The 72,089-nt window shown below is 36.1% G+C and overlaps 1 protein-coding gene across 1 annotated transcript; it reads right to left on the reverse strand.

Moving 5' to 3' along the window:
• Positions 1–8,433: 8,433 nt before the first annotated feature.
• On the reverse strand, positions 8,434–31,611 carry VSTM2A (V-set and transmembrane domain containing 2A). The gene is made up of 5 exons (XM_059852877.1): positions 31,533–31,611; positions 29,030–29,196; positions 28,034–28,084; positions 24,359–24,695; positions 8,434–8,565 (listed from the first exon to the last, which is right to left on the reverse strand). The coding sequence occupies exons 1-5, from the start codon at positions 31,609–31,611 to the stop codon at positions 8,477–8,479; spliced, it is 723 nt and encodes a 240-aa protein (XP_059708860.1). The 3' UTR covers positions 8,434–8,476.
• Between the last annotated feature and the right edge of the window lie 40,478 nt (positions 31,612–72,089).

Raw genomic sequence — 72,089 nt, forward strand, 5'->3', positions numbered from 1 at the left:
ACTGCCACATTCTGGTATCAGTGTTGTCAGGAATAATGAGTTTAAACCTACGGGTAGTTTTCTTCAGCAGCCTAAAACACAAACATATGTCATGTCATTTTATTACTTTCAGAGTTTATTACGTAGCTTGTTTCATATATGTCATAATATATTTTCTGCTTGTTTGCCCATTAACCACTACAGTGGTGTTTTCATTGATTCTGACACATTGAGCACATTTGTCTTTCTTTGGAATATATACAGTTAGTACAGAAACAAATTACTCCAATATTAGGAACTTTGTATGCTGGTTCATTAGCAGATCTTGTGTCACCTTCCTGAATGGTGTTCTTTTGAAATTCCCCCCTGACAGCTGTAATTGTTTTAAAACTTTTCTGTCACGCCACTTACTTGTTACCATTTTATAGCTGGGCAGTCAGAGCCTTCAAAGATGACCTGGTGGAACAGATTGTACAAGTGTTTCTCATCCATTTCGGCAAGGCTGTACAACTTAATATCCTAAATTGTTGAAACACAATACAGACTACAATAGAGTTATCCACAAGAAAATGAGGACAAATAAAATATTTTAGAATTTTGAAACATGAATTTTTCAAGTAGGTCCTCCTTTTTTGACATATGTAAGGGCAAATCTTTATGAATAGTGTTTCAAATAATAATTTTATGTAAAAAATTAATCTTACTGTACAAAATTATGTCTTTTCTTAAGGAAAACCTGATTGTATTTCTCTGGTGAATGTATTTGAAGGCCCACATACTTCTATACAACTGACACAGTTTTAATCAGTGTTACATATTTTCAAAAACTACCAAAAGCCTAGTCTGATGAAAAAAATGAGGCTAATATGAAAAAAAATCACTGCATACATATTTCCAGAATAGAATTTCCATTATTGCTGACAACTACAGATCAGTAGGAAAAGTGTGAAGAAAACACAGGTCTTCCATCTGCTTCATCCATCTGCTGAGAAAAGGAACTGTGTTACCATTAGCAGGTCTGTCTCTACAATTCTGTGTCTTCTATGTACATTTTCATTACAAATGTCTTAAACATCTATATTGTTTACCTCTATAGATAACTTTACTAAATACCATTTAATTTTCAAACAGCTCTGTTTGCTATTTTTTGAAACAAAATGCATAATAGAGCATAATTCCCAGATTTCTCCTTAAATTTCCTAACTACAAATCAGTGATTCTTTAAAGTGTATGATAAGAGTCTAGTTCAATGTTACATATACTGGATAAATCACGTTTAATATTTTTTGACTGAGGATTTTGGCACAGTATGTCATTTGGCTAGTTTCTATTTGGCTATATTCTAATTCAATGTTGGCATCCTTTTCAAAACTGAAAGAAATAAAGTTGGAATGTAAACTTCAGGTCAAATGATATTCTCCAAGTCCATCTGTGGAGGTTATTTTTGAGGAGATCAGTTTTGTTGGACTTCTACATTAGAAGTGTCAATCACAAACACAGAGAGTAAGGGAGACTCCTGAGGAATTCTGTTCAATATTCATTATTTTTCAATATTCTATATTTTATTTGTTCAATGCATAGGGAGCTTTAAAAAGGAAACAGATTTTCCAGTTACACAAATCCCGTCCAGAGGTGGCAGTAGCCTGTATCTAGCAGCTCCAGGCATTAATATTTCTAGAATCCAGGCAAGGCCAGGTATTCTGCCCTTGTGCCCAGTGCTCATGTGTAATCTCAGTGGGTCCTGTGGTTCACACAAGAATGACAGCACCATTGCATTCATTATTTCTGCTGCTGCACGGGAATCATAGGTTCTTTCAAAATTTACTCCCTTGCTAAGTCCAGTAAGTTTACTGGAAAGGTTAAAGGGAAAGTTCAGATCACTATCTACGGAATCACTCCAAGAGCTTTTCTGGTGACCTCCTTTCCTCAGCATTTTCATTCTTAATTATAAGGAACTCCAAATGAAGAAGGTTTTCTTTGTGATTTTTGGGGGTTTTTTTCTGGTTTGTTTTTTTTTTTTTTCCTATTAGTGCAATTAATGGAAAAAACATTAACAGCTTTAGAATACTACTGGGAGACTTTTTAAACCTGTTCTGCTATCTTGAATGCTGGAAACTATTTAGCAATAAAACTCCAACAAACTATCTACAATGCTTATGAATTATATAAACATTGCCTTACTTTTTAAAATAAAGTAACTAAGACAAAAAGATTTTTCTGTTAAAAATAATTTAAAAAAATGTGTAAGTATCAAAAGTTATTACTCTGTAACATATATTCTTCTTCTGAGTGCCCTCATAACTAATAATTGTAGGTAGGACAGAGATGGTGAAAGGGAGGCAGCTGAGTTTCTTTGGGGTTGCCATTGTGCAGCTGCAAGAGGCGGACAAATACTTTGCCGGTTCAAAGCCCTAAATGCAAGACCCTCTTTCATATCTGTGGGGAGAGTAATAGTTTTGGAAGAAAAAGCTTTGCATTTTGCTAAAGAAATTGCACTCAATTTCATTGTTTTTCTCCTTGTTGCAAAGTTGAACTACAACTGTTAATTTTTATAGCAGTGATTTGTTTTGTTGGACCCTGTGAAGGTTCTTTGTTGTTGGCTGTTGTAGGGGAACAGAAAGAGTCACACCTCTGTTTTCCCTCTTATACAGCATTTCAATTAGTAGGTGGAACAACTAGGAACCACTTTCTTCTGTGGTTTTTTTTCAGTGGAGCAGATTAAATATATGAACAAAACATATCTTGTGTATGAATCACCAAAGAAAAAGACATTAAGGTGGTTTCGTAAACATGTTGACATTTATTTTTAATAAAGTATGGATTAATTATTTTCTATTAGGATGAAAAAACAACATTTTTAAAACCTAAACCAGTGCTGTTCATTATGCAAAAACTAAAGTATATTGCAGATGATCAGAAAAATTGAAATTTCTTTTTTTCAAAGTATGTAATTTAAAGGGTCTTTTAAATCATTTGGTATTGAAGACAATCAGCAGCAATGAACGTAACCTTCTATCAGAAGTGACAAAAGAAGTTATTTTTCCTTCCTTCCCAATTTTATGTACAAAGATATTGTATATAATATATATAACTTTTCTTAAAAATCCAAGCCCCATATAGTTTAAAAGGTTAAAGTTATACAAGTCATTTTAATACGGAATTTATTTCTTCAAAGATGTGACTGAAATGGTTTATTTTAAGCAGCTAGTTGTCAGATGCAATCTTCTCTCTTGTTTTTCAAGTTCATGGCATATAAAAACAAGAAAGTAATTAATAGTCTATTATGTATGTTTTGGCTTCCTTATGAGCTGTCACTGAGAAAATAGCCTCATATACATGTAAGACCTCTTTCTGTGCTGTAATATCAATGTAAAGGAGCATTGCAATAATTGAAAAATTAATTTGTTCCCATCTGAAGGCCATCTCTATTTATTTGAATGACAGAGTTGGAAATCAAATTATATATATCTATATCTAAATATATATATCTATTTCTCTCTTTCTCTCTCTATATATATATTAATATATCTCAAGATGTTTTGATGTGATAGGACACTTTAAACCATGAGAGCTTAAAATGTTGTTAAATAAAAACATTTGTTTTTTCCCGCTAGATTTTTCATTAAAAAAGTGACATTATTTTGTCCCATCACCTTGTAAGGAATAATAAGATATATAGTATTGTTTTAGAAGTTGATCAAAATGTTGGCAAAAAAAGAATAGCACAAAAAGGAGAATTTAAATAATGAAGTGCAATTAAACTTGACTCTCAAGAAAGCACACATTTGTTTCTCTGCAAGTATCTTCACCAATTGATTGTAATTCGTTGTTACAGAAAAATTTTTATTCTTTAATTTCTTTGGATTAATAAGAGTAGAAAAACTATGTATAATCTTTCAGCTATGTCAATGTATGTGCAAACTTTATGACTGTGAAATGAAATAAATCAATATTTTGGAAGCTCAGAACAAAAGACTAAAGGCATTTATAGTGAGTTGCATTAATCAATTTACTGTGTGCTTAGCATTGTTTAGCTGAGCTAATCATGGAAGATTAACCTTTAAAAATTTATATTACAAAGTATGATGATGCCAATCTTGGTTCCTAATGCTATTAGCTCTATAAACAACGTTTGACATTTACCATTAGTAATGTCATGGAAAAATATTCCCATACCCTGCAAATGACAAAGCTTTGATTTTTTCTTTTAATTTATTTTTTTTTTTAAGGAAGGAATTTAAGATTGCCAGCTCTGCAGGTTTTGGTTTTTTTGGGGGGAGGGGGATTTTGTTGTTTTTTTATGATGACTTAAATGATGTCATCATTTATGATCATTAGAAGTTAAAATCATTAGAAGTTAAAATCATTAGAAGTTAAAAAAATATCAGGCAAGCATTCAGATTTTTTGCACTGGTCAATGTTTTCTCACTTTATATGAACAAAGAGAAAGGACTTTAAAGAACGAATGGGAAAAACTCTGGTTTTAGCATATGTTCTGGTCTTGAATCACAGTAGCATAGAATTAGATGAAAAAGTATGAACTTCCAAAGAGTCCTATTGTTTTTGCCATGATGTCTCATGTTTATACCTACTTCTCGTCTTTGCCTTCAGGCAGGGATGGAATGTAAATATTCAATATTGAGAATGAAAAATACATAACAATTACTTCTGATAGATTAAGTGTTTACCATTCAAATTTTCTAGTACCTTTCTTAACAGGAGCTCTGAGGAACTGTCAATCTTAAATTAGTCTGCTAAGGTTTTTTTAAATCCATGGTCTGAGCCCTCCTCATGACCCAAAAATTTCTTTGTAAAAGTTTTCCAAATATAATTAAGAAAAAGATATTCAAATATTTTATGCAGAAACTTCTATGCACAAGGTTCCAGAGCTTAAAAGAATATTTAATAACCATTGAAAGGGAGAACTTTTTAGACAGGCTCTGTTGCAGTACTAATCCCTGGTAGCAGAACCACAATACCATGGATCTTTTTTCCATGTAATACAAAGGGTGTCATTGACACCTCATGGGGCTGGAACATGTTTCTTTTAGCCTGATGATATACCAGATCTCAAAGTGTGTGAGTGTAGGTGGCATACACCTTGAAATACAAAAGTGTTTCATACTCACCCTTGTTTATTCTTCCATGAAAAGCAAAACCTGTTGGAAAGACCTGAAGAACATCACCATATGCAATGAGGCTTTGGGGACACAAACTGAGAAGCATGAGTCATGTAAAAGATCACCTTAAAACTGGGCTCATTTTTTAAAAGGGATAAGGACATTGAGTTGAGAGATGCTACAACTGCTAGATGCAAATTGCCCTTCTAGATACCCTTCTCAATAGGGAGCTTTTCAGGATTTAATTAAGCCACTTTTTAAAAATCTATTTGTGTTAAATCCAAACAAGAACTGCACCTGGCAGAAAATGGTAGTAGTTTCATTCCTATGCCTAATATTATTCATAACAGAATTCTTAGAAATAAGGGTGTCTACTGTATCTTAACTTCCATTTTGAGAAATTCTAAGAGCTCCAGGTGGATTCTCAATTTGAAGAATAGCTGTTAAGACACAGTTTAAAATTTAGAAATGTAATACCTGCTCCTGTTGCTGCTACATCCACACAGACTGGCAGAAACTAAAGCTGTGCCCTAGATCTGCAACCAGAAGGGCTCAATCAGCCTCATCTTAAGACTTTGGGTATGTTGTTTCGAGAGGAAAATGAGGATAATTTCTGTGTCCTCTTAGCATCTCATGGAAAACAAAGGCTTTTCAAAAGTCCTATAGATTTCTTTTGTCTTTTTTTTTTTTTTTTTGCTGACACACTTGTACAATAGCAGATCACAACATGGGAATGTCTTCGGGCTTGCATCACACTAATCCAAGTGGTCTAGAATTCTGCTTTTAATTTCAGCTCGTTCTTTAATCTGAATTCCTAGTACATGGTAATTTATATGCAAGCAGCTAACAGCATAAAGAAAAACACAGTATCAGTTTAACATTGTAACAACTTAAGCAATGTGAGGCTAAACTGTGCTGTCAAATTCCATATGCCATGATGGGTAGTCTCTATTTGCATACATGGAATATTCAACAAGATATATGGATACAGTAAACAAGTGAAACACATGTGACATTAAACATTTGGTTCCAGTTAAGACCAATGGAAACTGAAGTTTCCAAGCTCCAAGCATGAGATTCTCACATCGTCCATAGATATCTGATTCAGAAAGAGAATGGAGATTTTTCTCCAGAACTCTCAAAGTTTTGTTCCACAAATATGTTCAGAAAGTGAGACTTCAAAAAAGCTCTGACCCTTGACTTTTTCCTTCCTCTTTGTGTTCTCTCTGATCCCCAATATTGACTTTGATTCAGAACATTTTAATGGGGACAATATTTAATTTCTTTGTCAGTAGCCTAAAAAAGTGTTATAACTATGGAAAAAGCTTTCTCAATATACAACATTCTAAGTGGGTCATAAATTTTATGTTGAAATAAAAGAAATTTTATTTTTCCTGATGGTTACAGCAGATTTGTTTGTATTATGCCGAACTTCTGATCTCTTTATTACTGCTAAGACTTGTCTAAACCTGAAGAAACACTGACTATTCACAGTCAAGCTTATACTACAGAATTTATGGAAAATTAGATCTGCACAAATATGTTATCCTGTTCCAAAGCATTAGGTTAACAAAATGTTGATTCTATGCCTTTATTTGTTCTTTATCCTTTGAAAGTAATGGGGGAAGACATCAGACTTATTAGCATTGAAATAAAATGTTAGGCCTGTAGACCACAGACTCATGAGATAATAAACACACTTTTAAAATTTCTTCTGAAGTACTTACAAAATGAGGAGAAATCACACAGCTGACCACACTGCAGCTACTTAATGCTGATATAAATAGATCATAATAAGCATGTGGTGTATGTGATTGTCTGTGCTGATAAATGAAAGGGTGTGAATTTTTCCGCATCAGTGGAAAGACGGGAAAAAGCAAAAAACCTTCCTGATTGCAGCTGCAAATGGTAGCAATTTTTGCTTCCTGCATTAATGAATGTAATTCATGTAACACATATTACATCATTCAACAGCAAAATTCTCACATTCAGTTCACAGACAAAAAGTATTTTAATAAGGAATATCAATGAGTAATGACAATCCACTTTCAGAAAAAGCAAAGAAAGACACTTCTTTGGCCATGTAGAAGGAGCTGTGATGCAAATATATTTTATCAGTGTAAGAAATTCACTTTCCTAAAACCCTTTACCAAAAGAACATCCTTAAAGACATGTTCTAGTTTATTTGTCTGTTTTCTGCTTCTAACCTTCCTTTATGTGCAGTACTAGACTGCAAACCTGCATTTTACAGTCTCTAGTGATTGAATCACTTCATCTTCTATAAACATCACAAGTTCAAAGAGCTTTCAGCACCTGCACTCCAACAAAACATACAAATTAAAATAATTCATTGTCTGGAGACCATAACAAATTTTAATGTGCATTTACAGAGTAAACAGAGGGCTGAAGGGAGTCAAACCAGTCAAAGTGAAGATATGCATTACAGAATCCACACATTACTGAATTAAAAACTAAAAAGTGGTGTTTTGTTCAAAAAGGAAATAAAGATGTTTCTTGGTGGCACGACATATAGATAATATTAAAAACTGGCTTGCATGAGGACCAAAGTATGTCTACTCTGAAGTTATATCACACAGACTGTAAGCAATTTACAGAATTTATGTTGGTTTTGCATATACAGGAGTTGCAAAATTAGAGAAAACACACTGAAATATAGAACGCACACACACAAAAAAAGAGATGTATATATATAAACCTCCACATAGTCATCAGGGGTTGGCCTAAGTTGGTACTTGCCATCATTGAACAAGAAACAAACAGAAAGACAGGAATAAAATACCAAAGGGGAAAAAGAATAATATATTGATAGCAAAAAGAAAAAAAAAATCTCAAAAGAAAAATATCTTCATATGTTTCTCAGAAACATCCCCTAGTTCTCTGAGCTGCTTAGTAGAATATTCCTATTCTCCATGAAAAAAAAAAAAAAGAAGAAAAAGAAAAAAAGACTTTTTGATAAAGTTTGTGTGTGTTCTATTTATCTTAAATTACTATAGTTTTTTTCATTATTTGGCCTCTTTTTGCTTCCAGGCTGGAACTGTTCTTTCAGTGTAGGAAACCAAATGTCATCCATGGTTAATTCTGTAATACTGAGGACTCGCAGGCCAACCCCTGAGAAGTCAAGGATGAGGCTTCTCCTTGCCGAAAGAAAAGGAAACTAGGTCTTGCTGTTACAAAACGTTTGATTACATCACACCAGTTCTCTTCAAATAAAATATCAGTGATACGCCAAAGAAAATAAGATATATCAAGAAAACATGTGGTATCCTCTTCTTTTTTATAATATTTATTTTATTTTATTTTATTTATTTAGTAATTTTGTTTGTACTTCCTGAAGAAGGTGCTCCTTGTGTAGAGATTTAGAGTACATTGGGTGCAGAGTGGTGGTTGGAGGTTAGGGTCAACTTTGCTGTCCGCTCCGTGGATTTTACAGGCGATTTGCTCTTTGCTTTAAGAAGAGAAAGTGATATTGGAAAAAGTCAGCACTTTTAGATTAAAGCAAAGCACCCTTCACAAAGCCACAAACAAGAAGCAGGACAGAAAGTCCATGGCTTGTAGCTATCCTCGCACCTGCGGAAGAAGTTATAAGATATTCGCTCATCTTGCAGATTTCCAATGCTCCTTATAAGGCTGTTTTAAACATATACATTTATTTATTTAATTAGCTCGCCAGGTTGGCTCTGGTGCCCATGAATGTCTTGGCATGCACTGCAAACAACAACACATACAAAGTATTTCAGTCCCAGGGAGGTTTTTTTTGTTTTGTTCTGATTTGCTTCTTTTTTTTTCTTGTCTTTTTAAACAACAATGCCCAATAAAACCATAAACCTAGAGGAACAAAACCAAACATCTTCCATCTCAGAGTGTTCTTTACAAAATCATTTCCAGCATCACATCATTGACTGCTAACAAAAAAGTCATCTAGTGGCTAAATAATCTTTTCTAAACCGGAGGAGATACAGGCAAATGACTGTGCTGCTTACAAGGGGGAAACAGACTGCCAAAAGGTTTAAACTATTTATTTTTTGAGAAATTATATTATCCCAGATTTTGTTTTCTTTTTAAAAAACTATGAAAACAATGGTCTGTATAATTATTTCTAAATCCACGACTTTAGTATGCTAGCAGAATAAAACTGGATTAAACTGAAATGTTCACACACCAAGGGCATGAGCATTTAGTTGTCTTACATGCCATCTCAGTGCTTCATAACTCCCCGTATCATTTGGAATTACATTCAGAATCTGAAACTAATTACTTGAGGTCAAAACTATAAATGTAATTTGGTAGCACTGTAAGTAGAAGTTGAGCTTATAACAGGTTGATGCATGATTAATAGATTTTATATCTGTGTCATGTATTTGAAAAGGATAAATATTATTGATGGTAAGAGGCATCAGTCCTATAACAGGGTAACAATGCTGTTATAGGCAATCCATAATGATCGACTTGTAATACATTGCTGGGTTTTTTTTTTAATCTATTAATCATGTATAAGATATTTTTGTGAAGAACTTTATACTAAACTAAATTATGGATTTCACTGCAGCCCCCAAAAGGACATATATCTTATCATAAAAAATATACACAATGAAAGCAAAAAGAAATCCAGGCAGGTGCTCAGGTTTTTTAAAGCTTTCAGATGTAACATTGTTCTATGTATCTGCTAACTATAAGTGAAGCAAAAAGTATTTCTGTTCCTGTCTTTAGTACTTTTTTCCTTTTTGAAATGGGGATTAAAGTGAATCACAGATTTTAGATAAACACTGCTTGCTTTGCTAAATATATAGTGTGAGATGTTACATATATAGCAGTTTCCATAAAACACCCCTAGTCCTGTGTCACATACACAAGAACACATAAGCAATAGTGATATTTCAATTTTACATGTGTGAACTGAATTGCTAAATAAATATTAACTTTTAAACGAAAATTTGCCTCAAAGACATTAATAAAATTTTTTCCAAGAGAAGTTCAAGGGAATTTGGAACTTAGTTTCTACTGAAAGAAGATGTGGGTGGGAAGCCCTACTGGTCTCTTGCCCATCCGATAACATTACTTGTAGTACACTGCCATAGTTTGCTGTGCTTCTCAGGACACTTGTTCTGTATTACAAACAAGCAGATACACAAGCAAATTTGCTGCAACTTTTTGCTGTGCGTTGTTCTCACAGACAGTATTTATGATCTTGAACCCAAGAGTTCAATTTCTGGTTTTGGTTTTACTGCAACATGACTTTGTTCTCTCTTTCGGCAAAAACTGTCAGTTGACAGATTTTTATGAAGGCTTTTCTTTCCCTAACAAGGTTAGCAAAACTGAGTTAGAATCTTCCTTAGTGTTAGATCATTTCCTGATGCATTGAATTATTCTTACTTGGTTTATTCCATTTAATATTTTTTCTTTTTATTGAACTAAGGAAATATGTCTCAATACAACTCTAATGAGGTCTTTAGAGATACATTTTGTCTGCACAAAATACATATAATGGAACTTGGAAGAATCTCATGAATGTATTTTAAAATAGTTTTTAATTAATGATGTTACAATTTGAGAATTTTAAAGCTGTGCAAAAGACAAAAAGTATAATATAAAGTAAGTTTAACTTAAAATATGTCACAGTGGGAAAGGCAGCACCATATTTGCAGACAAAATATTCTCTGATTTCTGTTTTCATTTTGCTTTTTTCAATAAGACAATGTGTAGATCCCCAAATTAGGAGGTAATATATAATGAATACACATGATCTTTTAATTTAAAATGTTCAGTTTCTGAATAAATCATGACATCACTCCAATTAATTTCACATGTTCTACATCCATTTTCTTCTCTAAGCAGCAAGTTTGTTTATTTTACAGGGGATTTAGACTAGAGTACATGCAGTAGATGCAAGCAAAAACAGTTCTAAACATATTGGAACAAAGTAGGGGAAATAACAACTGAAACAATTTCAGTTTCTATGTGAAAAAGGGGCTATTAGGATTATTGGGAAAAAAACTGTAGTAGACAGCATCTTCTGCAAGGTTTTGGGAACTGGTTATTAGATCTTAATCTGATTTAATAGTTTCTAAGATGCTGTTTAATCCAAACAGAGAAATTTTTGGTCATATATCAGCCCACACAAAATTGACTTGCAATATACAGTGACATATATGGTTATTAGGTGTGCTCTCACCTTTTCAGTGATGCTTTATGAATTAAAATTGAAATTTAAATATACTCAGATTTAATTTTTCTTTTCCAGAGAAGAAGAATTGTATTTTTTCTTTCATGAACCTAAGTATTTGTTTAGATTTTGCCAGAGTCAAAGCTGCAAAGGTAGAACAAGATCATAGGAAAACTGAAAGCAAATTTTTCATATTTTTTTTTCCTTTTCCTGTTCTGTCATTTTTGCTCATAGTTTCTTATTTTGGTTTTCATCTTGAAAGAAAAAGTGACAAAAGTTATTAATAAATTTCCATTTTGACTTAGAAACTAGAAGTCATGGCATGCTTAAATCAGAGGCTCAATTCCACTGTATCCAAATTCAGGCTTCTATGCAGGTGTGTTTCTAGTCTACCATTCTGACTAGGACTTGAATAGTAACACCTGAATTGTGAGCATGTTAATGTAAGTTAAAAGCTGTCTATATGACTGTGGATTTGGATTACTCATCATCCCACAATTTCAAGCATTATTTTCTAATTAATATAATGAGAGCTAAAAGAAATTTTATTGCAGGTCAACAACAGCGGGTAAAGCTGAACTGCAATTATGTAATCCTCAAAGACATTCACTCAGAAGAACTGTCATGTAATGTATGTGTGCATTATTTCTAGATTATTAGTTAAACTCCACTTGATGTGTGGGTCAGACATTCTCACCACTCTCACAGTTTCACCTGTCAGCCATGGGGATCCAGTTAAATTCTTCTTGTGATATGTAAATCCCCATTAGTTCTCTTTTATTTCCTGCTCCTAACATCATATATCCTAAAGGGCAAATGTCCCCAAAATACTTAGCTTTCTCCTGTAAACAAATGTTATATTGCCAAAGGCATGTGATGATGAGTTTTTGTGCAACAGCATGAAAGATTAGTTCATGACATTAAAGTGTTTGAAACTGTGTTTTATTTGAATTTATGATTTACTTAAATGTTAAGAACACAAAGGAAAAAAAATAGTTATAAACAATTGTGACCCTTGTGTTTAAAAATAAAAAAAGTCTTTTTCCCAAATGCTTGAATTTGAGCCTTTCAAGGCTCATGGTGTAAGAACCCCACAGCTAAACATCAATTATGCCGTGTTAATGAAATGAATTTTAGAACATCTAATTGTAAAATAAAGCCACCAGAAGTTATAAATTCTTGGTAAAATGCAACTGATAAAAAAGTTCCATGCCTGAATTCAAACCAGCATGATCTCTTGCCTTCACTAAGACATTGATCAGACAAAATTTGTGTATGATCCATGGGATTTGGGGATGCAAGCAGGGATGGTTGAATAATTTTGCCCATTTATTTTCACAACTGGATGAAACACTGAATGGTGAACAAAGCAGCTCCTCCTGAAACTAAAATTTTAGCATCTTCTATTTGTAAGAATACCTTACATGGCAAACCACCCTGGGTCTCAAACAGTTTGCATCTGCCAGAATTGAAGTTCAGCAAGTTTGGCATTCTTTGTGCTTTGTAAAGTTTAGTATTTCTCTGGGATATAATAGCATCCAGCATTCTGAGCCTCAATAGCTGTCAGAGCCTCTGAAAATTGCCTCATTACAGTTGTGTATACAATGCACAGTGTATTCTCATACAAATAACAGGAGAAATCTGAAAATTCAACAGCATTTCTTTAGTACTTTGCTAAACAGATAGGTTTAGTTAGGGTACCCCTGAGTTTCCTTTAAGTAACAACCCACTGATCACTACATTACTGAGAGTAATGCCTTATTAGAGTCCTGCATTTGTGCTGACCAGTAAAGGAGAAATACAGCCAGCCAACCTAAAGTTCATCCCAGATTCTCTGTACAGATTACATTAGGCCAAATATCAACATATATATTTCAGAGACATCTATTTGGATTGTGCTGAGAATGAGTTAATTATGTTGTTCTACAGATTTCTGAAATCACAGAGCTGTTGAAACCTTGGAACCGACATTTTTCAGGAATTTGTGCTGAGGTTTTCCATCTTTAAATGTCTAGTTTTGCAACATTTAGCTTTGCTTCATACTGTTGAAACTGAACCCCGTTGAACCCAGACAAAATCATAATTTTGCAGTATTTCCAGGAAGAGTAAGTAAAAGTTCATGTGATACCTGCCTTAATTTTACTGGGGACATAAATGAACCATAAGATTACTTGGAGGATATGTGCAGTTTTATTTCCATAAAGACAGGTAAAACCAAGTATGACTGATTTTATTTGAAGTTTTATTTGAATATGTCTCACATGGGTTTTCAACAAATAGATTCTTCCCCTCTGGCCTACCAATTGCTATCATTCTTATTTCTCTGAATTGCATAAATCGCAATTGTGTATATCTCTTCTATAGTGATGGCATAAATATACCTACACTCAGGAAAAAATTTTCTTATCCACAAATGTGAAATCCCCTTTCCCTCTTTGGGGAATGACTTCTCAACTGTATTTTAGGGCTCAGTCATCTGTGTTTAATTTTTGGGAACTGAATGACTGAATGAAGATGAGCAGTAAGTATCATTCATATTCAATGGAGATCCCTTTTTTAAGGCTTTTATTCCATCTTTCTACATTGGCTGTACAGTAATCAACTTAAAATAATGTGATTTGTTCATCACATTCTGCAGAGGGCAAATGAATTTGTCTCACACACCAGAAGAAATTTAGAACAGGTTGCATATTGAATTTCCCTGAAGTCTACTTAGACTTTGCATTCAGCATGTAGCTCTGTTTATTTGATGTCTGTTCCTTTTCTGTGAGTAATGCCCAGAAGAGGAGAAAGAGAAATGGGATTCTAGATGGATGCTTAATCCTTAGCTTTTACTAGATAAGGCACCCAGAGGTGTTCAGTCTTGTAAGGGGGCAAAAAAAAAATTTACAACTTTCCAACCCTAAACAAAGGAGAGAGTTCTTAAAGAAATCTGAGCCACAAAAACTTCTGGAGCCCTTTGTGGGCTAAGGCAGGTCACAGCCTTTACCTTGCTGCCAGATACACCTCAGGTCATGTTCTAATGCAAACTTGAGATGAAGATACTTGGAAGAGAAAAAATGAGAGGAGACTTCAAATATTGGTTGTATTTAGGAAAAACTATACTTGACTTCAGGCAGTGGTCCAGAACAAGCCATAGCAAAACTATGAAAGGACAACAGATAGCAGTATGAAAGGAGAAGGAAAGAGGAGTGGGACTTTGAATGACTTCTTCATTTTCACAAAGCCAAGATGGACAGAAGTAGAATTAAGGGTATACTGGTGTGAAATAAACTGGAATTTTACATTCAGATTACTTTCTACATAATTCCTGACAACTCCTATCTACAGGAATGTTTAATTCTTGTCATTTTTGTCTTTCTACTAGAACATACCTGAGAGTCATCATTACCTGTTTAATTCTTAAAAAAGAGCTCTTGTTCACATCTCATTTTTAAGCCTCATGAGTAGACCCAGGCTTCCTAATTGGGCCATCATGCACTATGAAGAAGCTAAGAGAATCTCTAATGTCTTTCTCAAGGTTGATAATGAGATCACCAAGATGATTCAACCCTGTCATCCTTTTGCCTTGAACAGACAGGAGAGAGGTGCAAGATCCTTAAACATATAATTAAAATGGGCAGTTCTTCAACATTTATAGATATTTTTACTTTTCTGATGAAAATAGCCAAAAGTGACTGTCGAGTTTGAACACAGCTTTTCAGAAAGATTAAATGGATAGTGTACTTAGCCAATTTAGCCAATTTCTCCACCTTCCCTGACTTTCTCAGGAAAATTACATTCTGCCTACAGTCCAAGCATCAGCCATTTGTAGCAGATATCTTATTTCTTTTCCTTCCTTCCTTCCTTTAGCTGGTGTTTGGGCTTGCAAAGTTTTAAAATCTTTTCACATGTGTAAGTAAAGCATTGACTTCAGCTGTTTCTATTTCAGTGAGAGAGTACTTTTGGGGAAAATGGTTGTGAAAGAAGTGTTCGCATACAGTCTGTGAAGTATCAGTGTTAGCTATTTAAATAAAACTTGTGTGAGAAGCAGTCCAGGAAACAATGCCTATTGCACTAGTTCAAAGCTGAGGGGGAGAGTTGCAAGCTTAACCAACTGCAATTGATAATTGTTATTGTTTCAGAACAACTGGCAGTAGTTTTTTTGACTGCTCTTATCAGCACTTTTCCCTCTCATCCTTCTCTTTCATCCTATCTCTCAAAGCCATGGATAAAAAAATATCTTAGACCTTTTTTTAAATGTGACAGAAAAAATATAAACTGCTGCATTTGTATTTATTGGTATGAAATGGCTGATTTTAAAGCAAATGCAGTTTTTTCTGACTGTTCTGTAGTAACTCATCCTCATACTTTTATATTGTTACTGTACTTTCATATCTATGCCCTCTACTGAATTAAGGTGGAATTTAGGCTGTTAACAAAAATGCTTGAATTGACTCATTGCAACTGAACATGCCTCCAACACAAACTGCTCAGCATTTTTGTAATGTGTATATAAATTTGTGTATATTTGATATACAGCACATTTAATTAAACAGTAAATGGAGCCATTCTTGAAAGATATCATTAAGTTACAACAGGACTTTTATTTGAAGAAAAAGAAAATTGTACTTGTCCTTTTGCCCCTTTGTTTTTTTGTATCTCGTGAATTTTTTCATCTCTTAGAAAGAAAATTTAAGTGGGTGACACTTAATATTACACTATCATCTTCAACAGCACTGTCATGAAAAACGTATGCAAAGAAGGAATTATAGCAGAGACAGAATAAAAATTCTGAATTTTGTCAATATTTCAATATGTGACATGCAGTTCCCCTTTTCTCATTTTTCACACCTAACACTTAGGCTTATGTTTGACATACAGTCAACCCGGTCTCCTTCTGTTTCTATCATTTACATAAGAACTATTTTCATGAAATTCAGCTATATTTCCACTGGATGAGAGTGTTTTCCTCTGTCTGATTCCTAGATAGCAAGTGTTTTGAGGCAGGGCCCATACCTCTGATCCTTTGTTTGCCTGGTGAATAATGCAGCTCTTACAGAGATTAGAACAATGTCTCTGACTAACAGAAGGTGCCTCTGTCTAAGAGGATGACTCACAAGTTTTTAATGAGTTTAGCTGGAGCAGTTTAAGATGATAGTGCCTCCATCTCTCTGCCTCCCCCTCTTATGGAAATTAAATCCTCAACAGTAAAAGTGATACAAGCAAACCCCATGCCATATCTTCACCTATCTCAATTTAAGAGCCCTGTTTTAGTTTATCAGCTGTCATTGATACCTTTATGACAGTATATGACACTGTGAACAAGGAAAGCTGAGCAGTGGACACCTATTTCCTCCTACCCCCCAGATTCGGGGCAAAAACTTCTGATTGGAGCAAGAAAAATACTTTGTCTGGCAACATTTTAAACTGCTAGAGCTAAATCAGTGTTCACAATCCAAAGTCTTCACCCTTCATATTTCTGTTTTGCAAAAAAAAAAAAAAAAAAAAATTATGCAAATAAAAATAATTTAAAAAATTTAATTACAACCACAGTACACTAGTTTGAAAATTGTGGACTGTGAGAATGAAGGTCAAAGTGTTTGGCCAAATACATCTGAGACATGGGATCAATATCATAACCATGAAATATCATAAATCAATATTCAAAGACCCTTCAGGTAAAAGATGGTCACTGAATAGTAAATATTGAATGTGTGGTAGTAATTCAGAAAAGTACAAAATAAGTAATTGATCCGTTATTTTGTCAGCATTTCAGACAGGCACAAACCTATGTAGTCATATTATCTAACATTATAATTCTACTAAAGGGCCATGCACCCTCTGAATGTATAGCACCCTGTGAGAACTACTAGTAGTTCTTGGCTTCAAGGTTGATTTATTATTGCTCCTTGACTAAATATCTTGTCAAGTTTTCCTTTCAGTGGCACAGAATGAACTGGAGATGGATACGGTGTCTTCTGTAGCCTTGTTGAAGTCATTTTTATAATCCTTATTGCCCCATGGCTGTGATTTGGTGGCCAAAATCCTCAGTCAGTGTCACAGGAAACAACAGCAGCTGAGGTAATAGCAGCAGTAAAAATAGGAATGTCAGCAGAAGTAGCATCCAGATTTTTTCTTTGTATTTTTGTTGGTTGATGAACACACAGATTGAATATTTGAAGCACTGTAAATGGGGCTGTGCAAATAATTTTCACATTTTTATTCACAGAAAATTAGGCAGCTTTTTTCCAAGATAGTAGCATTTGTGAGTAGGTGGGGGATCAAACTTCAGTGAGATGGATCTGACTAGAACACCCACACACAGACAAGATAACAATTTGCACTGCCAAAAAGTACAGTGGCAATTTCCTTGTGATAGAGTAAAATTGAGTTTGGAGTAGTCCTCTCAAGGAAGGCAGCAAGATCATTAGCTTCTCTTCAAATACCATCCAGCTTTATCATCAAGAAAGAAGAATTGGTTCTTACTCTAGCATAAATAGAGCAACAATCTCTGGGCTATCTTTGAAGCTTTAAAATGATTTAATAAAATATAAAATCCCTCTCTAGGGAATAAGAAGATACTGATATTCTTGAGCTTTCTAGCTAGTCTAGGCTAAGGTTTCAAAGAGAAACACTAGAAAAAAGTTGATCAAAGGTGAAGAAAAAGCACACAGAAAAAATTGAAGCAACAAACCCCACCACAAAGAATGCCCTCCCCCCCTGAATCTGCAAGCTGGAAAGAGCAGTTTCCAGGTGTTTTCCTTCCCTTCATTCAGTTCCCAGAAACCTTCACTGTCCAAAACTTTATCAGGTGGTACAAGCAGAGCAAAGCTTCAATTCTTCTTGTAATTCAGTCCCACATTATGAGTAGAGGAGAATTCATCTTCATCCTCATCCTTTAGCCAATTTTTTTGCTATTTTAGATGAATGACATCCTTTAGAATTCAGCAGAGTTGCTTCCGTTCCAGCCAGCAGATAATTGCACCCATTCTTTTCCATTTTATGTGATGCAAAGGAATTTCATAATGAAGTAGGACACCATAGAAGGGAAACTTCCTGCTTCTCCTCTGAAAAAAGCAAAAATATCCTCTGCTTTGCTGTATATCTGTCATGTAAGAAATGGGCTGTGTTCTGAAGCAAGGAAATCCCATCAGTTATTTTAAGAGCAGGCCCTGTCACATATGCTGCAATCTCTGATGACCCAGTGCAATCTGTCTGATTGTGAAGCAATGAAAAGCAATTTGAGTGAGCTGACAAACAAATCATACACAGCTTCCCCCGCCACCCTTTTTTTTCCTCCTCTTTTTTTATTTTCTTCTCTTTGCTTACTGAATGTGTGCCCACCTGCAATCTTTCCAGTAGTATTTATCAAAGAAAGTTTTATCAGCTGTGTAGAACAGAACTACTGTGATTCTGCTACTCTGGGAGCTCTTGGGTGTTCTCTTACCAAATCTTTGTATGAGAATTTCGTTTTAAACATGAGGTTAGTCTGAAAGATTTATTTTTAAGCAGCTAAAAGAAAGGAAGAGATATGATTAAGTGCATATGTAGCAATGGCAGACAGTGAAACACACTGGTAATGTTACTAAAAGTACAGGAAAGATTTCAGTACATGTGTATTATATAAACTACAATGTAGATGGGTAAAGGGAAAAATTATTTTCTTAGACTTTGAACATTTAGCTTCAACTGTGTCTGTTCTCACTTAATGAACAGCTTCATAAGAAAAAAATAGCTAATTCAGCATCCAAATACCATCATTTTTACAGAAATATGAGTTACAGTGATGCTGTCATATATTTAACAACAAATCCCAAATATTGTCTCAAGAAATTTCAGAAATGATGATTTTCTCTTGTAAGTCATTACTAGTGTTTAAACATGGGCATAACTAAGGTTGAAAATAATATCTCTGATTTCAAAAAGAATATGTTTGTAATGAAGTATATCCAAGTATTCAGTCTGGTATGGGCATGTAGGATTGCACAACTGCTCAAACTTGTAGGAAAAGGAACTTTCCTTGTTCCAAGTAGTGGCTGGTGATTGCTCTCTCTTCTTCATTCCCAAATCTGTGTTTTTATAAGAGGGATATAAATGAATAGAAATTGACAGTGATATAGTATCAGTGATTGGCAAAGACAATGGTTACAAAAAGCTGATAACCTAAGGCTTGTGACAGGAGGTAGAACTGCAGATACACCAAGAAGAGTTTGCTTCTGGGTCTAGATGAGCTAAGCACTAGGAACAGGATTTTAGGTACTTGTATGCGTTTTGTTCTATCAATAAGTACACATATTAGAAATTAAGATGTGGGTTTTTTAAAAGAAACATAAGGCATTGAGTTGATTTTGCATTGGAAATTCGAGCCTTAAAAAAAACAAAAGGTGGAGGGTTAGCTGCTGTAAAGATATTGCTTTGTCGGTTAATTTATTCAGAGATCATTAGCACTTCTCAAAAGATGTTTACAGTTTCAAGGTCAAGAGCTAACTACATATTAGGGCTACATCAACTAACATGGTTTGAACTGATTCCATTATTTTGAGAAGCTAAAAGAAGTAGAGCAGCCTCTTTTCATGAAGAGGGAATCAAAGCGTATATTTCAAGTAAAAACAGAGGTTGCAGTGTATACAGGTGTAAATTGGAATAATGTTTTTCAAGCATTTCTGAGAACAGCTGAATAAGGTTCAGAACAAGAAGAACAAAACCGTTTTGGGTTTTTGCTTTCATGAAGTCCCAAGGAAAGAGAGACATGAATTTTTGCTATGTCACAATCACAGTAATGGTTGGTGCCTCCCAAACTTATGGGTACTTAGTTTCTAAAACAGTAACTATAAAAGCCAAAGATTCTCTTAAGGAAGAAAGAAGTAATGGTGGCTGTCACATTGGTAAAGGCTAGAGCAGACATTTGTTCCTTTGCTTTGAGAGGAGATGGAACATAAATCAAAAAGAACAGAAAAACCCCAACATAGAAACTGGTTTATATCCTAAAACTGTACATAAAGTTAGTGCTTAAAACAGGTTGATGACAAATGTTTCCTAGATTCTCTAGATAAAAATGGAGACAGGAAGTAATGTCCTCAGTTTATCAGTATAAACAGACTGAAGAAAAAAAAATTATTTCCTTTTTTTACATTAATGCCTGATGATAAGCTTCTCAGTGTTATTTAAGACGTCAAGAATCCAGGTCATTCTGCCTAGATAAGTACCACCTTCTCCTTTGAGTTACTTTTCAAGTCATTCGTTGGAACTCTGCCATCATCACAGGAAGTTCTGGCATGTAGATAGCTTAATAGATGAATTTGTTACTTCATGAAAGAACAAGAAGTTGCTAGAAATGTGCAGAGTCTGCATATAAGCAAGCAGAAAATTGACTAATTGTCACTTCTTCATTTGTAATGCTCTGAGACTGATCTTCTTGAGTCTGAAAAGCAACTAATGGCTTTGAGTGCTTTAACAGAGCATTGGCAGAACAGGAAGAGCTGGGGGGATACACTCATTCTCAGCACAAAAAATTCTTCAGCTGGGTTTGTTACTATTAATGTTGAGTGATTTGAATGCAGACAGCAGAGTTAGTTTAGATTTGCACCCATGAAACAATGACATTTGCTGCAGCTTGGAGATTATTTAGCTTCCTTTCACCTGAATTCATTTTAGCCCTTGGACTCCATTTAATTCCTTAGAATTGCAAAGCTTTGTCATAGCTCTGTACTTTTACCTTTGGACTAAGATAGATTGTTATGAATAATTCAGGTAAAAATATGTTTGTCACTCCACCTGCATAGGAAATTTTTTGGATGTATGCAGATAAATCTGTCAAATTACTCAGATTCCTATTAAGCTGTGATGGGTTCCTTCATTTGCTGCAGCCCATAATTATGAAATGAAAGGGTCAAGATGTGTTGGCTTTGACTTCTGCTTTCATGACTTTTTTGACTTTGAGATAGTTATTTGGTGCTTCTTAGTATATTATATGAAGACTCTGTGGGAGAGATACTCATTATTATTTCTTCCAGTATTGAATCTCCATTATGCTTACCGTAAGAAATATATATTTTTTTTACACTCACATAATATTTTTCAGAGCAGTGCAAAATACTGAATGGGACTCGTAGCACTTTAATTTGTCAGCTGTGGCTATATAGCTCGCTGACAGTTATCACAGATATTCTTACTTTTGAAAAGAGTAAGGGAATAGCAGAAATAACTGCTCAGTTGGGCAGTGCTGATGTTTTAAAATGATAGTGACTGTAAAACGTTTTTACAGAGCTACATAATAAATATCTATTGTTAAGAAATAAACAAAATTCTGCAGTGGACTTCAGGATAGAAGAAACCGAGTAGAATGTTATCTACCTTTTAAAAATATTGTTTAGGGACAAAATAGTCATATAATCAGTCAATTTTTCGTATATTAGTAGCTGAGTTCTTCAGCAGTAGCTGAATACAGAATTATCAATAATTCCATAGTGTCATGTTTCCCGTTGTTGTAAATGTATTTCACAATAATGTGTGAGCATGGCAGTAAAATTTATTGCTTGACAATAGCTACATAGCTCTTTATACTGGAGAATATTTGATACAGTTACCTAGGGTTAGTAGTGCTTCAAGCAGTAGTGCTGAAGTCAATGTTTTACTCAACATGAACAAACATCACAACCTGTACATCTTTCAAGTACAAATGTGTACTTAATTATGATACATTTGTATTCAAGCATGTTTCAAAGTTCTAGGCTGGATGAATACATTGCTTGCATATAATGTAATCACACAGCAGTCCTGTGCATGCATAAAGATGGTTCGCATGATGGTAAAGAGAAGAAGACTGATAAAGTGAGGAGGTTGTGTTGATTCTGTATCATAAAGACTATTAACATCTATGAAACCTCATTTCTGCTTTATTTGAGGTCTCACAACCGATGTATCCCCTCCCTCAGCTGAAGCTGCTCCTCTAAGTTAGATAAAGCTAAAACTCCCCTCTTCCTTGTGCTCCTGTGGGTATTTCTATTACTGTAGGACAACTGTAAAATGGAATGAAAATCCAAATCTCACCACAGCTGGAAGAGGCAGGCCAAGATATTCTCAAGTAAAGGAAAGCAAGTCTTGGTTCTCAACAGTTTAACTGATGTTTAAAATCTGATGTCAAAAATATCACAAATCATTTGTGTAGCAAGTGACCATTAAATTGAAATTAGGCATATGAGTGATTCCTGATAAATTCCTTTTATTTCTTCAGTAGATAAACTACACCTCTGATGAATGTAGCGTTTGTCTGTGCTTTGTCATAAAAAACAAACTAATAAACTAAATTATATTTTATCTGTTCAATTTTTAATTATTTTTTATTAGGATTGTCTGTACTTGATCTGCATTAATCTTTGCTCAAGTAAAAAATTAAAGGTTTTTTTTTCCTCTAACAGGGACCTTTCCATGTAATAACCTAAAAGATCTCAAATAAGAAATGTCCAGTAATCAGTCAAGACATTGCTTGGACTACGGGCATAACACTATTGAGTAAATTATATATTCAAAATGATTAAGTAGATTAATTGTTTTGTGCACACTTCGGCCGCAATGCAGTATAGTCTGTTGCTACATATTTCATAAACCTCTGACTATTTTAATTAATTTCACATAGGATGGAATAGAAAGCAGTTTTCCCTTTATGGAAAAGTCTGCTGCTTTAAAGTGTATGAGTCCAAAAGAAAATAAGTTTATCTTAAAGGAAAGCCATGTTAGAATGGTGATTTTAAATCAAGTGAAATATTTATTTTCTTCTAAGAGCTTAGATATTTCTGGAAGAGCTTGAAAATGAAAGTGGCTCCATTTCAGGGAAAGAAAACTGAATGTAACTTACATAAATTTAAAAAAGTATATACAGAGGTAAAATATTAATAGTATATGCATCAACTTTTTTAATAGCAATAGGAATTTTTAATATGAATAATCATATTGTTCCAATCTGTAAGGAAATGCATTTTCCTCATAAAAAAGTCTTTCTAACTTTTCTTGCCTGTAACTTTGAAATGATTTCACAATAGGTGTGCTGTGAAATTTGTTGTATTCACAATTTTTGATTTAACAACATACTAGCAGAAAAATAATGCATCAGAGTTAATTAGATTCCATTACATATTTTAAGGTATGCTGTGATTTTGTGCCTTACATTGGCCCTCAGTTTAAATAGAAGTAACTCAGAAACCTTTAAACTTGCACAGTTTGTTTTCCAGAGAATATTAAATCATTTACAACATCTCAGTTTTTTATTTTGTCCATCTCTCTATTGCCATCATATAGAACTGCACCTCCTGTATATTCATGTACTTTTGCATCACTCTGAATTTTATGGTATTAATGTAGAAAATAAAGACTGATATTGATTATAGGTTATGTATGCAGTGGTGAACAAAATTTCCCCAACAAAATGTATAAAATGTTAATTTCTACGGGACAGACAATGGAGGCACTGCCTTTTTAATCCTTGATTCAAAGCCAATGACCAAGCACTTGAAGATGACAAACACACACTCTCTGATACACCCATGGTCTTTCTAAAGCCTACACAACAGAGAAACTATCTGGCATCTCTAAGGTCTGCTTAGATTTAGAAGACAAGTTCCTTAGGAAAATAGGATTGTCAGTGAAAGTAGATTAAGTTTAACAAATGTTGAAGATATAAGTTAGGTGACTGGTGTAAAATAACTTAAGAATAAACACATCTGGATGAGTGTTTTATTTAATTTATCATGCACAGACATCTTAAAATGAGATGAGTCATTCACTGACATGCCCCTCTCTCTCCACACACACACTACAGGGAAAACTAAGCTTTGATTTGAGAGCTAGCCTTAGGTGGGTAAAACTGGTAGAGATAAAAATCCACACAGAGAAGTTTTAGGTTTTTTGCTTCTTCTGCTCAGAAACTTATTCTTCAGATTTTAAGAAATAAAGAGATAGCAGGAAGACTAGAACCAGAGAGAAGGAGGAACAAATGAGCAGCACACTTTTCCTAGTCACAATTCCTGGTTACCTTGTTGATTTAGCCTCCTTTCACATGCTGGTAAGCAATCAAATGAAAGCTCAAAATGCTTTACCATACCTGATTGTGGACTTTGTTTGGGGATTTTGGCTGCTGCTTCGGGGCTGGAGGTGGCACGTACATGCTGATTGGCAGAATTGTGGATGCTACTTGGGACAGCTGCTGAGATGTTTTTACGAGGTTTCATGTCTTGCAACCACATTGGGGATGCCTCAAAGGCTTGCATTCGCCGAGAGTGGCTGTTAGCATTGACTTTGAGAAATGCCTGGGCCTTGTATTCCTGAAGGTCTCCATAGTTGGCATCGGTCACCCTGCACTCATACAAGCCTTCATCCTTTTTCCTCACTTTTGAAATCTGCAGCTTGTGGGAGATGTCATTCCCTTGGACTTTCACTGTCTGCAAATTTTCCAGGGGAAAAAGAAACCAGAGAAAATACAATGTCATGAATTCTTTCTTAGGAAAAACTTCACAGGCATAGCACCAATTTATTCAATGGTGTGATTGTGCTTACTGCAGGGAAGTTACATCAAGGATGAGTATGGCTAATTGTATCTGTGAGGTTGCCTGACATCTTCTTTCCAAATCTGCTTAGATAGTTTGCTCTGAAATTTAATTAGCCTCAGAAAAAAACCCTAAACTACCATGTTCATTCCAATTAATTGCTTAAGATCATGAACATTCTTAATGAGCTTTCTTATGTAAACCTAGTATCCATGTACTTTATTGGTTGAACCTTTCCAAGTTAGTTGGCTTTTTTGAATAATTCAGTTTCTAAACTAGTGCATTAACAATGTTGTTGGAGATGAAGATTTAAACTATGTAAATAACTACTTTTAAATTAGCTTGTACTCTTCACTACATTGAAACTATATTTTACATCCAGTTTGTCTCTTTCAAGTGTGTCTAAATTTTTGAATTTTTTTCTGTTAATGATAACAAGACATATTGTGTCAGGTTGTGGTTTTCTTTGTCTTGTTTATCTGTGTACTTATTAGAAGCACACGTTCAGAATTATTTTAAAAGTTGTCAGCTAAGAAAAGACCCCTGATTTATTTTTAATTAGTTCTAATATCTGAGGGCAACTTAAAGCATTTTTATTTCTGATAATTAAAACACCCATGAGTAAATTATGCATCCAGAAATATGTGATAGGTATTAAGATGCATTGGAAAAAGTTAACACAGATTCCTTTCTGTATGTTCATCACTTCAGAGAATTTATATTTAATTAATTTTCTATTACTCTCTATCTGAATTAATATCTGTTGCCCCATGGGAAGCCAGTTAAAAGGCATTCCATGGGACATAAATCTTCAGCTTTAAAGAACTTCTGAACCTGGTTTACTTCCACCGTTACATAAACATGGATGCAAAGGTTGCTTTGTGTCCTACCAGTGACAGCCAATAAGGAGACATCAAGATGATGAATACATGGTAGATCACAAAAATAGAGAACCACTAGATTGAAGCTAGACACATTCTTGGGGGTTGTACAATACATTGCTTCTGACAGCTTGGCCTACTGTAGTAACCAGGGTTGGCAAGGAACCTATTATGTCTTCTTGATAAATTGAAGAGCAATACTCGTGAATATGTCATTCCTTTGAAGTACTGGAAGGACTTTATAGCCTGTTGTGTTGCACCCAGCTCTGAATTTATACTTGGCAAACTGAGTTGAAAGTATAGATTACGTGCTTACAGGCATAATGTATGTAATATTAATTGGACAGAAAGTGCTGGATAGTTATTTAAATCATATTCAATAACAATATATATCTCTACTGAACAATTCATGTTCAGCAAAAGGATCAAAGCACACTTATATGAATGGAAAGAGGATTGGTAGGTCACAACGTGACTTCATTTGCTCCTATGCAAGACCACAAAATTAAAAGTGCTGCATGGCCCTGGTGAAAAACAGAATTGTTTTGCATTTAAGATTTGGAAATTCTTGCAGGCAACACATATGCGTGTTTTCAGCTTGTGCTGCTTTCTCATTTAGAACAGGTAGAAATGGTGTATTTCAGCCCACATCTAAAATTTAAAAAAAATTTATTAAATGTACTGTAGTTTTCTCTTCGTTATGATAATTTATATTAGTACTAATGGAGCTGTGTATGCCTTTAAAAAAAAAGGCTACATTTGTAAAAAGTAGATAAAAAGTAGATTTAGGCATCTACATAATGTTGACTGGTTTTATTACAAATATAAAATAAATGCTTTATGCAAGCTTATAGGAGCACTGTAAATATCTTCTCATGAATTATTATTATTATACATAATGAAAGAGATTTGTAACTTCAAAGATGAGACAAGCTTTATCGTCTATATTGTGTCTCAGCTCTTATGGATTACTTCAGGGATTTCAAATGAGCCAGTATTGATAAGGAATGAATTATCTGCTAGCCCTGTGTCTAGTAGAATAGTATCCAAGGACCACGTATGAACCTCATTTGTAAGACAGTCTACAAATGCAACTGAAGATACGGTCCATGACACAAATAGTTTCTAGTTGATGGTGAAAAGTATCACAGAAAATGTAAGTATGGCTGGAATATGTATTGTATTGAACACAGGAAACCTGAGTCCTCATTTATAAATGCCCTTCAGCTATACTTAGGTGTACTTTGACCTGATGTAATTATCTGGTTTGTTATTTGTAGGCGTCAAAAAACAGCTGAGTAAAGGATTTGTCAGAAACTATTCCCCTTTATTAGTTGCTGTTTTAAGCTTTGCTGGTACTAAATCCTTGTTGGCAGCTAAAATCACTTCTGAAGCTATTATGCCAGAGAAAGGGAAAACCCCTCTGGGCTCAATGGGAATATTCATGCTGCAGTATCTGCTTAGTATCTGTGTCTTTCCACTGCAGTGAGCACTACACCATCATCTCACCACCATACATTTCTTGGGATGCTGAGGGAGGATCTGACCTATTCTGAGGTCAGAAGCAGCCTTCTGGCTGTGCCTGACTCAGGACATGAGTCGGCTGCGGAAGGCATCCTCTCCCTGCAGGGAACAGCAGCAGGGGGAATAGAGCAACGCTGCTTTATAATTCTGTTGAGATAAGATTCTGGCTTAATCTCCAAGCAGCAGATTGGTAACTGGTGTCAAAATCTCACTTTTGTGAAACTGAGTCTCTGTGGCGAAGAGTTGAGATTGCCCCCAATGGGGAGGTTTTGTCCAAAGCCTTTCTGAGCTGTCCTTTTGCCAGCGGGTATGGACCTGAGAAAACACCCTTTTAAGCAGTTGCACACCCCACTAAAGGAAAGTGCAGCTTCATGGACAAATTTCAGCCTTAAAACCAACTTTGGAGCTCTGCTAAGAAGACTCAGCAGTTGCCCAGGGTAAATGAGAACAAGAAATGCAAGGATGGGTGCAGGCTGAATTTTTCACACGGTACAAACAGGGTCTGCCAATGGAATTTACCTCGACCATGCTGGTCGATGCCTCCATGTCCAAGGGTGTGGGGGCATGGGGAAAGGCTCTCCTGACACCCTCTGCCAGGACCGTCAAGGAAGTAGTCACAGAATGACAGAATCAACGATTTAGGTTGGAGAAGACCTCTAAAATCATTGATTCCAACCGCTGAGCTGCGGGCTGCCAGCTACCCGCAGCCTGCGGTAGCAGATGGGTGCGGGGCAGGAGCAGACTCGGCGCTCGGAGGCGGGGTGGGCTCTGCCTGGGGAGGGGACCCCCGGCCGGCGGGGACTGCCCGCGCCCTGCGGCGACACTTACGCTGATCTTCGTGCCGTCACTGTCCAGGTCCCGCTCGGGCAGGAGTTCCACCTGCAGGGAAAGGAGCGCCGCCGTGGGTCTCCGGCCCTCGCCCCGCTCCGCTCCCCGCTCCCGCTCCCGCTCCCGCCCCGCCGCGGATCCCGTGGAGCGGCGCGTCGCGCCTGCCACCTGCGGGCCGCGCCGGGGACAGCCAGGGAACAGCCGGGAACAGCCGGGAACAGCCGGGGCAGCCGCGAGCAGCCGGGGCAGCCGGCACGGGTGGCCGAGGGACGCGGACCCGCGGACCCTCCGCCCTCCCGCCTCGCCTGGGCGTCTTTTGCCGCCCCCGGTGAGGAGACAGCAGCGGCCATAAGGAGGAGCATCCCCGAATGGCAGTGTGAATGGACATGGCCCATCCTGTCCCACTCAGAAGGATGAAATCTCGCTGTTTACTGATTTTGGGGTTTTATTTCTCTAGTGGCATTGGTTCCCCCCTGCCTCCCCCTCCCCGTCCTGCGTGTGCCCTCCTGTGGCAACTGCTTACGGAGTTAGGGCTGTCGACTGGACTGCACTAGCTGGAAATTGGAAGGCACGTGTAGGATCTTGCCACATGGGAAATATACAATTCTCACGAGGAGCAATCTTTGAACAGCTGCTTTCCAAGGGAAAATAGGGAAAAGTAATAACAATAATAATAATAATAATATTAATAATAATAAAAAGGGAGTGAGGGGGTGTGAGAAAATCGAGTTTGGAAAACCTGTCTGGTTTTGTGAACAGCCCTAGCTGTATTGTGGAAGTGACAGACACCAAAGGCACCAACCCCTGAGGTGGGCATTTTTCTCTGCAGGTTCCTGCTCTGTCATTTCATAGTCAAAATTAAGTTCCTAGGGAGATGCAGTACCTCTCTCTGTTCCTTCCCTCTGCTCTTCCCTTCTTTCCTTCTCCCCTTTCCTCCCCATCCTTTCTGTAGCATTCTCCAGATGGTTTTAAGACCCCATGGCAAAGGATCAGTACCTGAGTGCCTGTCACCTCAGCTCCAGCCTCTTGGTCCTCAGCTGCCCGCAGAAACCACCACTGGATTTCAAGGTACACCGAAGTAGAGCCGCTTTGGAAAGCACAAGACATCTCCACGTTCTGCCCTTCAGTGGCCGTGACATTTCGGGGAAACTCTGTGAATTTCGCTGTAAAACAAATACATAACATATTGCTACCTTCTAATCATTTATGCTCTGCTTCTTGTCTTGGTTTTTTTTTATTGTTTCCTTCCACACCCCCCCTTTGAAATTTCTGTTTCCTTTCTTATTCCCACTCTTTTCATTTTTTATTTCTCTAGTGTCCCACACATTATCTCCCCCAGTTTTCTCACACTCAGGTATGTTTTTCCTCCCTTATGCACAAATCCACCCTCTTTACACTCTCAATTCTGCTCATGGGAAATGCTATAGATCCCCCTGCTTGCTCCCATGAGCTGGTGAAGTTTCACATAATTAGGTCCAAATACCCTTGGGCAGAATGCAGTATTTCACCAGGCTCACTGAGGGATTTTGTACAAGACCACTTTAGGAGAGGAAAAAAATCAGACTGACTTATTGTATTTTGCAGGGCTGAGCTGTAGACCTGTAAATTGTTAAATGTTCCACAGCCAGCTGAAGCAGCTGTTGGCACAGGCACCTCTGGGTACTCTTCTGAGTAAGTGTTACAATCACTCATCAAATGTCCTTTTTAAAGGCTTTACCTGACTTAGTTACTCAGATTCTGAGAACCTCTGCTTGCATAATCAGACCAAAAGTCAATTCACCTTCTGTTTCTCAGTCCCAGCAGACACTTTCTAGAACTAACCTTCATATTTGTATCTCAGTCCTTCAACAGGATCTGCCCATTTCAGTTTACCACTGCTAGGTATAAAAGCTAATGCTGATAGACATTGTCCAAGACATTGGTTATTCCTTATGTCTCAGTCTTTACTCCCCTCTCATCCTTCCTATCGCTCACTTGAAAATTGTGCAGCATAATGAATAATGATAGTCAAGTGAGGGGGACTGCAGACAAACAATCTAATAAATAAATGTGGTGTGTTTCAAGAAGAGGAAAAATTGGAAAGACTTTGCAATGTCACTTTCCATTATGAATTGCTACAGATTGACTAAAGCACATTATGATCTGAAGGAAATGTGATGCAAAAGAAATATTACTCATTGTCTCCTCCCCTCTTCCCCTCACTATATACAGTCTTCCTAGCCAACCTGGAATTGGTGGGGTATTTGTTAACCAGTGTTACTTCTCTTTACCCTTACATCTGTGCCTGGCAACAAATACTTTCAAAGCTGCTAGCTTTCAAAGCTAGCACGGTGCCCCTTTTTCAGACCCCCACCCCCACCAGCCAGCCATTACTAGTCAGCGAGTTAAACTGCCAAAAGGACCGTGCATTTTGTGTGTTCGGTGCTAGTAAGTTTGTTTTGGGGTTTCTTTTAGGTTTACTCCTTCTCTCCCCTCATGGTCAGTACTCGTGAGCGGCGTGGGGACAGGGAGGGGAATACTGCCGGCATCCCCCCGGTGGCACCGCCAAGCGCGAAGCCGCGGGGAGCGGTGGGCAGGGGAGGGCAGCAGGACCAGGCGGGGGCAGCGGGCAGCGGGCAGGGGCGGTGGGAGGGGGCAGCAGGCGCAGGACCCCGCGGGGGCCCCGGGCAGCGGGCAGGGGCGGTGGGAGGGGGCAGCAGGCGCAGGACCAGGCGGGGGCAGCGGGCGGCGGGCGCGATCTGTCCGTGGTGCTGACGGCGGAGCCGCAGCCTCGGGGTCCCGAAGAACCGGCTCCTGCAACGCCGGAGCTGCTTGGAATGCAAGGCGCGCCTTTCGGCGGAGAGGGAGGGAGGGAGGCGACGGGTGTGGGGGAGGTATTCAAAGAAGTCGATTTTGTCTTTTTCTCCTCTTTTTTTTTTTTTTTTTTCTTTTTTTTGGTGGGGGTAGAGTGGTAGAAATGCACATAGTCACGGAATAGGAATGAAGGTCTGACTCTGAGGATTGCACGAAAATAAAAGAGAAAAGGGAAAGCAGCACGGAAGGAGACTGCAATATTTTAAGAGAAGCAGTAGGTTTAGCCAGCCGGTGCTTGGTCTGAATGCAATAATTATGCATGCACGGATAGGTGTTTATTGTATGCAAACATGCCTCTATAACAACATGCACAACTCAAACACATGCATGCCCATTCCCCAGCACTCCTTCACTCCTCTGCAAGGTGCCTGCTATTTCCCTCTTAGCATTTGAGTAAAGGAACCCTTTTCTATTTCTACTTTGGGTAAACTTCTCACTTCTTTTCCTATTTACAGGCAATCTTGTCCGAACTAAACTAAATGTAAACCTGATTCTTGTTGTCCTCATCTCTTACACATTTTGGTTGTTTTCTTTCTTTTCCCCTTTCTTCCTTCCTTCCCCCCCCCCCCCCCCCCATTCCTGTTCTCAGTCTATTTTAGCATAGAAAACCAGACACACACAAATATTTGACAATAAGTGTTCTTACCTTGGGTGGAAAGTCCTTGTTGAATATACATAACTGAAAAGTAAATGAATCCAATATAAGCTAGAAAGATCCCCATCATTCCAAGATGAAGAAGTCACATCAGGAAAAAAAAAAAAAAAGCCAAATGTGTCCTCAGAAAAGAAAGAACTGATATATAAGTGTATGTCTGTATTTCAAATATCTGAACAGAAAGAAATGTGCAATGTTACAAAAAGGCTCTGTATTGTAGACCTGGCTGCGACACTGGCAGCATTCTGCTGCTCAGTGGAGTCTTTTTCTTTGAGAAGAGAGAGTATTGCAATACAGCGTGGTTCAGATGAGCTGTCTCAGGCGCTGTGTTGCTTGAAGTCCAGATACAGACTAAAAAAAACACAAACCGTTGAAAAGTGGGTATCAGCTGCCTTCTGTGCCTTTTTTCAGCTACCTGGCAGCTTCGTCCAACGTCAGCTCTTGCTGCTCAGGATGGCGTGATGACTGCCCTCCCTACACACTGATCCAGCTTGGGAAGAGAGGAGTAGGGGAAAGAAAAGGAGGGGGGCAGGGGGGGAAAGAGAAGTCTACTGTGCTTGTATTGCTACAACTTTTCCTTCTAATGGCTGCGATAATGCTTTTAACCCTTCCCTCTCCCTCCTCATACTCTACATCTCTACCTGTTCTAACTTCTACTGCCTCTGATGCTGGGCTAAATCTGTGGGGTTTTTGGTGAGATTGTCTTTTTGTTTGTTTCTTTGGGGTTTTGGGGTTTGGTTTTTTTTGAATAGTGTACTGTTTATGACAGAGGGAGCTTTTATTGTACTGATGTAATCTTCAGTCTTTCATCCCAAAACACTCAGTGGCTAAGAGGGCAATGCAGTGGTTTGATTTTTGGTGAGTTAAGCTGTTTCTGTTTCCTGCTTTTTCTTTCCCTCTTACAGGATCTGAGGGGAAAATAGTTACTCAGTAACCCTGTCGCACTTGCTATTGCCTGCTCCAAATAACTATGCTTCTAGCATCTTACATTAAAATTACTTCATTTTGTCTTCAAAGGCAGATAAAGAGGATGATACTTAGAGTGTGCTTAGGTTGCTTTATACACATTTCTACAGAAAATATTTGACTAAATGAAAATGGATTTTCATATCTTACAGATTACTCACATTAATGTATAGATTTATGTACACCAGAGAAGGTGCTTACAGTATATCAAAGAATGCTTCCTCCTGCAGTGAATCTTTTCTTCCTTGTTCCTGTTTTCTGCCTATGTATATTAATAAAATTCAGATAAGAGACTAACCTTGACTGTATTAGGTATTCAAAACACCCTGAAACACATCTGCACCGAGAGAAGTACTCTGGCTAAAATCGCCCTGCTGCTTGCAGTAAGAAGCCATCTAGAAAGTGCTTGTTGCACTAAGCAAACACCAAATACCTTCTGAAGCCTGAGACAAAGATTAAATAGAAACTGAAAAAAGCACCTGATAATCACTCAGACAGCCAAATAGCTGAACTTAACTGCTAATCACAAACTAAAAAAAGCTACAAGATGGTACCAAATTAAGAGAATTTTATCTGCACAGGCAAAATGTTTTTCTGGAACAGGACAGGTTCTGTCATTCCTGGCAATGGAAGTGCAGGAGTTGCACAATGGCACAAAATGCAACTTTCACCTTACTCACTGCACTAGCCAAATTATTGCATGCATACAAAACGTCTGACATAGCTGCAGAGATCTCTTTCACAGGACTAATGATATCTGATTGGAGAACAATCTTTTTGTCTAAATTTTAGCTTTTTCTTTTTCATAATAGCATGAGTTCCTATTTTTATTTATGAAAATAAGGGAGCCATTTCTCCATGGCAATAGCCTATTCCACTCATGTCATAACTTAAGCTTAGCAATAATTCTGAGTAAAAAATTAATACAATAAATCAAATATAATTTTAAATATTAAAATGATCCCCCAAATGGGAAAACAATTGTGCTACTTGAACTATTTCCTATTAGCCCAGAGATTCAGTTACTTTAAAGGAGGTCATGATGGTTATATTAAAAACAAAAGTCTGTTAAACAAAAGAGAAGCACCAGTCTTTAAAGGTGGGAGACCTAAATTATCTGAAATAATCAAGGTTTGTCAGTTATTCAATGATTAAATACACACTGTAGAGATCTTTACAGGTTCAGATGGTGAATGTTTCAATAATTTCTATAAAAGAACTCAGTTCCTTTTCAGATGGGTAGCCAAAATCCTAAGTCACTTGGTGACTGTTTCAATAATTGGTGAATGTTTCAATAATTTCTATAAAAGAACTCAGTTCCTTTTCAGATGGGTAGCCAAAATCCTAAGTCACTCCTGAAAATGAAGGCTGATTATAGGATTCACTTCAAACCCATGTACGTCATCAGTAATCAGTTGAAATTACAAATTAGAGACATATTATCAGCAGCCAAGTTAAATGTAAATTAGACAGGAGGAAAAAGAATCTAAGCAGTATCACCTGGCTTAGAAGGAGAGCTGAAAACAAAAATAGGTCACTTTTTTCTCTTTTATTTGCTTCTTCCAATTCAAGACATTTGATAGGTAAATTTAATTTTATCAATTTTTAATTTAAAAGGAAGAATAATTCTCAAAAATAACTTGTAGTCAATGGAACTAATGAAATCCTTAATTAATGTCCCAGGGACATACAAAATATTATATATGGTTATTAAAATATCAGAACCTAGGATGCATTAGGAAATGGATTTAATGGAAAGAATCCTTTAACTTGGTTCCATGTTTGTTATTTTTATTTTATTCATGTGCTGCAACAAGCCATATGATTCTATGAAATACTTTAAACAGAAAGCAGAGATAAACCACCTCGCATTATCAATGTTAAAATTATCCTGATGGGTGTGACTTCTCCACAATCAACCATGCTGTATGAATCTGGGCAGTGAATTTGTCTAGCTACCTTGTGTGAAATATCTGCCTTTTGTGCTGTAGAAAGACTTTTAATGTAGCCTAACTTAAGTGAGAAGTACCAGTTGTGCTCTATAACATGAATGGTATGGTTTGTGTGAGCTTCCTGATGCCTTTTTCCTCCCTCTCCAATGATGGGGGGAAACAGATGAGACATCACAGGACATCCTCCCAGGTTGGAAATAAAATGTCCATGCACAGTGGAATTACTTTTCACACAGGAGAATGAAATGTAAAAATGGAAGACCCATTTATGTTGCCTTGGAGATGAATTATGTAGATCTCTTCTGTATCTTATTACAACTGGAATACATGTTCCAGATCAAATGCTCCTTCAAAATCATTACTGGCTCTGCATGTTGGTCACTCTGCCCAGATTACAGATCCCAGGTCTATGCATCTGTTCTAACTCTTAAGGAAAAAGTGATTAGGGAGGTGGAGATTCCAAGATCAATAAAGCTTAGAAATGAAAGTTAGTGTTTGGCTAATCAACAACAAGGTTGGAGTGCTTTGGTCTCATAAAGACATGGACTGATATGGGCTGCTTTGCCCTGCAGGAAACTGATCAGCTGATGTTTCAGACCATGACTGTGTTGCTCTCCAACAAGTTAAATTAAAAATGAAAAAAAAGGGGTATTTTTTATTATTTTTGTGTTGACTGTTTGATATTTTCAGCTCTTCCATCATTACTTCAATGATTTCTTTACAGTTTCCAGGCAAATATTTTATTGTCTGATGAAATTTGTGTCTTATAAAAGTTGAGATGGAGGCTGGTTCTCCTCACTGGGGATTGCTCTTTGGTTTTGTTAGCCCAAGTGCTCATATGAGGCTCTCCCAGCATGTCACTGTTGTTTCTTTTCAACAGTATGTAACTATATATCGGAAGTAGCACCCTAACTCAGTAGTAATTATTTTGCTAATAATTTGGAAAACATCTTGTGCAGGGTTGACTATCAAACCTGAGAGCATCAGGACTTTCACAATTGCATATTTATGCAGTTAAAGGAGATAACACACACATATAATTATTAGTACCCAATCCAATGAGAACCTTGTTTATTCTCAGAGAATTTGTGATCTTTAAAGAGAGAAAATCTAAACAAATTTTTGTATCAGTTCTTTGGGTACAAGAATTTCTCACATTTGTGTATGATGTCACTGTGGGTTCCCTGAAATTTATTGCTATTGACTGCTATTTCATGATGAAAGCAGCATCATAACCTTACTCATGACTGGGAATAAATGTAGAATCCTTCAAAACTAGTAGCATTTGAGACAATTTCCTGTTTGAACAACACTTGCCAAGTGATGCTTTTTGTTACTTCCATGAGACTGCTTGTTCTGATTACTGTTCTGCATAAACACAAGCCATACTCCTAGTCTGGAGATCTGTACTTTGTGAAACTATGCATTTGGGTTGTAATGTTTCTATGCTGGCTTTGCCTTTCAGGGTTTCAAGTGGTGATTGTTCCCCTGTGTTTTCTCCACTTATTCAAATGTATATCAACTATCTGTGAAACCAGCAGTGGAAGAGGAGAGGATTATAAAAATGTTAGAAATTAGTTCTATTTTACTTTAAAGATCTTTTATTTTAAATACTCTTACACTCTTTCTCCTCAAATCAGAAACATATTTTACAGAGTTATCATTTGTATTTGGACATTTCACTCTTGTGAAAATTCCTGCACATGTGACCATTATCAAAAATGTAAATAAAAATGGATTTCATATGCTCGATAGCAGCTCACATCCCTTAGAATCTGCATTCATTCATGGTGCCTAAATTCCTCAGAGCCTTGAATGCTGACTTAGCCCATATATAACATTTTCACAGAGTGAACAGATGTGCAAAGGAACTAGCTGCACAACCCGCCCCCCCTCCTGCAATTAGTATCTGGAGAAACAGGAGAAAGGTAAGAGAAAAGAAAGATTCTAAATGAGGCATCAATGAATGGGTTGAAAGTTAGAAAATATAATGAAGTTTGTCCATTATCTTAATCCATTCCTTGTATTCCAGACAGTTATGATCTACTTCAGGTGAATCCCTCCTATTTTTAACTTGGATTCCTACTTCACTCATTAGACAAAGTTCTGCTAGTCTAAGAATGGATTTTTGCTTAGGCCTGGAAAGTAAAGGATGCTGTCATATGCAGTACTTAGACTTTACATGTGTTAGAAGAGAATGAATGCCTTCCTTTCAGGTCAGTTAAGTTCTGCCTAGAAGCAGAGTCTGTCTCTGACCATCAGAGTTCCTGGGGGACTCTCCACAGTCCCTTACATCAGATGTTTCACATAGGGTCAATAACAGTGTGCTTCTCATTTCTGAATGCCCACCTCAGGACTCAGGACCCTGATGGCTCAGATGAAGAAGCACCGAGCAGTCACAGTTACAATTAAAGTGAAGGGATGTCATGATTGAAGATGCATATTATTATTAAATGTGACAAAATCCCACAACTTGGGCCCTGGGTAGCTCAGCACTAGCTGTTGTCTGTGTGTCTCTGCTGCCTGTGTGTAAAGTGGAATATATTACCTTGTCACTTCAGAGAGGTTTTGTTAAGATAAATTAACCTTCAGGAAGCTCTCAGAGCTTTGCATGATGAGCACCATAGGGAAGCCCAGAAGGGAATGAATAATTCTGTCTTCAGCTCAGTGTTTGAGTGGTGTGCTTGGTTGAGGCCTAGGGACACACACTGAAAAATAAAAATAAAAATGTTGCAGACCTGCTGATTAATTTAATTCCATTTTTTCACATGCCCATAATGAGGTGGGGGGAGGATCTAGAAGAAATCCCTGTGTCATGGTATGTTTAAAGACTACATTGCTTTTGGAAATGAAGGGAGGGAGTTAATTCTTGCTTTGCTGTCTCTGGAGTACTTGATTTGAAACTTTAAAAATGATCTTTCAGTACAGCTTTTTACGTATAGTAGAACATTTTATAGCTCTCTCTCTACCATTGTCTCTCTACCATTAGGCAGCTGGGAGAAAAGCTCACAGAACCTTAAAATGAGACTTCAGGCATCAATCCAAATGCTTTTTCCTGGTTTTTCTTAGCTTTTATAAGAGAAAAGAAAAAAAAAAAAAAAAACAAAGCCAAAAAAAGCTGGTTTAAGCATAGTCTGTACCCTGAGTTTATAGAAAACATGTGAAACTAAACATTTATACAGAAAACCTTGATGCTGTATTACTCTTCTTATGAACCTCCTACTTTTTTCAACTTTTTTTTTTTGCCAGGTGGGTTCCTGGCAGTATATTACCCAAAATAATGTAGAAGTATATTTGTGATATGATGCATCCATTTTGACTTAAGAATGGTTTTGATACCTGGAGTCCCTAAGTTGTTTAAAATCATAGGATTAGAACTTTTTAGCAAACCAAACAAAAAAAAATAGATGCAGAAATGTTAGGGTAGGGTTTTATACTGCCTGAATTATGTGTATTAAATGCATTTTTTCTGAATTCAACCTTCACTGATATTTCAGTTTGATTTCCTCCTTTTTTAGCTCTTCGTATCCCTGAGGATGTATCCCAAACAAAATAGAAGTCGGGTGTGTTTCTTGAAAGGAAGGCACATTGGAGAGCAGGACAGTAACTGGGCTGTTTTCTCCATGCTATTTAGAGAGCTGTTGGTGAGGGATGTGCTCACCATGTCCAAAACAATGGGAAGGGCTGGAGAGAACTATCATGCTGGCCAGATAGAAAAATTCATTCCCTTCTTAGAACATTGCTAAAGCAAACAACATTCTGTCCATGAAAGAATTCTATTTTCTTTTGTGTATAGAGTTGGCTACAAAGTTTGCTTGATTCCTTAAGACCTGTGTCTAGGTTTAAAGCAAAATTGGGAGTAAATTTACAGATTTACAAATTTTTTAATTTGTTGAAAAATTACAAACTTACAACCATCATAAAGTCACCCTAGGACAACCTGTCAGTTTGATGATAGAAAAAGTGTTGTCTTAGGGCTCAAATAGCATATTTAGTTTCCTTAAAGGAGTAGCAAATGGATAAATCCTAGTGGATTTATATTTTTCACATAGTTAATTTCTCTTTCTTCTTTTGTCTTCTCCAGCACAGGCGTGTTGGGTATAGGTGCCCACTGAAAAAGCAGCAAAGAAAGCAGAGTAGATGTTGCATTTGGGTTTTTGGTTTTTTTGGTGGCTTTGGTTTTTTGGGTGGGTTATTTGGGGTTTTTCGGGATTTTTTGGTGGTTTTGTTCTGGTTTTTTGGTTGTTTTTGTTTGTTTGTTGTTATTGTTTTCTTCCAATTTTGAAGGTTTACAATAAATCATGAAGGTAGAGAGTAGCCTTAGGGAAAAGCTGTTTTCTTGTAAGACAAGCTCCTTATTTAGGAATTGAAAATACTTCTGTTGTTTCATAGTATCTGTTATCTGATTTCTTGGTTTTAGAACAAAATCTTAGTCAAATAAGTCATTATGAACTTTGCTGCTCTGTGGTCATTTTTGCTATGTTGTAATTTTCAATTGTCAGTTAAGCTTTATGATCATCCACAAATTATACAAACGTAACCATATTACAGTCTAATGAATTTCTATCTACTATAAATGTTGCATTTCAGAAAAATCCCAGTCTATATCAAGATTAAAAAATGACATTGCTGTCTTCATTAAATTTTAAAGGAATTTTGTTTTGTGTTTTTAGTCTATGCTATGCCTAGCCCCCTTGTGGACCGTTCTTTCAGGAAGGAGAAAGCTGAGGATAGGAAGAGATTACTGCAGCTTTTCCCAGCAAACTGGGAAACTGGAAACTGAGACAGTCAGTGCAGCTCCATAACAAGACAGTCTGTGAAAAGTACAGTTTGATCACTATCTGCCTGTGATCAGCTAGACAAGATAACTCTTCCTGATTATTTGTCAAGGAAAACATGAGGCATGTACAAATCTTTTCAGCTAAGGAATTAAATTCCTTTTAGCTATCTCCCTAATACCTTTATGCATTTTTTTAAATTCTAAAAACAGCAAACAAAAAATAGCATGCTTCATAAACCAATGTAGTGAAGTACCTTTAGCTTGAAAAGGGAGAGAGCTCTGATTTAATAAAACTGTAATCTTTCATTATGCTGCTGATGAGAGCAAATATAAGAATTTCAAAATAAAATAGGCTGTTTTGTCAACAATGGATATTGCATATCCCTTTGAGGTAGGCCAATGACAATGCAAAATGCCTACTATAATGCCTTTTCAACACATTGGAAACCTTCAGAGAGGAAAGGATGAAAAACACTGGCAAAGCTTCAGAAATTTGCATACCAAATTATTCAATTTTTATCAGTAAAAAAAATTCACTTTCATCATTTTAACTACAGGTATTTCCTTTGCTTTAATTTTTATATAGATCAATGAAACAACTACCATAGCAGTTTCAGTCTGTGACAGGCATTTTTTGGAGAGGCAAAAAGCAAGTGTCAGCATTTGTCTTCAGGCATTATTTTACTGCATTTGTCTGCCTATGATACAATAGTTTTCAAGTAAATTTGATAACTGGGAGGTCCTTCACAATGCAGGACAGAGAAGCCGAAAGATACCTGGAAGTTCCAGAGATCATTGCAAAATGGGAAAGCTTTTCTTTCAAAGGTAGCTGGTAAGCAGAAACCCATCCAAGACTAATTTTCATGAGAGCTTTAGCAGAAAGAAACTGTCCAGTATTAGACATACCCACCGTAGAAACAATCTCTTTTTTATCTCTCTCTCTCTCTCATCATTATCCAATGAATCAGTAAGAATTTTTTCCACTGTTTTTTCATGCATCTACACTCTGTAAAGAAAAATACATCCTTGATATGTAGTATCAGTATGGGTGACGTCATTTGCCCCATGGTCTCCACCCTGGTACAATAAATCCATCATACTAAGTAAGACCCATGGAACAGTAGTCTACTGCCTAGAGAGAAGTGCCTTTTCCAATAAGCATTGATTAGATATTCACTTTACCATTCAAAATCATATTTAAAATTGCAAAAAAGCCATGAATATTTTGAATGTTTGAACCTACTTGGGGGCATGGTTTAATAGACTTGGCTGGACTGGATTAACGGTTGGACTCGATGATCTTAAAGGCTTTTTCCAACCACAATAATTTTATAATTAAATGATTCTACTTTAAAGACAAATATTCTTTAACAACTACATGAACTTTTGATTGGCTAAGTACAAGTATTCATCATCTTCTGTACAGGAAAAGCCTTAAGGACTATTCATGATTCTGCATTTTGACAACACAATTATTAATTAGAAGCTTAAAGACAGAAGTGGATCCATGTTGAAGTGTGAATATGCTTGTGATTAAATGTTAGGATTTGTTGATTGGAAATGATTGACAGGTTACTTTGTTTTTAAGGATGATTTATCAATAAGATTTGATTTGAGCTTTTGTTTTTTGGTTGGTTGATTTTCTTTTTTTGTTTGTTTTTTGAGAGGTTATGTTTTATAATTATGACTTGGAATATTGTGAAAGAAAATAAGCCACAAACTAAAGCAAAATAAACTTTATTTGGGCTAATCTATTAAAATAGCTTTCTGTCTTTGTGACATTCCTAATATCTCTTCATTTTCAGTTTGACAAAAAAGCCGATTTAACCTATTAAAATAGCTTTCTGTCTTTGTGACATTCCTAATATCTCCTCATTTTCAGTTTGACAAAAAAGCCAATTTAACTAAGGGGAGACATTTTTTGACTTTAGTGGCCTACGGTTCAGAACTTCTCTGGATGATATAGAAAAGTGTTGACCATATAAAAATTCCATTTGTCTCACTTACTTGGACATTGTCAATACATTTTTGAAAATAAAACTCTTTAAAATTATTCTCAGGAAAAGCAACTCTTATTTAAAAATAGCATTTCTGGGTTGGTTAGTCAAACTGTCAGTAAGTGTAACACTTGTGTGGTCAGAAGGTTCTGTGGTTTGGGATTATAATGAATAAACTTTGGGGATGTAAAAGTCTTGTGTAGAACTCTCATCCTACATTGGATAGACTGGAGGTGTTTAAGGAAACACTGGACATGTCACTACCATGGTTTAGTTGTCTTGAAGGTGTCAGCTCTTAGGTTAAACTCAATGATCATAGAGTTATTTTCCAACCTAATTGATTCTGTGATTCTATGATTCAATTTAACTGGATCAAGAACTTTGGTATCTTTTAAATCACTCTGGGTTTTTGTTTTTGTTTTGGGGGGTTTGTTTGTTTGTTTTATTCTTAAGTATTTCCATTCTTTAAGGTAAACACAATATTATGTATCTAAGAAATACTATTTGCAAAGAAGTAGTTTTTTGAATGCTTTATTTTTCACCTTGATTCCTAGCTTGTCATTTTGAGAGGGTAAGAAAAAAATTACCTGAAATAAAACTTCTGAATAATAGAGTCTTTCTTTAGGTTTTTTTTTTTTTTTTCATTCTTCTATTTCCTTTTATTTTTTGTTTTTTTTAATTTCTAAGTATGTTTCTGAAAAACAGGGAATTGTCTGGGATACAGGAAATACAAAAAAAACACACACAAACCCTAACATTTTTGGGCAAGTATGACTGTAAGTGCCCTTCTTTGAAACCTTGTAAAGGATATAATTCAGAAGATGGGAGGCGGGATTTATGAGAGGAGACTGAATTCAGACACAGCATGCTGTGTAACCAAAGAAAAGAGTCTTGCCTTTCATTGTTTAATATTCCTAGAGGTAAGGTGGTACCACTTAGGATGTTGAAAAGTAACACATGGTGGGGCATATAATTAAGAGAAACCTGAAGAATAATTATGCTAGTAGAGTTCAGCAAAATGAGAAAACAGAGTTGGGATTTTTAATATCATATTATGACATTAAGTACAAAATAGGTATGTGAAGCTAATGAATCTGTTGAAAATTGAAGAAAACTGCATATACAGGCATTTTAACAAAAAAAGACCACTTTTACCTTCTATAGAATACTACCATTCCATATTCTATTTAAGTAAAATAAAATTTTATTTATTAAGGGCTTGGTAAAATTTCAGAAAAATAACCTGAGAATATTAATTGATCTAAATGGAAACTGGCTCCTTCCCTCTGTTGAAATATTTATATTTTTCTCAGTAGTCATAGAAATAAAATGTTACAATTACTCTGAAAACTGCAATACCAGTTAAAGCCAAGTATCTGAGCTATTAGAAGACGCTATTCTAAACTGAATTTTTCAGCATGAGCCTGTTCATGAGGGACAGCTCTAGGGTTGCCACAACAGCAGTTTTTTGCTGCCACTCCAGAAGATTACAAGAGAATTTAATTAATACAGCATTTGGAAGAGTGAAAAGATGTCTGTCCAAGATAATTCTCTAATTCTGGGAGCTAGCTTGTGTTGCAGTGGGCTTTCCTCCCACTACGTGAGACGGATTTTAAAAGGACAGAAGAAGGTGTTTTGAGCTTCATCCTTGTTTCTGCCATTGTACTCCAGGTACAAGGGTTATGAAAGTATCAACTCTTAAGTCATTTTTTCTGGCAGTTCTTGGGTCTTTAACACTTCTTTGAAACAGGAGAGCAATGTAGCTGCATATCCCAAAGGTGTCTACAGGTGTTACTAGGTTTCCTCGAGTATTCCAGGTGTTGGCATAAGGTTGGCAGTTTCACGACAGAGCGGGTGATTCTAAATCTGTTTGAGAGTGCAGCTGGACACGAGTTAGGATATTCTAAGGTGCCATTTAGGCACAAGGTGCATATGCTTAGGTAACCAATGCACTCATAAGATTTCCGTGGTTCTGTCCATTCTTCCATAAAATAAATATCCAAGAGAAAGACATTAACACTTATCTATACTAATGTAATCACTTAAAGGCATGAAAAAACATAAGATGGAAGACAGATACAGAAATCTATGAAAAATTAAAAAAAATTATTAAAGAAATAATATTTGTTGAAAATAATGTTGGATCTCTCCACAAATGCATGACATTAAGCTTTGGTAACAGAGGAAAGCTTTGGGAAAATGATTCTTCTGTTGCTGAAATCAAGTGATACTACCTGACATCTCTCTTAGATTAAAAAATAACAATTCTTTTCCTCAGGAAGGTTTTGGTAGGGTTTTGGATGAAAAAGTTATCTCTTTAAACTTTAAAAAGCTTTGCCTCCTGGTGCCAGGAAAGATGTCATATCGTTGGTGTTTCACCATGAATTCACCAGGCATGTCTTACACTCCTAATAGCCTGATTCTATAATTTCAGAAGAAACTGAAGAAAAAGTTTCTAGCTGGAGGAAAAAAAATGAACTTTGATTTCACACCTCTATACGAGCTCCTCAGAAACTCCCATCCACTGAATGCTTTTAATTGTTTTAAATGTTTTCAACCACATACACAAGCAGTTAATATATTTGGTGGTGGCTGGTTTGTGCTATTACAAAGTAATGCTAAGAAAATATGAATTATTGTCACCTAAAAAATATATGAATTATTTGTACCTAAAAAAGAAAAAAAAAATGTCTTTTACATCTAGACACCCACCTGATTGAAGGTAATTTGAAATATAATTTAAAAGTTCATTTAATATTTTGCTTGGTAAACAAAACAGGGAAAAGGTGGCCAGGGCACAAAATCACTTAGATCTCTACAAGTAAAAAAGTGTGTCACTTATTGTAGGAAAGAAGTTGGCTGACCCTGCTGTTCATGTCTGACAACCTGACCCATAAACATTAGGAAGAAGCTACCTGCCAAGAATACTCAATTTACATTGCCTGCCATATCTTTACAGCTGGAACAGGAGATGCCTAAAAGCTTTTATTTTTTTTTCTCTTTCCTTAATAGCAAGGCAAAAGTCTGCTTTCTCTTGACTCTGAAGTAGGACAGTGAGTCATTCTAGCTCTTTGTACTGTAAAGTTGGAGGCATTGCAGAGGGCACAGCTCTGTACTATAAAGCCAAAGGGAGCATTTCAGGTGTAATTCTCTCCAGTGCTGGTGTAAGTACTGCCACAGCAGTTACCACATAATGCACAGCACTGCTACACAAGTTGACCGCCGGGGAGCATTTAGTAAATTGTAAAGGACAGTGAAAGCACAAAATAAAGAAAGATGGACTTTTCTTCTGAACACACTGGTCTCACTTCTTCAGGTACTGTGAAGAGCAATAAGGAAGTTACAAGTTGCCCAGCAGCAGCAGCTGCTACCTCTGCTTTACTAAAAAAGATGGCTCCATCCTTGTCCTGGAAAACCACAAAGTGGTGCTTGCGGAAAAAAGCCTTCCACCAGCAGCGCACAGGAAGGATGGAGAGCAGAGAGCAGGGTGACTTTAACACTGGGACTAGTGAAGGCTTTGGTGAAATCATACAGATTTTTTGATCTATCACTGAACAACAAAGAAAATAAAGGGCCAGCCTCCACCCCAGTGTTGTCCTTTCCCAAATTGATCTGAAATGCCCAGCAAGTATGAGGAAACACCAACCAACCAAGAATGGGAATTTCTTCCCCCCAGTGAACTATCTACATGTCAAAATTAAGTTTTATCATGTTTTGACAAAACCCTACAGTCTAGCCAGCTGGTTAAATCCTATCAGGCATAAATTCAGAGGAGCTCAGCTCTGATCCTTGTTCTGGCATTGACTTTCCCTGCATTGGGACCGCTGCATAGAATTAGAAGTCCTTTATCCAGATTCAAGTTAAAGATGTTAACTTGTCAGTGGTCACTCACTAAAATGGCCTGCTTGCTGTAGCACTATGTCATTAGGTTTTGTGCCCAGTTCCTCTGAGAGTGATGTTGTAATGTCAGGGTCTAACTGAGGTTTTCTGGCATGGTACTGCCCTTTCTGGGAATGCCATATGTCAGAGAAAAACATGAAAAAATCTTAAGTGATAGCCTCAGGCCTGTCAGCTTCAGTGAGTTGCTTCAGTTTGTATCTTGTAGAGTCTTACTGTCAAAAATGCACTGGGACAGACAATTATCTGCAGGATTTCAAAAAATATTTTTACCAGGAACTTTTTTCTTCAAAACTTTGGAAGGATAATGAACAGGAAAATGGATGCCAAAAAAAAAAAAAAAAACAAAAAAACCAAAACTGACCTTTTCAGCTATTAACTATAATTTGGGTTGGATTCTCTTTGAATCTGGGGTGCAGGTGTGATTTTTTTTTTTCCTGCTGCTTTTTCATAGTAGCTCTAAAAATCTGTCAAGGCCTTTCACAATATAAGTTCTTTGAAATTGAGGCCTTTTAAAATTTATTTTTATTTATTTATTCTTAGAGCAACAGCCATGTAAGACCACTTTAAAGGCAAACGGTAGGAGCAAGTCCAGACAGCAAATGTAGCACACCAAGCCTTTTCTTATAAATTCTTTCTACCCACCTCTCTCTGCCCCCCTCCCCACTGCAAATAAAGGACTGAAGAAAGGAAGAAAAAGCTTACACAGCATCATTTGCATCCCTGCCTTTAGCTAGGCACATTTTCCTAGCTTGAGGTGATATGCATTATTGAAGAATGTCCAGCACTCTCAAGTAAATATGTGCCACTCAAATAAATAACTACTCACTATGCTTCTCTACTCTTGGGCAGTGTTTATAATAACCCACATACAGCCCAGTTTTCATTTTTCATCCGTTCTTTCATTTTTCAGGGAACAAATATTTTAACAAGTATGTCAGATATACAGGGGCCAATTAGAATGAAGTAACAGATTGTATTAATTGATGAATCAGTACAGCAGTGTTGTGAGGAAGCAATATTCAAATGTTGCTGTCTGCTTTCAGCCATTTAAGTCTATGCATAAGCTAAAGATCTGCACAACAGCTGCTACTGTGAGACTTTGGATGTCTAACCTCAGGTATCTGGCTTAAAATATTGGATTTGCATTGCATAAAAGTACAATTAGTTATTACCTATGAGTTAATAAACCAGTATAAATTAATTTAGTAATATCTTTCTTTTATTGCAGCTTGACACGAGGAATTTACAACAATATTTAGTAAATTATAACTTGAGAAATTCTCCCTTAACTGCATAATTTCTCTCATAGTTTCTGGTTCCCTAAGTAGTCCCACTAATCATTTTACTGCTTATAAGTCAGGATAATTATAGTGGACTGAACAGTGTCTGAAATTTTAAAACAAAGCTTTTGGGGGTGATGTATAATTGCTCCTCCTTTTTATGGCTACCTGACAAAGGTCACGCATTTATATTTTCCTTGATTTGTCATTCATTTAATTGATACCTGTATGGTTTTGGTGTATGGCTACATCTGTGATCTACTGGCAAGATATACTTGTTTCAAGGTTATGTAGCAGAACCTTTCTAATCATATGAGTTGAATATGACTAATTTATTTGGAGTTTGGTGTTTTAGCAACCTCCATGGACTCCTTAAAAGAAATTTAAGGCAAAGCTCTGTACATTTTATCATATGGTGAAATGGTATCTAGTGTATCTGCAGAGGAGACTGAAAAAATACATATTATTTAAAATAATTTTTAACATCTTCCAGTTTTGTTTCAGAAACAATATCAGTCATTCCTTAGTATTAAAATGCCCATGAAATTTCTGTACAAAGGGAGAAAGTAGGCAGGACTATTAGTACTGGGCATTCAGGTGTATTAAACAATATCAGCAAAGCTTTCTTGATATCATCTGCTTTCAAGTCTATAACACCCCTGAAATATTTGTGAACACCTTGTGTTTGTATTATCTTGGAACTGTAAAAGACAATCAAGAGTTATTCCTGTAGACAATGTATATCAGAGAAAGTCCCCCTTGTAACAGCAGTTGCAGTGCCAGAACAGTCTATACATTCAAACATCTTACCTGACACATTCACTGTCTTGGGTTACACATGGCAATCACTATCTTGATTTGCACATTTAGGCTAATGCACTCATCCTTTAATGTGCAGGACTCAGGATAATTTCTCTTCATAACCAAGGGTTTCAAATATTCAGTTCTACTTCACAAGGACAATCTGCTAAACAGGTCTGTAGGCTGTTTTGGATGAATACATTTTATAGTTATGAATGTTTTTGTTGTAAGATATATTGTTCCGGAAACAAAACTGTTTATAAATTAATTAGGCAGCTCTATTTTATGAATGTCCATTGGTGGCTGTTAAATACACTAGCGTGGATGCAACTTCTGCATTGAAAAAAAGAAAAAAAAAAAGAGAAGAGTGTGAGTGAGAGAAACTTTAAGCTTCTTATTTTTGCAAGGTAGAAAGTTATGTCAGTCCATATTTCAACATTTTCTTACAGTTTTCCTCTAAGTAACCTCTATTAACCATTGTTAGACATGAAACTGAGTGACCTTTCGTCTGTTCCAGTGTAGGTCCCATTGTGCACTTAATGACACATCTCTGCACTCTTTGATACCACAGGACCCAACCTCAATCTCAGAGAGGGCAGTCTGGAAACTGGGAATGAAATGCCTTGGAGCATGAGGGAGGCTACTTCCTCAGGACCCCTGCCTCTGTCTTACAGAAGCTGGAACTTGTACCATGCATGAAGCAAGGCTACAAAGGTTACCTCCTGATGAGGTCATTGAAAAGCTGATTTCTATTTCTGTCCCTGATACTGCTGCAGAATTTTTGCCTGATGCTAGGCAAGCTGCTTAAAACACATTTTTTACAGTGCTGAATAATGACCTTTCCCATTTCTTTAAGACCTGCTTTTGATGCTTGGTGGTAGGAGCTCCCCAAATGGCAAAGCAGCTGGTGTTGATGGACTGATGTGGAGGCTGCAGCCTTTGGGAGGTGACATCCAAGAAGGGTAAGCAGGCAGAACAATCAAGTCAGAGTCATCCCAGACAGTGAGTCCCCCAAATCAGTGGTTCTCAGTCTTGGTGCTTTAGCTACCCAGTGTAAAATGAGGATAATATTGCAGTCATACTTTATAAGCAGTTGTAAAACTAAAGGCATTGCCGTTCATGAAATATAGTCATGGGCACCACAGAGAAGTCTACACAAATGGCTTCAAAGGAGAGTTTGAATAATGCAGTGCAAACAAGACCTAAGGCCATACTTTACAGAAAAAGAAGAGAAAAAATATTGAGCGCCTCATTGCTTTCCTGAATGTAATCCATTCTTTTACAGAGGAAAAAAACTGGGGTTATGTGTAAGGATTGGCCAAGTAATAAAAACAGAAAACTGAATTAATACTGCAGAGGTGACTTTTTCTGCATGTCTGTCATTTGCTTTTATTTTCTGGCACTGGGGGTATTTTTAACATGGCATAGGTGGGGAATATGCATACAGGCTAACATGAAAATGAAGTTAACTGTGATCTGAATTATTATTATCCTCAAAAACTTAAGAGAATTTGTGACCTTACCTTTTTTTTACTGGTAATTCTATCCAAAGACAAGATAGTTTTTTTCAAAAACTTAAGAGAAATTGTGACCTTACCTTTTTCTTACTGGTAATTCTATCCAAAGACAAGATAGTTTTTTTAAATTAAGGGTCAAGCTCCTAACAGTCAATTTTAGCAATGACAAATTATATGGTGGCTGCAGGAGTTAGTAAAATCCCAGTCACCTAGTATCACCAGCCATCTGTCAAAAATTTTTGGTGGGTTCTCTCCATTAGTTTCAGAGACACTAACCAAGGAGAATCATCTTATACTTTCTGTAGATTGCCTTATGTTTACTAGATAAGCAGTTTTGTAGCCTCAGAATGTACTTCGAAAGAGAAATTAGGACACCCATAGGAAAACAATCATGCCTTTTCATCCAAGGAAAGCTGCCATACAAAAATGGTGCTTTGGGCAAGTGAATCCAAAACAGGGAAAAAGACCTCAGAGAGAACAGTGTGATGTAGCTTGTACATGGAATTTAGGATAAATTTCCCAGTTATGTCATCTTGATGGAAACATTTTTAATATTTTTTTTAAAACTGAACTGTGTGAACACTATTTCTGATTTTTTTCATGTGTCTAGCACATATTCAGACCCACAAGATTCTGTAATGTCCTGAAATAACCAATTAGGAGAGTGAGAAATAGGCTTTGCATTTTGGAATGTGTTTTGTTTTATTTTACTGGACTTTTGGTCAAGTGTGAGCTAACAGCTTTCCAGAGATTAAACCACTTAATTTCCCTCATGTATCACATTGTATTGTTTATCTATAATATGGGAGTAGAAAAGTCAGATGACTACCCAAAATAATGAAAAGGAAGAAATAAAAATCACTGATAGCTGTCAACCATGTTTTTTTCTGGTTTTCATTATGAAAACATAAAGTTCCATCTGAATTCTGTGGATGATTCTAGCCTTTGCTTCAGTGTATTTTTTTCTTTTAATCTTCATGCTTTTTGAGTCCTGATCCCTGTAAAACCTTCCTAATATTTTAAAACAGAAATGAACAGTCCTTTTTATTTTATATCCTTTGGGAGAGAAAGATTGATTCTTTTTGGAGCTAAGGGGTAGGGGTTATTAGATTTACATGTGTGAAGAATTGATGGAAGAAAGCTCAGCTGAAAGAAATGAATTTTGTATTTAGTGTCAGCTGAAAGAAATGAATTTTGTATTTAGTGCTGAAAGCAATAAAAGGTCATTTCTCAGCCAAGCACCTGTGCAAATTCTGTGATCCATATTCACAAACCTCTTCCTGCAGCACAGCAAATTTATTGGTTCTAGTGAGAAAACATTATTGCTGCGATCTTGCAGTCGCTGTGAGAACTGATGTCTGGGAAATAGATCTGATCTCATGAAGCCCTCCAAAGACCAGCAGATTTGCCTTAAACTGGGAACAAACTGAATTCCAGATGCTGGAATTACATCTTCATGGAAGCAGTAGAAGCAGGAAGAGATTAAGCAACTGATGCTGATTAAGGATACACCTTGGTTTCTTGCTAATGTTTGTTATATACAGCCTTTTTTGTGTGCTTTATTCCTTCTGAGCTTGAAATTTGACGAGTAAGTTCTTAAAAAAGAAGTTTATACTGAGAAATTGCATCTCTTTTTTGACTATAAAGAGAAAGGAAGAGTCATTGCCCTATGTAGCTTTTTTATCTAATCTCATTCATATCAAAATTAGTGGTTAGAAATCAAGTAGCTGGAAGAACAAAGTCCTTGGGTCTCAGCTGTGAATTGCATCAATCCAAGAAAAACTTGATGCACTTTATCACATTAAGGAGGGTTGCAATGCAGACTATATACATACAACTTAAAGTTTTTTGGCTACAGTGTGCTACTGATTTGCCATGGTTCTTGACAATGAAATATATCAAGGTTCTTTGAAGGTACAGAGGTATAGTTCAAAATGAAAAAAAAGACAGTCTACAGTGCACTGAGGTCCCAAATTTGAGGAACTTACACAAACATGTACTGAGACTTGCATTGCACAGTGTTTCCCAGAGTTTCAGAAATAGCTGCATATGACATGCACAGCATCCATATCCTTTATCTGTCTTTAGCTGGCCATGGTGTTAAACATGCAGGAGCAAACAGGCAAAAGTAATAAACAGTCTTAACTCCAGCAAAACTATTACGGTAGAGTGCTTTCGTCTGATACAAGTTCAAAGAAGGAATTGCAAATTACTGGTAGGTAGGTAGGTAGGTAGGTAGGTAAGTAGAAGGCTAGTTATTGAAATAATATGTGCTACTGCCTGAAGAAAAAGCTTCATAAACTAACATCATTAAAAAGTAACACAGAAAAAGTGTTAGTTCTCTTGGTAAGGAAGGTTATGCTTTAAAAATATCCCCTGTGTATATTTATAACAGTCTTGGTATTCACAAAAAGACTGTTGAAGTGATGGAGAGTCATGTTGGTATGAATTTGCATCCCACCATTAAGGTTCTTATAAATATCTAACTGGAAATTCACATTTACAATACCAACACAATCCCTGTTTCTCAGACACAGACTGGACAAACTACCTCTTGTCCAATTCTGGGCCCCTCAGTTTGGGAAGGACGTTGAGATGCTTGAGTGAGTCCAGAGGGCAATGAGGCTGGTGAGGGGCTTGGAACACAAGTCCTGTGAGGAGCAACTGAGGGAGCTGGGGGGGTTTAGCCTGGAGGAAAGAAGACTCAGGGGTGACCTTATCACTCTCTACAACTTCCTGGAAAGTGCTTGTAGTCAGGTGGGGCTTGGTCTCTTTCTCCAGGCAGCGACTGACAGAACGAGAGGACACAGCCTTAAGCTGGGCCAAAGGAAATATAGGTTGGATATTAGAAAAAAAGTTTTGTACAGAAGGAATTATAAAGTTCTGGAATGGTCTGCCTGGGGAGGTGGTGGAGTCATAGTCCCTGTGTGTGTTTAAAAAAAACCTGAAGGTGGCACTTGCTGCCATGGTTTAGATGAGGTGTTAGGGCATGGGCTGGACTCGATCTTGAAGGTCTCTTCCAGCTTAGTGATTCTGTGAATTCTGTGAATCTGTCACTTACTGACAGAGAGCTTGAGCTCCCCACTTTTATTCTTCTGAATAAATCTGACATTCAAGAGCAAAATTAGTGGGATAAATATTCTCCATTGTCTCACAATGATTCCCTGACTGTTTTTTTTTGGTTTTGGGAGGTTTTGTTTACTTTGATTTGTTTAAGGTTTGTATGTGTGTGTGTTTGAGAGAGAGAGTCAAAAGATTGATTTTTATAACTGCCTATAGAATCCTAATTAAACTAGGATTCTGCTCTTCTTCTCTTTTACATCATCATCATTAATAAATATTCTTCAGCTGGAATTCATCTGTCAAGTTTTGTGGCGATATATGAACAGAGTGAAATCCCACGCAGTCTTTGAGAACTGTCTTGGTTTCACAGTGCTAATATTACAAAACCTGGAAATATTTTTTATTCAGTAAAATAAGTAGATATACATCATGTACATATGGGGAATAGATCTACTGGGTATGAATATAGGGGGTTTTATAAACATTTTTCAAGCTGTAACTGTTTGTTAAAGCTTTGAAAGTGGTGACGCAGCTAGTTTGACAGCATCACCGCTTTAAACCTTTTAACACCACTGCAGGGTATATTAGCACACCTAGCTTTGCCATAAAGGAGAGGATCACACTCCGACCCTGAAGTAATATAGTAAGTGCTTCAACAAACATCGTCAGCAGCTAACCATCAACCCACCCTCTGCCTGGGGTAAGCATTTTTTGCCAGTGAACTTCACTTATCTTCTTCTTAAGAAAGCAATTGATGATGAACCAAGGAGAGTTTTATATACTAATACTTGAAACTATATTTAGAGTAAAAATTTGATTTTTTAATAATGTAACATACATACTCCCCCAATTACTCACAGTTCAGAAACATACTATGATTCAGCATATTTTGTCATAACTCTAATATGTAACGTGACATGCTTTAGCTTAATATTTTTAGCCTTAGATTTTCTAGATTGATTCTTCAGAGTAAAGAGTTGACATTTTTTCCTGCTTAGCATAAGCGGATGTTCTTGTGTGTACATATGTATGGTACATACATTTCAATTTGCTATGAAAAAAATGAGCCTTGTATGCATTTGTGACTTAATTATGTTTTGAATGTAATAGTTCTCTGGAAAATATTTTTCCACTAAACTTATTTTCAAGAATTCATCTAAAGACGCAAGACATTTAAATTTCTGACCAATAAATGTCTGCTTCATACTCGTATGTGGATAGACTCTAGAATTCTCCGTAATAAGCTTTGCAAAACTGTGTTTTCATAATAATAAAATTTTAAAGATTCCTGGCAAAATATTGTGAATTTTATTTCACTGAATCTCAATGTATGCTTAAAATCACATGATCTGCTTACAGGGTGCCAAGAGTATATACTTTGGAATCAGTCCTATTAGTAGAACTAAAGCACTGCTGGTGAAATAAGACCTGGGCATATGGTGACTACGCAGAGCTGTAGTGAAAAACCACAATGAGTAAAACATTTTTGTGCTGTTACTACTTACACTCTTCATGACCCTAAAAACAGCAAGAGCCATCACAACTTTAGGTCAATACATCATAGGAAGTATGATTAATTAAATATGACTGAGAAACAATACTAATCAAAGTCTTAGTAGTTTCTTACAGTGAAGCATCGAATGTTGGTAGGCACGAACAATATAATTATTTTCTTTACTGAATCTGAGACAAAAACCAGAAGGATTCCTCAAGACTGCTGGCTCCAGCAATTATGTCCAAGAAGTATAGTGATGTGTTGGATCTAATTATTTTTCCAGCTTATTCTGGACTGCTTTTCTATTCAGAAATGGCATTGTGCAACATTCTCAAGCAGTTTATTCTGTTTTCCATTCTTTATTGTGAAAATTTTATGTGAATACATACATATATATATATATATATATATATATACAAAATATAAATTTAAAATAATATAAATATAAATATTAATGTATTTAAATTTAACTTCCTCCCTTTAAATGAAGTCTGCTTTGTTTTGTTCTGTGCCTAGTGGCATGAAGAAGGAGTTTGCCCCATCCTCTCCATCAACAGAAAGTACCAGTGTTCTGTGTCTACAACTTCATGCTTTTACACCCTGTCTCAAATAAGCCTGAAATTTTTATCAATGAAACTTTGCTTAGAATATTGATCTTTACTTTTTCATGAATAAGTCTTCTTTTTGTTACTGGAAATCTGTTTTATAGTTCTACAAATGGTGTTTCTTTCTAATATAGCCTCAATATGAGGTCAAGAAAAATTAATTATTTTAAATTTTTTGAAAGAAAATTCTTTGAAATTATATCCCCATGAGTAATCTTTAGTTTAGAGGACTTCATAACCTTGAAGGGCAGTAAATATGATGTTGCATTGAAAATAACAGACCACATTAAGCACACAGCACTTGCTTCACTGTTCGTTGGACAATATTTGGACTTCTCTGGGCCTTTCTAGAGCCATGTTTTAGTCTGTGTATCTAAAAACAATTCTCTAATGATGGGGGATTCTTAAATCTTAAGCTGTTGTACAACTCTATGGTGCATATATATTAAGATACAAAAATATACATATCTTTAATACACATTTACAGGCATATAACATAGAGGTTGTAATAATAAGCGCTTATTCTGTGCAAAGGAGCTACCTATGATCCTGAGTAAAAATGCTGTGTAGAGAAGTAGGGACATGACTTGGTAAGAAGGGCAGAGAAGTGGGTAGGACAGTAATAATAATCCTGTGGGTATTGTTTCAAGATTTAATCAGACTAACAATATAATTCTTGGGTATTTTCCTTCTGCCCATAGATGATTTTGAATCTAATTAACCAGTAAAAATAAAACACCCTCTTTAACTTGGTGCAATAAATTTATAATAAAATACATATAAGGCTAGGCATTTCCAAATTGTAAGTTGTTGCAAAATACACTTTCACCAATATTTTTATATTAATCTTTCATTTGTTAGTGAAAAGCAAGGAAAACTTATTGGTTACTTAAAGCAAGCGAGTGAAAGTAAGCAAAAAAGTCTTTTGCCTATGAAAAGTTTTTCAGTTAAAGATCTGAGCCACTTTTTCAGAAGCACAAAATTGAAATTTACAGATCAAATCACTGCAAGAATGCAAAGTGTTTTCTGTTCATGTATATAAAGTATTTTATTTCATGGTTCATTATAAATCAAGGCTGTGCCCACACTTACTAATTGCAGTGTTCTCTTGTTGGTCCTGTTTGGAAAGAATGCTGATTGCTTTAGCACATACAGGATCCAGATTAATTTATTTCTTTAAGGGAGAGCTGAGTAGAATTACCAATTATCTTTTTGTAAATATTTGGTATAGTACACCTTTACTTTTAACTTCGAAATTGCTGTTTGCTATTTATCTTTGAGGTTTGGAAGCCTCCCTTACTGATGTAAAAATATGAGAGATGAGCAGTGTCACCCTCAATTGAATGATAATTTTTTGTCTGTTTTGTGAATGGGGAAACTATAAGACTGCTTCTTAGCTCTGCTGCTAAGGAGGCTGGAAGAGGGGAAAAATAATGTCAGACTGGGTGACTGTTTTCCTTTTCTTTTGCATTTTACATTAGAGCAGACATTTTTCTAGTAAATATTCCCATAGCATTACAGCAAACAATCATACTCTGATTGCAACATCTGATGATTTAACTTTTTGAGACATGCTCTTGTAAGAATTAAACAATTGCAGAAAATTTTGAGAGAAAAGGGTGTCAGAACATGGAAAAGAGTAACCTTCCCAGGTTTACTTTTATGGGTACACGATCTCCAAAGACTGTGGTGGTGTATATGGCAGACAAAGGCTCACTGTGGCTAATTTTTGTTTCTAGTGATCAAAATACTGAAGCAGTGAGATTGCTTCAATCCCTGCAACATGGTATTAGTTACTTGAAAGATATACCCTTTTTGTTATGCTGAATGTGTGCTGAAGTAAAAGTTTCTGACACAATATAAAAACAAATACTATGCTAACTTTCATGTAGTAAACACAATGAAACTCATCTCTAACTTCAGAAGACCTCAGTGTAGATGTTCTGTCAAAGCTACAAATTGAAAATCCCTTTATAATCACTCGAAACAGAGTATAATTTAAATATTTGCTTTAGGATGAATTATCTCTTTGACTCCATTGATCATGGATTGATTTTTTTATTGGTTCCAAAGGAAGCTTAAGGTGGGTACTTCAGATATAGATTTCTGGTTGAATATTTCTACATTAATCAGATAGGCCATTGCACTCAAAGTATTGTATTGGCAAAACAGAAACATGCCTTACATGCAAAGCTACAAATTTTTCTCTAGTGTCAATGAAATCTTAAAAGCCTAATGAAATAATGTTAGTACAAATCTAATTAGTTTATGAAAAACAAAAGAGAAAGAAAACAAACTATCGCAGAAAAAGGTTTAACAAAAATAAATAAGTACGATACAGTTCGAAAATTTATATGCACTTTTTCTAGTACCTATTTCATTTCTCTGCTCTAATACTTATCCATCCAAAACCCTCTGAATCCTGAGGTAAGCAACTTCAGTCTGACTGGAGGTGGAAGGAGAATTTATTTAAAAGGATCTGACAGCATCCCAAACTGTTTACCAGGAAGACAGTGATGATGTACATTATTTTGTTCCTCAGAAAAAAAGTTAAATCAATGACAATGGTGTCCTTTTCCTCACTATAGGGTCTACATGGGGCTAATTGGTAATGTGCTTTACACCCTTGCCTTCTTTGGTCTGCAAGTCCATGTCACACTGAAATTTCCTGTATACAGTGTGGGTTAGATATGTTCAGGACTTTTTTGCTTTTCTTTTTGTGACCTTTAGATTTGTTTTACCCAGCTCCCATGGTTGCATTTCTTTGCCTGCCCTTGGGTGAGCAGTTTCTAACTCTGGAGACTTCAATGTCAATCTCTCTCTCACCATCCCATTCCTGCTCTTTCCTGTACTCTGTCCCTTGTCCTCCACTTCAACAGCTCTGCTAGGTCTGTGTTTCTCTACATTGCGTCATTATGCTGCAGTTTTGAATAATCTAGTTTACCCAGAATAGCTGTTTGTTACTACTGTATAAATTAAAAAATATGGTTATATCATAGAAAAGTAAGAAATAAAATTAGACATATCTACCTGGTCATTGGAAAAATTTCTGTTGCAGCTAAATATGCCAAGACAAAGCTCCAGGAAAGAAAACCCAAGTTTGCATGCCTGAGGGATTTCAGCCCTGAGGACTTTGAGCATCAGTGGCCAGCTCAAAGACATGGCAGAACTGCTTTCCTTGGCTATAGCATGCAAGACTTCCCAGAATAGTTGTGGAGGCAATAGTAGGAGGTACACAATCCTTAGAAGAAGGATATTTTTCTATGTAAGCCACTAGGATTTATGACATTTAGAGTAAAGAGAATGTCAGGATTCTATCTGGGATTTCAGAAATGGGTTTTCCTACTGTATAAAGAGTACGAGTAGTTTGCAATGAGATGTTACACTGTTAGAAACTGATGGTTATTTCTATTTTCTTCTCTAGTTTCTGAGATTCTCTTTTCACAGATTGAACAGTATTATCCCCGTTAAGCCATCCTACCCTGCAAAAAAGACACCATGACTATTGCCAATAGTTTGAATATGAAGGGACATAAAAAACGAACCTCTAAAGGTGTGATGAAAAGATGTGGGGAATGTGGGGGCAAAATTGATAAATTTCAATATAAGCCCTGTTGAAATCTTGAGAAGTTCTTTAGCTAGTTTAAACATGGATCTACACAATGTATGAATGGGGGAAAAAATTGATTCTGAGCTCTAAAGAGAAAAACAATACCTTATTGGCAGTTGTAAGGTGAGCTTCAGAAAGGATTCATGAAAATGGGCGAAAATGAGATTTTTTTCAAGAACCTATTCCAACTTGATTGATTCAATGAGATTGATTCAAAGGAGATTTCTGTTGAGATTCTTTTTTTTCTTTTTGTTTTTTCCCAAAATCTGCATGAGTAGGATTTTGTGGGAAAAGGAGTCCCAAATGACTGCAGAAGGGAAAGAGAGAGGACATTTATGGATGAGGAGAGGGTGTAGTAAGAGGATACCAAAAACCATTGAACTGCTGCAGTGTGCGCTATCATTAAAAGGACACCAGACCCTTTTAGCTTGTTCCTGACCTGCTCAGCAAGGATATTGCACAGCAAGAGGTAGTGCATTACAGCCAGCAGCTGAAGGAGGCTGACACACAGCAGCTGCTGCAGGATGCTGGCAGCCGTGGGTGGGTCCACTGATCCATTGAAACAATGTAAAATTCAGAGAATGCTTGTCAAAATTCCACTCATAACCAGCCAACCAAAAAAAAAAAAAATCCCTGTTGTGACACTCAAAGGAAGGCTTTAGAAAATTATTAGAAATATTAAAATTAAGAAGATTGGTCATTGTGCCATGGTAAATCAGATGCCACATAGTGTATATTGATTTTACAGAAAGAAAGCAACATGGAGCTTGAACTACCATGCTACTCAACACTCTCATGTCTTCAAGTTGGTTTTTAGTGCTTTTCTAAAAATCTTGATGTATTTGTGGAGGAATAATTACTAGAAACAAGTACAATTTAGAAATGTATAGGGGTAAAAAATGAAGCACAGAATTAGAGTGATGCTTCTACCAGTCACCTATGTAAGTAATTATAATGCAAAAAGCATCTGAAGCAATTTAAATCCTTCAATTGAATTTCTTATCTACTGTCTAGTTAGAACAAATGCAGTAATATAAATGGGTTTCTTTGCCAGATTTGGTATGATTTCTACCCCAAATGAAATCCAATTTGAGTCAGAAAGATGTGATGCCCTTTTTAAAATGTGACAGATTTTTCTTCAGTAATTTTTTTTTATTTAATCATCCCAGTTAATATTTATAAAATAAATAAATAAATTACTAAACTGTACTTGTTAATAAAACAGAAGATGGCATAACTCTTAGCTATTTACTCTACCAACTTTATAGAGAAAATAAAGGTAATTTTGCCAATCATCTTCCCCATTTTCATTAGATTTTCATATGTTATTATGAAGAATGTGCAATACCGAACAATTCTCTGTAAAGACAGTTTTTCTAAAAATAATAATTTTTTCAGTCCTTCTGAAAATATTTACATATGAAAACTGTAATATTTGCAAGTAAATTATTGTCCTGCACATTTATACATTAAAATTTAAGTTAAGGGAAATGAACACATACAGGTTTAATGAATTTTGTTAAATCTCACTGCAATGGCAATGCCTTGGCTCAGTTACAGTTAAATCTGTGAACAGACATTATGTTAATGAAATCATTAGAGCTCTGTTCTTTGAAATGTTACTTGAAAAGCTGCTCCACAAAGCTCTTCGCATTGTGAGAATAAGACAAAGACTGAAAATATTCACCCTCAGACACAAAGGACTGTGAAGGAGATTATGCAAGAGGCAGATATCAGAATTCTGTTTAGTTCTGAAAGTCTAGGTTCAGAGTAGCATTAAGTGGCCAGCAAAAACATTTGGGATGGTTTCATCGCAAAGTCCAAACAAAAGATAAATACATTTTCAAATTGGGGATATTTTTTTTAAATTTTATTTTATACCAACAAGTGTTTGGTTCCCTTCCAAAATAACCTGGTGCTGATACTTTCCATTCTGTCATCTAATTTATTCCATTTACTTTAAGATTTTAATTATTATTTTAAAAACCCTGTGACTATGATGTCTTTACAATATAGATCATATATTCCAACTTGCCACCCTTGTGTACAAAAGTCATGACTGCTTGTCTTTAGAAATGCACAAAAGTTCTACTCAGAAATGTGTGCTAAGTTTTGACATTTTGCCTCTACACTTCTGAATATTTATTGTCATGCTAAATTCCTTCATTGGCGGTAGGACTAAAAAACCTGATTTTGCAGTCAGACACTCAAGCAGAACTCTTTCCCATTAAAGTAAAGCAAAAATAATCTTGAGATTTCAGAACTGAAGAAGTTACTTAATATTTTCAGTTTTTCCTTCTCATTTATTCACCAAACTAGGGTACATACCTGTCCTTATTTCTTATACTTAAGTCTTAAACAGCTTCTTGCTGGTTATTCAAAATCAGCCAAGCAACTTCTTTAGCAAGAATTGTTCTGTTGAAGGCTCAGAGAAGACATCGTGATAAATACTGTGGTTGCACTGAATGTACCATGGATAAGACTTGATTATTTCCATTGAACTGCAAAAATGCACACAACATAAAGACATAACATATATGGAAGTAGTATGTACTTTTTATTGTAATTTAGGTGTTTGAAGTTTGTTATTGAAGAAAAGCTGCAAAAATCTGCATAAGTGACTTGTTTTACAGCTGTATCATTTTTCCACCCCACCCTGACTTGTTTCTTAAAACAGGAAGGCAGGAATCATGACAAGTTGTGAGACAATTTGTTCTCTTGAAAGTCTGAAGGCAATTCTTTATTACTTTGGAGAGCCACGTCATCAGAAATGTTTTTTTAATGATTCTTACAGCATGGACAATATGATCTTTGTCCATTACAGAGTCAATAAAGCAGTTTCATGCTACAACTTATCTTGACTCTCACTAGGTGAAATTGAAATTCAATCAACCATTAAGATTTTTGATTGAAATCTTTTTTTACTAATCTTACTCAAACAGAATTTGGAGAATAAACAAATGTAAATATATGTTTATTAACTAAAGCATGGGAATTTTAGTATTCCAGTCTCTCCTAGGTGCTCTTTCAGTTTTCCTCCATCAGTGTCTGAAATGTAGGGAACTTATACACACCTGCCATACTCCTTCATTTTGGTTTCTCCAGAGCCAGAAGGAAACTGTAGCATTGCAAAGGAGCCTGCATTGTGAATTATGCCCAGTCTGTCCTCACTCTTTTTTATGCTGCATAGAAGAGTCTGCCCACCGTGTGGATATGCTGTGTCCTATGATTTTGAGGACATGAAGTTTTCATCCAACCAAACCTGGGCAAACCAGCAGAAACTTCAGCCTTGTAGAGGGATTGTATGACTACATCTAAGAACATATCCATATTTCTTCCTCTTGTTTGCCACAGCTTTTTTTTTTTTTTTTTTTTTTTTCAGTAAGCATCCTAATGTCTTATTGAAATAAGTGAGGACTGTATTTCCTTTACATACAGTTATGCAAAACAGGATCCACATTTACCAGCTCAGATGAGGATTTAAGAAATCAACTTCTGGTACTCAGGCATATTTTTTTATAGGTGGAGATGTGCAGACTGAAAGTGCAGCAGCAATATAAAATGCTATTTTCAGATAAGCAGGCCACACTGCGATTCTTATGAGATTCAACAGCCTCAACTGTGCAGTTTCTTCACTCACTGTGGTTGTTACAGGCGAATAGCCAATGGCAAAATCTGACCTAGTAGCTCACCCTTTCTGTAAAATCCATATCCGTATTCCTAATATATGTGTGCTTGCCTTTCTTTTCCTAATGTCTCAGTACAGTAGGATAGTGTGGTATTGGCAGCAGCACACTGAGCAGCCAGCACAGCCGTGGTGAGTCACAGCAACAGTCAATCAATACTGTAAATTACAGTGTTTAACATTGTAACCATGCTGTCACATACTCTTCTGTACTTCTGTCAATGCTTATCTTATGCTCCCAAATGCATGAACTCTTCTCTACTACCAAATTCATAGAAAACAATGAAAAAACATACTGGTATCATTTACTGGATATAAACTCAATAAAAATAAACCAGAAGTAATATACTTACCTTCTTTTTCTTCCCCTGAAGCCCTTCTGGAGTGGCACAAAAACTCCACAAGGATCAGAATTCTCTCAAATTTCTGTGTATATTTAAACCGTGATATCCCCTTTTGCTCTGCAGTACTGGACTGGAAAACCATAACTTTGAGCATCTTCAACTGATATATTTTTAAAACAGAGCATAAAGTAGAGGACAGATAAGTGGAAAGCTGTCATGGTACAAGGCAGCTCTGAGCAGAGACATGCTGCTCATTGCTCTCAGAAAGATGCAAGATATACTTCCTGTTAGTGTGTTTACAGAACCATGTTTAAATAATTATTTAGCTTTCAGTACTGGCTAGCTAGTGCATAGTTAGTTCTAGCGCCTGCAGCACTTCTGATGTTGATGAATCTACAGATATTCAACTTTTGGGGGTCCCTTACAGTAGAAAGGCCCAGTTTTCAAAATTATGAGTTTCCACTAGACACAGGATTAATCTCAGCAGCATTTTATTGCTGTGGTTTTTAGGGACCTCAGTTTAATTGAGCCATGGATCCACTTCAGATCCATGCAGAAACTTAAGCATGACTGTATTAAAGGTGTTTCTTCATTAAATAAATCTGATAAATTATTACTGGTTATTACCTGTTAAGTTCAATTGTGGACTTGATATTTGAGTGAAATTTAGATATGTTTTGTCCTTGGTTATTGCAATATGAGATATACTCTATGAGAATTGGACACAAAAGTAGTAGTTTTACTCCCATTTCAGAGCAGCAATTATTTTTTCACTAACTAAATTAACACAATGAAAGAGCCCTCAGTAAATACATTCCTTTCAGGCTGCTACTCTGGCTCTTTAGGGTAAACTTCTGGTCTTGAAATGAGAAGCCCTGAGCTTAGCTTTTTTCCTTTTAGCAGTCACTATGATGAGCATAAATATATGTCTTTTTCATTTAGTTTTAATGTCCGATAAGTATAGCTAATGATCTTCACCCCCTTCAGCAGAGTGGATTAATAAACATATGTGAGAAAGTCTGCACTGTAGAGTTATATAACTTTATTATTTTGAAGGTATTAAATATTTGAAGACCAAAAACATCATCTGCCAAAGAGTTAAATGGGGAGGAAAATAAATTCTTGCTTTCCTGGATCTTTGCACAAAGCATCTGTATATTATCATGTCCTGTTGAAGTCAAAGGCAAAATTCTCATGGGCTGTAAGGGACCTTGGGTTTGTCTCATGGTTTCTGACATAACAGTAGAGTTCACAGATCTGACCTAATACTGAAGTCTAAAGCCCTAGTGAAACTAGAGAAGCAGCCTGTAGCTACCTTTGTTTAAAGGAAAAAGTAGGTAAAGAGAAAAAAATAGACAAAAGATGAACAACAAGCAAGGAAATAGAGTGGACAAAAAGAGAGTTGCCCAAAGATCCTTCTCAAAAGACTTGGGTTGTGCATAATATGGCAATAAATTGCTAAAAGATAGGCTTTCTTCTGAGTTGCCTTGTACTTGCCACTTCTTACTGAGCAGGAAATACCCTATAGACAGCCTAGCATCTGTTGAAGTGTTTTGTCATTTCTGTACCTGGGAGTTAGAGTGGGAAATATACAACACAAAACAATCATTACAGATTCACAGTAATAACAATAATAATAGTAGTAATAAAGAATTCCTGTGGAAGAGCTCTCTTTGGATGACCTATTCACAATATGTACTGTAACCCTCTAAAGAAACTGCAAATATTGTAGTACTGTGCTCTATTGTCACTGAGTTTGAGTCTCAAAGGTCCCATGCCACAGGACAAGATTGTTAGCTGTGGGTTTGCTCTTTAATACGACATCTTTTTTCCTTTAATCTAAATTTCCAAATTCTTCTCAAAAAATGCTTCCAGGGGTGCAGGCAATGTAGATGTATTGTTTATATTTATATAGAGAATCTATTTATACTTGGGTTGACGTGTATAATGCAGCCCTTCCAGCAAAGCAGGGTCAGTAAAGTACCTTTCCATCAGTCAAAGGAAATAAAAGACACAAAGACCAAGCATCAACAAGAAATGAGACAGGGAGTGTGTTAGCATTCTCTTCTGAGCTACTGCCCAGGCCTTCAGGCAGCTCTTGTGTATGTGGAAGAGCAGATGGGACCATAACCCCACATCTTGTCCCATACCAGGCAATGCACAGCAATTGTTCTCAGTTTAAGGAGAGTAAATGGGAAAAAGAAAGTTACCACCCACATCTTACTTACAGCAGGGGAGAAACTTGCAAATGTAGTATGTGCTGAGGCCATTTGAAAAATCTTGAGTTGAAAATCCAAAGATATGAAGTCTCTGTCACCGGGCAAGCTACAGCACCGGTCTGCATCTGGTTTATTCTGATGTCTTGTGAGCTAGAGCTTAGAGAAGAGTCAATGGGCTATTTGTAAGGTGCCCATGAAGGACACCAGAGTGTCAGTATAGCTCAAATTAGCTGTTTCTAAAGGAAGGATCTTTGTGTAGCTGGAACAGCTGTATTACTTGAAATCTGAGTTAAAATTATGTAGCACATTTTAAAATATTCAGGCCAAGTGACTTTGCACTGCACACTCACAAAGGTGTGTAGTTTATTGTAATTCAAAGAATTACAGTAAGAATTTCCAAATCATTTGGCAGGGTAGTGCACTGTAACTGTGCATAGCATGTAAAGTAGGAATACCTAAATTATATTCTGCTCCTACTGTGTGTTGCTGCCTATTAAGGAGTAGTTTTATAAAGAACAAGTATATAATTTCAGATAATTTCTGACTCCTGAGAGCATTACAGACCTTTTGACTAATGCAAGTGACCTTTTTCATTTAATCCACAAGCAGACAGTTAATAAACAACACCTCAGGTCCTAGAGACTAGAAAGGAGATATTTTGTCAACATACAGAATCTAAACTCATCCATGAGATGCTCAGAATTTTTCTTCATATCAACTCATTAATTCCTGGACAGAATTATCTGACCCTAAGAATAAAAATAAGATTGTGCCAAAGTTTATTTATTTTTGTTTGGTTGATTTTGTTTTCATTTATTTCAAATATTTTAATCTTTCTTTCCAACCCAGCTTTCCTTCACAGGTCATGCTCTTTTGCTGGCCAAAGAATACTGTACAATTTACTTGATTTTATACATGGTAGACAAAGTAGGAGGCTTAAAAATATCTCTGTCTTACTAATATCATTGTACTGACCTTTTTCACAGTAAGAATTAGTAGCCTGAGAGAAACTAATGTTGTTTTTAGCCAAATGCCTAAGGATCTTTGTTTAATACGTGCTTTATTCTAAGTTTTACTTAATCAACAACAATTTAATGGTAACAGGGAAAAAATAATTTAGTAAAATATATCTGTATTATACAACAATTTATACAACTAAAGGCCCTGGTTTTGAGACAGGAGAGTAACTTTCTATTCTCTTTTTTAGGGATAGTTTTTTGTCGGCAACCAGGCATGACCAAAAGTGGGGGAGTGGGATAGTCATAGTTGCCTTTTCCTCTACTACTGCCTCTTCTTCTCTTCCAAATTGCTCACCTTAATACACCAGGTTCACTTAAATCTTGACATTTTTTTTTACAGAAGAGAGAAAATAGTTTTCTCAAGGGCAGTTTCCTGAAGTAGTAATTGGTTTTTAGAACAATATGAGCTTTTGTGTTTCTGCATCATAAACTAATTTGTAAGAGATAATGGGTTAAAGTTCCATGAAACACAATTGCACCATACAGTGATATAAATATATGTTTACACCAGTCCCAAAAATAGAATTTCAGCATATTCTTTTTAAAGGTTTGACTTGAAGATCAACTTAGCAATGTTCATTTGTTTAAGATTTTTTTTTAGAGGAAACACATGGAGTAACTTAGTCACATGGTAAATTTTTGTTTATCAAGTCTTTTAAAGGTTTTCTTTGGTGGTGTTGGTGAAGATCCAGACATCATCCTTGCCCTATTACAGACTCAAAAGAGATTGTACTGCAGTTTGGACTCTGCATTTTGGGTATGTTTGGCTCATTCTCTATCCACTAATAAGCACATGTATAATTCCTGCTTAAATCCTATTTGAGTCAGTCTGCTGAGGAAAGCATGCCTTGCTGGGGAAGGATGGAAATGTGGATTGGTCGAAGTCAGGATAAGTACAAATCATCAAGAGATTTGTGACAAAGAGTATCCAATCTACCAACTTTTCTTTTTTCTCTTCCCAAGGAGCACTAGTTCAAGTAGCTGGATGAATTTTTTCATCACTGTATTCTTTGCGGCGCTTCCCAATGGTATTAGCCATTTGTGCATCTCTTAACACAGTATGTCTTAAATATGTTCTATCTCTGCAAAAAATTGAAGTTTGCGGAAATTATTCCCACTTAATAGATTCTAATCTGATATTCAACTATTATTTTGGAATTGTAAATGTACTTAAAAATAATTCTCCTAAACTAAAACTGAAAACAGTCCATTTGCAATTCAGGAGGGAGGCTCTAAAGCTTTTCTGTTACTCAAAAGCAATGCAATTCTATTTACCACTATCAATAATTCACAGAGTAGGGTCAGGAACTATGGTTGCAAAGGGCATTGAATTATGGATCTGTACTTTTCAAAAAACAATAAAATTTTTGAAACTGTTGGCCACATGAGTCCAGAGAAGGATGTTTAATCAGTTTTGCACAGATGGGTTAATGGGTGAAGAGCACAAGTGTAATGCTAAACGTTCACAGAGTAGGAAAATCTTTAATGGCTCCCATTGTCCACTTAAATTTTGATACCTTGAATTCTCAAGAATAGGGTCATTCAGAAGAAAACAAAAAATTAAATGCCTCATGAAGCAAGAGTATGATACCACAGACAGAGGAGGGCTACTGCTTGTGAATGGTGATTACTGGAGTAGAAATTAAATAATGGAAAGAGGTATTCTCACATGTCATCTACCAAGGCCTTAACTGCACAGATGAGCATATCTGGAAAACAGTCACTACTTGCAGGCACCTCTTGATATTAAATTATGTGGAAAATTTTGGTCCTATACATTAATTCTCAGAGACTCTATATAAAGAAAATCAGAATAAAATAAGAATTATTTCAAAATATGTATTGGAAAGAGAGTATTTAGAGACAAGGTGAGAAATCACATGGGCCCATGAGGGCCCAGAGGTTAATGTGAAACTGGCAGTTTAATTCTAAAAAAATTTGCATTTGAGAAAATATTCCATAGACATTTACCGAAACCTGTGAAGATTTTGCAGGATAAAAGATTGATAGATAGCAACTGAGCTAGTGAATTTGTGCTAGTGACTTTTTGGTACAGAGATAAAAATTTGTGGGTCTTTAATAAGCAGAACTTTTCAGAAAGTCTCAGGGACTTTATAGATACTTATGTATCTGTGGCGTTGGTCTTAGGTATTGGTAAATTTGCTGATTCTCCCAGGTTGATTGTTTGCTAGTGATATTGATCTGCTCTAAGTTGTGTGTCCCCATAGGCTGCATAAGGACACTGGAGAGAATTTGACTTCATTGAGGCAGTATTCCTTCCAGGGTCCCTTGGTGGGAGCAGAAATCACCTGGTCCATTTTGGATCTGCAGTGCAATTCTGTCATCCTAGGTAACACTTAAATGTCAAAGTTGTGGGTTTTTTTCATAGATACTGACATGAAATTAACTGGCTTATCCTAAAAAGAAATTTATAGAAAGAATTGCTAAAGAAGTTGATAGAAAATTTCAGTAAATTAAAAACATTAAAAATCAGGAAGAGCAGATTGTTTTTAGAAGTTAGCAATAACTTTGCAAAAAATGGAAAATAAAACATGGGCATTTTCATGACCACTTTCAGAGAAAAACAAGTCCATTTGAAAATCCTGGAGAGGATACATAAGAAAGTGTGTGTCTACATGAGCATATGTATAATTGTACAAACTCATCAACCACTTCAAGAAAATATATGTAGATTGATAGTCGGAGTCATTTCACACACTTGTACGGACAAATCAGGTGGAAGAGGTGAGATTAGCCTTTTTCTACTTTGCAGGCTGCAGAGTTTCAAGAACCAGAGCTGCTTCCAGCATAATTTAGACAGGCCAGGTTGCTGTGCTGTTGCAGATGCTTTTCCTGGGTTGCCTGTGGGTAGTTCTGCAGCTTACAGCTGTCAAGGGTATTTGGAGTAGCCACAGAGTTGCATGCCATCATTTCCCACTGCATAAAGTGGACTGGATCTTGCATGGAAAGACCTTCAGTTTGGCTGCCTCTGGATGGCATGGGAGTTTTTATAGACCTAGAAAAATATGTGTGAATTTGCAAATGTGTCTGTATTCAGATGAGTGGGTTGGGAATTTGTTCTCCCACAGAAGCCCTTTCCTTTCTAGTTCAATACAACCTTCCACATTTTATAACAACCCCTTCCCATGGCATCAGGGAGTTAATGGGTTGCAGAGGAGCACTGTGCTTGGTTTCATTCCCTAATGTGGTCATGTAAAATTCACAGTAAAGCAGCCTTGCTGGCTAAATAACCACTCTTGTTACACGGGTCCCAGGACAGGAGATGTGAGATGTGGGGCCATCTGCCAGGATGCACTCCTATGCAGAGCCCATGTGCAGAAATTGCTCTCCTTACCAGAACAAATGCATCCCATCACTTCTGTGGAGTAGGAAACAGGTCATTGTGATAACTTAATTGAACAATAAGTCATATATTTTTTTTCCTCCTTATATTTTGTAACCAAAGTCCACTGGCATAAATTTTTAAATATGCAAAACAAATGTACTCATTTTTCCTTGTGTTCAGTTACTGAAAACAAAAATAAACATTAACTTAAATGCTTCTATTAAAGTAAGTTATTTTATACGTACCTTTTCACAGAAAGCAAAATAAATTTTTGTCCAGTTAATTTCTTTGGTTTTACTTTTCCTGGTCTCGCGGTCTAAATACTGTTAGGGAAATGTCTGGAAGCACTTCAAGGTCAAGAAAACAGTAAAATTCTGTGTGACAAATTATATGTTTGTGGGCACAGAGGAATTTAATGTGGAAAATAGATATTCATGGTTTATTTTCTGTCAGAAATTTGTTTGTGTATGTAAACACATTTCTGGTATTTATCCCACTGATAATTTGTAATCAATGACAATGTGTACACATATATATTTGGATAATCATTTCTGAGTTATTAATTTTATATCAAGCTAGACTTTGCAAAATGTTCTGAGGAACCTCAGTCCTCAAGTTACACTAAAGTTCAATAGGATGTGGGCATTTAATTGGTTTAGGCAGCACTGAAAATACATCTGGCCCAGATGTATGTTTGCATTTATATAAATTGTAGGTACAGCAGAAATTCCAGTGTCAATGAATGAAAAAGTTTAAGTCACTTTAGGGCAGTTGTGCAGTGCAGAAAACCAATGCAAAGGAGTAGTATGCAATATAACCACAGTCACTGCTCTGTTTTATTAAGGAGCAAAAGATCGCAGCTATGACAATCTGAAGAAGACCACAAAGACCCTTTCCTGAAGACTGGAATGAGAACAGGTTATGTTACTTCTAAGTTCCACATTCTCATTACAAGCTTTTTAATGAGAAAGGATTAATTTTCTGCCATTTTCCATTCTCATTACTACTTAGTCAAGGGAATGAGATATCAGGAGTTTAATGTCTAATTTATATTCAATGAATCATAGTAGTGAGCTGCACTCTTTTGACCTTTTAAATATTTTATACTTTGATTGGGTGGTCACTTGACTCCTGCATTGTTTATAGCCTTATTATAGTAGCTTATAGAAGAAAAAGTGTACTGGCTACCCAATCAAAACAAAAGAATAACAGAAAGGTCAATTTAATACCATACACATGTATCACTTCAAGAATATAAATAGTATCAAAATTTGAAAATCTTTTTTATGACAGAACTATAAGAATTAAAATTACACTTCAGTGCATGTGATCAACCTTGCAAGCGTGAATGGGGAGTGGAAGAAAAGAGATATATTCTGTAATGACTGGGGTCACTTTTGCTTCCTCTCCAAGCATTCGCTTACACCCATGAGCAGATTAAAAGGTAAAGATTAACAAAATACTTTGCCATGTTTTACATTTCCTCACCCTCACTTTGTAAAGGCCAGTGAGTGCAGAAGGAGCGAGATGATGAACTATCAGGTCCATTGTACTGCCAGTAGCGAACACAATTTGAAACAGTCATTAAATAGAATGTGAAATTCTTAAATATATTTTTGCAAGGCTTGTCATGTAAAAGTGAGATGATATAAAGGCCAGCCAGGAAATTTTAAATCTATTAAAAATTAAACTGTAATGTCAGACTGTTAAAAAAAAAAAAAAATCTGCAAACAAAATTACCAAACCAATATGATGTATTTCAGGGCATCATTTGAAATTCCTAAACCATCAGAACTTTGGAATCAAACTTTCTCTGAAGTGTATACTTAAAAAACTTTTAAAAATCAGACACAAGGAAAACTTTTAATGTATTAGTTTATTTCAGATTTATTTGAGTCCAAAGATTAAAAAAACCCAACAAAACAAAAAACCAATCAAAACAAAAGCAAAAAAAAAAAAAAAAAACCTGACCAAAAAAAGAACAGCATACAAAAAAAAAAAAAAAACCAAAAAAAAAACCCCACCAAAACCTACACCTTGCAAAGAACTGCATCTTGAAAATATGGTATCTAATTTGTCCCTTGCTGACAGTGGATTGAGTACAAAACTTATAGATAAAGATATATTATGCCATGACTTAATTTGGAGTCCCTTGCAGAGGTCATGAAACTCAAAATTTCTGGTAGTAAAACATTTAGGGAAGAAAGAGGTAGTTAAAAAATTAAAATCCATTCAATTGTTTTTGTGAGCAGCTTTCAATCTATTTGTTGTAATTAACAGAGCCTGTTTACAGAGATTAGATAATTATTCTTTTAAACCTGACTAAATAATTAACTTATGTCAAACAAACAGCACTTCATTACTGGAAAGAAATATAATTGATGTTCTGCAACCCTCAATATAATAAACATACTATTCATTCCTTAACTATTAATTCTCAAAACTCATGTTCAACAGTCAGTAATAATTAATTTACCATACCATACATGTCTTACTAAGTGTAAATTAGATCAAGTTTGAGCATTACTCAGAATGTCATCGCCGGACTCCCCCAATAGAAACATCATTTAATACAGTTTGTGAGGCCAGAGGGAGAAATAACAGTTTGGGTAATGAGGACACGATCAGACTTATGCCATTTTAACTGAAAGAAAAATTAATATATGAGATCCTTACAAGACAGATTAGAAAGAAGAAAGTGACAAAAGTAATAATGTGAATACTGAAGGGACTCTTCACCTTAAATGAGCCCAGGCAAATATATTTTAGTCTCAATGATATCTAACCGAAATGCAAGAATTAAAAGATATGTGCCTACCTTGGTAAAAGACAAAGCAGAAGTCATTACTGTGGTGAAGTCACCAATCCAAATAATTCACTATTATGTCCCTCACTGATACAGCCAGTGCAGTTTTCAGGATCAGGAAATTAATTTGAATTCTAGAAAAGTTTTACTCTACTTGTATCCAAGCAGTAAACCAAAATATTTTGCACCAAATATTGTGAAAGAATTTCAGACGGAGAGTATATAGGATGGAGGAGCTGAAAACAAACACTTGTTGGACAAGTAGTAAAACAAATTAGAAAATATGTCCAAGTATTACTCAAAACTTGTGATCTGCTAAAGCTTCTTAAGAAATTCCAAAAGAAGAAAGCTGACTTTCTTGAATGGTTCTTTGCCTTGCCATCATAGAAAACTCTTACCATTAAGCTGAAGTGATGCTTTCAATATATTGATAAGGTAACTTCAGGATTTAGTATTCACCATAAATTAAATTTTAAACACAATACTTGCATATGATTACTGCAGGTTAATATTGGAGCAAACTATAGGTATTCTTGCTCTGAAAAACTTCTGTATTCAGAACATGACAACCAGAACATAGTTTTTATTTTTTTTTCTCATTAGCAACTGTATTTCTCTTGTCTGACCCCTTTGTTGACAACACTGAACAATACATGGTTACTGTAAAAGAACAGATTCCTTTTGATAGTACATACATGTTTTGAAAAATTCTCTTTTACTTGACAAAGTATGCAGTAAAATGTGATGAATCAACAATTAATTGCCTAGGGTAACTGGGGATATTCTGAAGGGAGATTACTCTATATGTGGTGTTTATTCAGTCCATTAATCATTATATGCATGTTTCCTAGCACAGTTGCATTGGATTTATGCCTAGTTAACCACTTGGTTTGTCATGTTGTACTTAGCAGTGTCAATAATTTATGTAGACATATATAATGCATGCAGACATATATAATATATGTAGAAATGTATAAACACCGCATATAATCACTGTGCGATTATAGATAGAGACATAGAAATCATAGAAACATTTAGCTTAAAGAAGACCTTTAAGGTCTTCTTTGAATTTGAATTTGGTTTTTATTGAAAATTAAACATTGTTCAGAAGTTGCTACATAAAAAAAAAACAACAAAACAACAAAAACCTTTTTCTCTTCATT

This window comes from Haemorhous mexicanus, chromosome 1 (genome assembly GCF_027477595.1).
Source record: "Haemorhous mexicanus isolate bHaeMex1 chromosome 1, bHaeMex1.pri, whole genome shotgun sequence".
NCBI lineage: Eukaryota > Metazoa > Chordata > Aves > Passeriformes > Fringillidae > Haemorhous > Haemorhous mexicanus.

Excerpts from the sequence above, each read along its gene's own strand:
- VSTM2A (XM_059852877.1), bottom strand. The coding sequence starts at position 31,611 with ATGATGGGGATCTTTCTAGCTTATATTGGATTCATTTACTTTTCAGTT. Across the intron at positions 29,197-31,532 it reads ACAAGGACTTTCCACCCAAG|CGAAATTCACAGAGTTTCCC; the intron begins GTAAGAACACTT and ends TTTGTTTTACAG. Across the intron at positions 24,696-28,033 it reads GTGACGGCACGAAGATCAGC|ACAGTGAAAGTCCAAGGGAA; the intron begins GTAAGTGTCGCC and ends GAAAATTTGCAG.